This window comes from Dipodomys ordii, unplaced genomic scaffold, assembly GCF_000151885.1.
Source record: "Dipodomys ordii isolate 6190 unplaced genomic scaffold, Dord_2.0 Scaffold4, whole genome shotgun sequence".
NCBI classification, from domain to species: domain Eukaryota; kingdom Metazoa; phylum Chordata; class Mammalia; order Rodentia; family Heteromyidae; genus Dipodomys; species Dipodomys ordii.
The window spans coordinates 11,982,279-12,054,367 of record NW_012267220.1 but is presented as its reverse complement, the minus strand read 5'-3'; positions in this window follow the sequence as shown (position 1 = coordinate 12,054,367).

Genomic DNA, 72,089 nt, shown 5'->3' with positions numbered 1-72,089 from the left:
CTGACTTAAGAAACCAATCAAGCCACAGGAAAACCAAACACCACAAGCAGACCAGAGACTCCACCAAGAGACTGGTTATGGACACAAGGGAGATAGAAGATGTTCCCCCTCAGCTCCAAAATAAAAATCAAATAACTCTTTTTTCTACCTATTTTTATTATTTTAATTGTTTTCTATTATTGTTTTTTCTTTTTTTCTTTCATAATTTTTATTTTAGGAGTATATGTGTCTGTGTGTGGACATTTTTTTGAATCTCTTTTGACCTTTTAGACCTTTGTTTTCTTTTTTTCTTTTCTCTTTCTTTTTTAAGTGACTTAATTGCTATCCTGCTTATCCCTAGATATATACCCATTGTTGATTATTAGACCTTATCCCTCATTGTGTACATACTTAATCCAGAAACTTATTACACAGTTCACAACCTCTTAGGCTTAATAGTAGTATTATTTCTTTATAACTATATAACTCTCAAGTCCTCAACTTTAAAAATTTTTTATTTTTTTCATTTTTACTTTTTATCTTTCACCTCCTTTCATTCATCCTATCTTTTTCTACTCGCAATATCGTTTCTTCATACTTATATAAATTTTAAGTGTTTCATTTTTAAATTTAAATTTTTGTTTTTTAATTTTTCTTGGTTTTTTTTTTTAAATCTCTCTCCTATCATTCTGTCTTATCCATTTCCTTCTCTAAAATTAGGACTTGGTTAAATTCACTCTCCATTTACTTCTCCACATCCCTCTAATCCTATTTTTCCAAACAATTCTCCCTAAACCTAATAATTTCTGGGTTGCTGAATCCCTCTTGGATGTTCTTAGCACATTAATCCATAGTTGTTTGATGTTGACTAGATTGTATCTGTTGAACTGGACTGTATCTGCAGCCATTGGGACTGTGCAACTACAGGATTCTGGTTGATGCCTGCCTTAATATAGTGTTCTATTACAAAATTGGTGTTACTTTCATACTAACTAGGAAGAACAATCCAGATAAACAAGAATAATGGCAAGTCCAGGTATCTCAGCTCCTACTCAGGATAATCAGGTGACAGAACAGTTAATGAATAATCCAGAAGAGAGTTCCCAAAAATCTCTACAAACACTACTGGCAAACATGGTAAATGAAAAGATTGAAAACCTGCAAAGGACTCAGTGTGAGCATGATAGGGAGAGAGAGGAGGCAAAGATAAATACAAGAACTGCATGAGCATGTTGAGGCTAACCAAAAATTACTACAGGAATCTCGTGAGTGTGAGGGAGTTACTCAAAGATTAATACAGGAATTGCATGAGCAGTCTGAGAACAAAGAGAAATACAAAAATTGTGTGAGCATGAGGAAGGTTACCAAAGGGTAATAAAGGATAAGAATAGACAAAGATCAATAGATGCATTCATGAAATCCATAAACAGACAGCTGAAGGAATCCAGGGGTACCACAAAGGGAATGCTGAATGGAGTCCATCAGAAGGAAAGAGAGTCCAAGGAAACCATAACTATCAACTAGGTGATTTGAGAGTAAACACTGAACACCAAATTAAGGAAGTAAATTCATACAAGATCTAAAAAAAGCTCAAAGAATTTGAAACCATCAAAGCCAACCAATTAGAAGGAAGGGAAATAAAAACGAAGTAGAAAGTCTTGACAGTAGGTTAGATCATGCAGAAGATCAAATGTCAGGGATTGAAGACAGCCTAGATATTATAGAGAAAGAATATACAACTATCCAAGACAAATCGAAGCAATGTGATAGATCTATTCAACATTTGGAAGACACCATCAGGCCTAATCTGAGGATAATGGGTGTAGAGGAGCACCTAGAGACAGAAGTCTAGGAAATTTATTTAACAGGATCGTAGCAGAGAATGTCCCAAACATGCAAAAAGATAGGCCTATGCAGATACAAGAAACCTTTAGAATGCCAAATAGATCAGACCAGAACAAGACATCCCACTGTCACATTATAATCTGCACAGGATCAATTCATACCAAGGAAAGTATCCTTAAAGCTGTCAAGGAGAAAACATCAATCACCTATAAAGGGAAACCAATTAGAATAACCTCCGATTTCTCAGCAGAGACAAAGCAAGAAGAGCCTGGAATGATGTATGCCATATCCTAAAGACACATAACTATCAACCAAGAATACTGTACCCAGCTAAACTCTCCTTCATAACCGGTCAAATAAAATCCTTCCATAACAAAGAAAAACTGAAACAATATACCTCAACCAAACCAGCAGTACAAAAGATACTTAAAGATGTCCTACATATAGAAAACCAGCAAGACCACAATAAAGGCCAAGAAACTGCACCCTAACTAAGGATACAAGAATCATAGGAAGAACCCAGGTGTTGCAGCCCCTAAGGTGGATAATATGGCAGGAACTACCAAACACCTCTCAGTCCTAACTCTCAACATTAATGGACTAGACACTCCAATTAAGCGACATAGACTGTCTAGTTGAATTAAAAAGCAAGATCCTTCTATCTGCTGCCTTCAAGAGTCACACCTTGCCCATATAAACATAGTCATATTTTTGGTGGGGGGCGCGTCTGGTCGTGGGGCCTGAACTCTGGGCCTGGGCACTGTCCCTCAGCTTTTCAGCTCAAGGCTAGCGCTCTACCACTTGAGCCACAGTGCCACTATGAAGCAAACAACCCCCGTATACAGTCAGGAGTTGCAATCCTAATATCAGATAAAATAGACTTCAAATTAAAGTTAGTGAAAAGAGATTTTCAAAAAAGTCACCACATACTAATTAAGGGATCTCACCTTCAGGAAGATATTACAATACTAAATATCTATTCACCAAACAACGGAGCACCCAACCAAGATACAGAACATTATAAGGGAATATTCGCAAATCCTTATGCTAAGAAGTTTGAGAACCTGGAAGAAATGGACGATTTACTAGCAAATATTGACATGCCAAAACTACACCAAGATGAGTTAAACCAACTTAACAGGCCCATATCAAACATTAAAATAGAAATAGCAACAAGAGACCTCCCATTTAAGAAAAGCCCAGGACCAGATGGATTTACAGCAGAATTCTACAGCCCCTTCAAAACAGAGCTCACACCAATCCTCTTCCAACTCTTCAATGAAATTGAAAGAAAAAGTTCACTACTGAACTCATTCTATGAAGCCATCATAACCCTCATCCCAAAACCAGGCAGGGACTCAACAAAGAAAGAGACCTATAGAGACATTTCTTTGTTGAACATTGATGTAAAACTTCTCAACAAAATTTTGGCCAACCGACTTGAACAATCCATCCAAAAAAGTCATACACCACAATCAAATAGCATTCATCTCAGGGATGCAAAGATGGTTCAATATATGCAAATCAATTAATATAATTCATCACACAAAACAAGAGCAAGGATAAGAACCACATGGTTATCTCAATAGATTCAGAAAAAGCATTTGACAAGATCCAACACCCCTTTATGATTAAGGCTCTGGAAAAATTAGGAATCCATGGAACATTCCTCAATACAATAAAGCCTGTATATAACAAACCTAAAGTGAACATTATACTTAATGGTGAAAAACTAAAGCCATTTTCTCTAAACTCAGGAACGAGCCAAGGATGTCCACTCTCTCCACTTCTCTTCAATTTAGTATTAGAATGCCTCGCTATTGCAATAAGACAAGATGCAAACATAAAGGGAATCCAAATAGGGAAAGATGAAATAAAACTCTCCCTCTTTGCAGATGACCTGATCTTGTATTTAAAGAATACCATGCTCTCCACTCCCAAATTACTCAAGCTGATTCGAAACTTTGGCAAAGTAGCAGGGTATAAAATTAACCCTCAAAAATCAATGGCTTTTCTGTATGCCAATAATGAGAAGAGCACAACTGAAATCAGGAAAGCAACTCCATTCGTAACAGCCCCACAAAAAATAAAATACCTAGGAATTAACCAAAGAACTGAATGTTCTCTATGATGAAAACTTTAAAAACCCGAAAAATAAAATCAAAACAGAACTTAGTGGAAAAACCAGCCATGCTACTGGATTGGAAGGATCAAAATCATGAAAATGGCTTTACTTCTTAAGGCTATCTACAAATTCAATGTGATACCTATCAATATTCCAACCTCATTCTTCAAGGAAATAGAAGAGGCAATCCAAAAATCCATATGGAACAATAAAAGACCCCGAATAGCAAAAATGATCCTTAACAGAAAGAACAGTGCTGGAGGAATATCCATAACAAATTTCAAACTCTACTACAAAGCCATAGTAATCAAAACAGCTTGGTACTGGCACAAGAAGAGACCTGAGGACCAATGGAATATAATTGAAAACGCAGAAATGAACCCACGGACTTATAGTCACCTAATCTTCAATAAGGGAGCTAAAATAAATAGAATGGAAGAAAGACAGCCTCTTGGGTAAATGCTGGCAAAATTGGTTTATCACTTATAGAAAATTAAAGCTAGATCCTTATATATCACCCTGCACCAAAATCAAATCCAAATGGATCAAAGACCTCCTAGTCAGAGCAGACACACTGAAAACTTTACAGGACCAAATAGGAGAAACCCTGGGTTTCCTTGGCACAGGCCGAAATTTTCTTAAGTGTGACCCAGAAACACAACAAATCAAAGAAAGGTTGGACAAATGGGATTGCATGAAGGTGAGAGCTTCTGCATGGCAAAGGACATAGCAAGACAGATCAATAGAAAGCCCATGGACTGGACTCGGAGAAGATCTTCACTAGCCATACAACAGACAAGGGTCTCATATCTAAAATATACCTGGAACTCAAAAAAATTAAATCCCCCAACAACAAATCCTCAAAGAAATAACTACCAATTAATAAGTGGGCTAAAGACTGAAAGGAAAACTTCTCTGAAGAGGAAAAAAGGATGGCCAATAGACACATGAAGAAATGCTCAACCTCTCTAGCTGTAAAAGAGATGCAAATCAAAACAACATTGAGATACCACCTCATCCCAGTTAGAATGGGTATAATCAAGAACCCTCATAACAATAGATGCTGGAGAGGATGTGTACAGAAGGGAATCCTACTGCACTGTTGGTGGGAGTGTAAACTTGCTCAACCACTTTGTAAAGTAGTATGGGGGTTCTTCAAAAGACTCCACATAGAGCTTCCCTATGACCCAGCAGTCCCACTTTTGGACATTTACCCAAATGATCAAAAACCAGGCCATACTAAAGCTACCAGCAAGACTATGTTTATTGAAGCATTAATTATCATAATCAACCCAGATGCCCCTCAGTGGATGAATGGATTAAGAAAATGTAGTATATGTACACAATGGAATTCTATGCCTCCAACCAAAAGAATGACATTGCCTCATTTGTTAGGAAATGGAAAGACTTGGAAAAAATTATATCAAGTGAAGTAAGCCAGGTGCAAAGAAACATAGGCCCCATGGTTTCCATTATTTGCAGTAACTAGTGTATATCTGAGACAAGCAGAAAAGATCAGATAAGATGATGTTAAACGAAATGAACCCCAACATAAGGACACAAGTGGGTGTTTTTCTTTCTTGCTATTGTTTCTAATATATTTATAAGGTACCACGTGATTTTTTTGTTTTTTGTGTGTCCCTCCCTCATGGTATAACTACTGTTTTCACTGTATTTGATGTTGGTATAATTTGAGGAGTGGAAGGGACAAAACAAAATAAATAGGGATACAGCTTGACCCATTGTAACAATGATATGTATAAGACTCTATGTCGAAAAACGAACTTTACTATTTAGACAAGGAGGGGGGCATGTAGTTGTGGAGATGGAAGGGAAGTAATGGTAGGAGGGAAACCAAGGAGGAGTCAACAATGCTTGATAAGAAATGTACTCCTTACCTTGCTCATGTGATTGTAACCCCTCTATACGGTATTTTCACAATAAAAAAACGTATTAAAAAAAAGAATCATCTATTGGAAAACAGTAAGACCTAGGTCTTCATGCATCTATAAGGCCTACTAAAATATAGTGATTTTTTTTCTATGTAATGATAACTAAGTAAGCATTTTTAATGAAAGAATGATAAAAGTAATTAGATTTCTACCAAAGTAAGTCGACAAAGGGAATAGAACCCATTCCAGGCTGTTTCTTTAATATTTCAAAGTAATGGGTTACATGATGGGCATATGCCTAAAGTGAACTTGTAAGATGTGCTGTGGATAAGGTAATTCAGTTGATAGCTTTCTGTTCACAGTCTGTTCCATGCAAATACAGCAAACAGAAGTAAAACTTGCTCCCTATCTTTCATTTTTGACTATATACTTCATCTAGACTCAGGGATCAATTACAATGTTTTCAGAGTATTTACTCATTAACTAAGGTTATGTTTTATTGGTGCCTATGTTGAAAGGTCATATGTGCAGATAAAACTAAAGCTCAGCTCCTCATGAAAAATAACCAAACAATAAGCAAAATGGGTTTGAATATGATACAAGAGACAAAATATACAAGGCACTGAGTTCTAAGTAAAGTATTACAATCAAGTATAAATGTACCTTCAGAAAATAAAAATATTTTGAATGAAAATATATAATAATAAGTTATACATCTAAATGCTTTATTGGTTTTGAAAATATATGTGTGTATTAATATGTTTATATGCATCTATCTCCTAACATATATTCTAATTTCTACACCTTGAGCACATTACTACTAGCTCCAAGAATTCAAATTATACATTTTGTGGTAATTATAAAAGACAGTACTTCAAAACATTGTAATTCATTTTAGTTAAGATTGCATATCTATTGATTTTATAATTAATTTTATGAAATCAGACAAAGTATATTACAGACACCCTTAATGCTACTAATAAAAAATGAGTCAATTTTCATGTTTAATTATATTCTAAATTTCCTTAGGCCATAATCAAAAGCTGTCTCCTGTGTGAAATTTGTGTGTGTGTGTGTGTGTGTGTGTGTGTGTAATTCATGACAGGTAATGCTGAGAGAAGAAAAGTGGAACAAAAGTGTCTAAATGCATTAGATTAATGGAAGTCTATACTAAAGCAGAATTTAAAATGCTGTAATAGTAATATTTTGCTGCCATAATATGCATAATACTACTCAAGGATGTAATCTAGCATTCTTTTCAACAGAGAGCATGACTTTGGCATTGCTACTCATTGTCCTTAATACTTTTTAAAGGTTTATTAATGATGATATGGAATCATATATATATATATATATATGCAAAGAAAAAACTATCAGGAATTATAAGTGTCAAAACTCTAGGGTAGGCTAGAATACTATACAAAAGTGATACTTGAAGGTCTTTATCCAATTAATCTCAAAAATGATAGAAGGCATTCACATTTCTGTCTATGTCTGCTCTTCTTTCATTTATTGGTCTAATGTTTACTTTACTTAATGTCCATACATTTACTTGTGTTTCATAAATTCCAAGAGACTTGGATATATTTTGCCAATAAATACATTTAGTTCAACAAGATGAAAACAAATTGAAGAAAACTGTTAAAGAAGCAGGGAGTTGTTATTGTTGTTGTGACAGTAACAGTAAGCTCTATCGTATCGAATGATGAACAAAGTTTAAATCAAGGCCTTCTAATCAATGGAGCTTAAACTAATTAGGTAGTCTGCTCCTTAGGAACTGCAGATTATAAAAAAGTAGTAAAATACAGGTTGCAAAACTTCATTTTACTATCTGCCACTTTGTTATTACATGTTTACACAGTCTATACGTTTCCAACTTTTAATTTTTACAGGTGACATACACATTCTTCACTTCTAAAATAAATAACAAATTATTGTGAGATATCTAACCAGTTACATCTCTTTCTCAAATAATTGTTATGAAGCTACTAAATTCTCTTTCAAAACCTAATTTGCAATGTTAGCAGGAGAGAAATTCTACTTCTTTTTGTACTCCTCAACAATAAGCATATTTTCTGGTGCTTTTAAATTACTAAGGAATATCATCATGGTAGTCAAAGATATTTCTTGGTGTGATTTGGAATTGTTTTAAAAATATGAAATGTAATGCATCCTTTCCTATAATTTTCTTTTTTAATGTGCAATCAGTGATTATCACAGAGACAAAAATTGTTTATCTTATTTCATCTTCAACTCTTATTCATCCTATGTATCTTCAAAAGATTACATTATACATAGGATCTGAAGTCTATTGTCTATTAATAATAAGATTCTTTGGTGTGCTCCATCTTCAGTAATGTATAGAAATATATCTGGCACTGTTGATGATGGAAAGATTCATATGAAGAGTAAACACAACAATATAAAGTAACACAAATAAGTTCTTTAAAAGATAATATGTTACAAATGGAATGAAACAGGTGGAAAGTACTGCTGAAAGAAAGCATGAAGTTCTAGAATAAGAATAAAGAATGGTATGTCCAGACAAGGTGGGGAAAGGATGGTCTGGACAAAAACAAGAGAAAATTACACACACATACAGGCACACACACACAGGTGTGTATGTATAAGTGAGGGGTGGGTTATGCTGTATAAAAATGGTATGTATATATGTAAGAATATATTATATTTATATATAGCATATATATGTATATCTATATAAATCTATATCTATAAATATAAATATATATCACATATATATTTGGCAACCACTTGGAAAATTATCTTCAAATCTTACCGAGGGAAAAAAAGCTCGAAATGTATTAAAGCATTATGCAAAGGACAGAATATATTCCTGAAGATAGTTTGGATTTTGAAGGCAAACTAAAAATACAGAAAACATTAAGGAAAATATTTTCCCTAAGTGTTGTTTAAATGTTCTCTGCTATGAAACACGGAGAAAACATTGCTCCTCACCATAGAAAACATCAATACATTTAGTACTAGTCAAATTTTTTATAACCTTTATACAAATCTTGAAACTCCCAAGTTCGCAGAGGCTCTTCCTATGCCCTTAAACGTTCATTAGTTGTGCAGATGTGGTAACCACCATCTTATAACACAGGAAGGTGGAAAGATGTGTTAATTTATAATGAGCCACCTTTATTCTTCTGGCTCACATTTAAATACAAACTGTAAAACAAAAATAGAGCAAATTATCACTGGGCTTTTCACAAACTTGCCATTTGATTGCCAGATACATGACTATTTCCATTATGTTACTGTTATTGTATTACATCTAGCCATAATAGATGTTGGGTTAATCATATAACCTACATATCTCATTCATCTTGCTTATTATTAATACTTTTATTTAAAAAAATGAGTAAAACTAGACCTCAGGGGAATTAAGTGAATTGTCTAAAGTCGTTTAACAAAAAAGAAGGTGGATCCATGATTCAAAACAAACAATATCCACTTGTTATAGGTGAGGTGTTATTATTATTATAATCCTAGCTACTCAGGAACCTGCGATCTGAGGATCGCAGTTCAAAGTCAGCCTGGAAAGGAAAGTCCATGAGACTCTTATCGCCAATTAAGTATCAGAAAACCGGAAGTGGCGCTGTGACTCAAGTAGTAGAGTGCTCACCTTGAGCTGAAGAGCTGAGGGACTGCGCCCAAGCACAGAGTTAAGTCCCCCCCACAAAACAACAACAACAACAACAACAAATTCTTCTGTAAACACAGTACTTTAGGTATGATAAGAGTTGTTCTCTTTTAAAGAAGAGTTTAACTCTGTATTGGTTAAAAGCATCCTATTGTAAACTTTATTTTATTTGTGAATGGCAAACTAGTTCTAGGAAGTATACAACTGTCACTGGAAAATATATTACATGTAAAATATTTAAATAATATAAATAGATGTATAAAAATTTATTTAAATAATGTTTTTTTATGTTTAAACAACATTTCATGCTCAGACTGTATATGAATATTTACACACATATGTATACACACATATATACATACATATATACGTATACATATAAAAAGTACTTATGTATATCGTTGGATAAGGGTTTTATTTTAATGAATAACAGAGTGGAGACTTTCTTCATTTGGTCAGAACAAAGTTCACGGTAAAGTTCCATTGCTTTTCTATATCGAAACAAGGTACTTTTAGAGACCCAAATGTTTTGTCAGATAGATCCAAATATTTCAAATGGCAAAACTTCCTTCTGAGCTATTCCAATCATTATGTAATTAATTGGCTGTTTCTCTGCAGTCACCATATGAACATGTTTATTTACAAGCTGAGGTGTTTTCCTGTATGATTAATGCAAGTATTTTCATATGGCAATGGCTATTGCCATCAGAATGGGAAATATGATGAATTTTTCCTAAGATAGTGGAAAATAAATTATTTAGTCCCAACATTTCCTCCTTAATTGGTCTTTTTTATTTAGTACTTTGAAAAATTTACCAGAGTTTAATTTTCTTTTATATAAAAGATATGTAATTTCATAACTGAAAAATCTCTTAATATGTTCATGGTGATTTGGGATTTCTCTCTAGGAAAAATTTAAAACATCTAATATATGTATGTTTCAATAATTTTGTAGATATCATTTAAAGACATAGCAGATAAGAAATAGGAAAAAATACATAATTATTTCCTATAAATTTTATTTCAAAACTAAAGACTCAAAAACATGTTAGAAGTTTACTGCTTGACCAGTGTTTCAGAAAAAATTCACCAATAAGCTCTTTAATGCAACTAAACTTCAAGTTTGATCTTGTCAAAAGTTTTGAGCAGGGGCTGGGAAGGTGGCTCAAGTGGTAGAGCGCTAGCCTTGAGCTGAATTGCTGAGGGACAGTGCCCAGGCCCAGAGTGCAGGCCCCACAACCGACAAAAAAAAAAAAAAGTTTTGAGCAGAAAAAGTCATACCCCTGCTCAGTAAATTTCCTAGAACTGTTCATAGAGATGAAAGAAAACACAATGTAAACAGAATAGAAGGCATATTTTCCAGCATGTATAAAGTTTCAGACAAAAAAATAAAAAAAGAGCTGTTGCTAAAGTTACATTTGCCCATAGTATCTGTGTGAGGTCAGAATTACAGAGCTTCTCTTATTTATGATGATCCATCTAAGTCTCCTCCAGGCACTTCTTAATGAAACGCCTTGGCTAGAGGTAACAGATTTCAAGCTGACAGAATGTGCAATGGAAAGAGAAATAAGATATAAATTCATTTAATGCCCAGAGTAAGTAGCAGGTTATCACCAACCTGTAAATAAAGCATGCTTCTGATTTTTACCCAAAGCAAAAAGCTAAATGCTAATGAATAATTGATAGTATAATTTGTTATTCTTGCTTTAAACTGTTGAGTTTTACCATTGTTTTACACATAAAATAATGTGACCTAATAATTGCAGAATTCAGCTCATGACATTTTCTACCATATAGACCTTCCTTATTTTCCTTTTCCATGGTTCATTAGTTTTTTGGGGTGAAATTTTAAAACAAGCTTCAGAAATGTACCATCAGAACCAAGAATCATATCTGAAAATCATCCTTAGTTTACTCAGTGAGAATCATGTCAATTTCTCCTCAATAAATTTTTTGGTGAAGGTTTGTTCACTAAACTATGATTACTGAATAATGACAGCAAAAGAAGATTTTTTTTCCAAAAAAATCACGTTTTGTTAAGTAAATTTACTCTTTCTTGAGTGACTCTTCTTAAACTAAAACATGAGTGAGAAAGCTCACTCAGGAAAGAGTAAATTTAGTATGTGAAAAAATGGTGATATGTTTTAAAATGCTAAAGAGTAGAGTGATAAGATTTGAGATTAGATGTCTATGAGAGGACATTACAAATTCCACATTGTATCAAAGTGAATCTAGATGACCAGCAGTTGGACCAGGTAGATTTGTATAAACTAAAATTAGGATATAAATTACTTTGAAAAATTAGAAGACAGTCAAAAATAAATTCAACACTGATAAATATAACAAGTATTGAGAAAGGGAAAAATCACTATTCAAATGTTAAGTATAAGTATAATCACATATAGGCTATCAATTACAATGTTTGGAGTTAATTCACATTTTTATACAGGATCTCACATTGGTTCAGGTCAGTTTTATTCTTGATTCATACACATGAAGGAAAACATGGTATAAGTACCTTTAAATAATGCTTAACTTATGGTGACAAATACATTTTATCTAATATTATCCATTTGGAAATGTCTTAGGAATACACAAATATATTTTATCTAATAAAATCTGTCCAGCAATGTTTGGAATACACATGACTTTATTAAACTTATTAATAAATTTTAAGTAATACCTAGTGAAAGGAAGTATTTTTTGGGGTGAAAGGAAGTATTTTTTTTGGGGGGGTCCGGTAGTGGGGCCTGAATTCTGGGCCTGGGCGCTGTCCCTCAGCTCTTCAGCTCAAGGCTAGTGCTCTACCACTAGAGCCACAGCTCCATTTCCGGCTTTTTTTCTTTTTGCTTATGTGGTGCTGAGGAATCAAACTCAGGGCCTCATGTATACAAGGCAAGCGCTCTACCACTGAGCCACCTTCCCAGCCCGTGAAAGGAAGTATTTTACTAAGATATAATTGAAACATTTGAGAGGAGATTAATGCAATATGGTAAATTGATGTTCAGAAACAAGAAAAAATATCTCAGGGAATCAAAATGAAAGATATAACATCTACATTTAAAGCAATATGAAGACAATATGAAATGAAATGTAAAAGCAAAATCTAGAAAGCATGTCTGTACAAATCTGAGCAAAGCTAACAGTATTCCTTTAAATCTGTACTAAAATTTTGAGACAAACAGAAAGAACACAGTATGAAAATATTTCTAGTAAGGTAGGCAGAAAATTGTTGAGTAGAATCATATTATTGTAGTAAAAAAAATCCTTTTCAATTTGATGAAAGATAAAGAATGTTGAGGGACAAAGGGGAGTAAATCACAGAGTAAAGGAATTTTCTTGAGGATTACTTCATCACCAGTGTCTAGATTTGGGAATGCTGAACATCAGTGGAATATCACTCAAGATGAGCTGAGACAACTCTGAAGAACACATACAGATATATCAGTAAACCTAGGTACAGGTAACTTGGGAATTTTGATTAATGTTTATCAAAGTCTTATGAATGAAAGTTGCTACTGAGACTCAATTTGGGCTGCATTAATCTAAAGAAATTGAAGTATAGTGTTGTTTAGGGAGATTCTCAATGCCTGTGATTTTATTCCATTATTGTGCAAGGGAGGAACTTTGTTTCATTGCATTGTCTTCTATCATTAACTTAAAAAAAATCGTGCCAGTCCTGGGGCCTTAACTCAGCACCTGACACTGTCCCTGATCATGGTTTGCACAAGGCTCGTGATAATTAGTTAGAAATAAGAGTTTCATGGACTTTTCTGTCCAGTCTGGCTTCAAAGAACTGTCCTCAGATCTCAGCCTCCTAAGTAACTTGGATTATAGTCATGAGCCCCCCACACCCAGCCTGTCATTAAATTTTGATACCCATGACCATGTGAAAAACACCATTCATTGTTATAGTTTGTTGAACAGGCAAAGAAGATGGAGTATTGGTTATGTAATTACAATTGGAGTGTATTACAACATGTATATTTAACAATAACAGAGACAAAATAATGATCTTCAATTAAAGAAACAGGATCATAACAACATGGATGTGCTGAATAGATTTGATTCATTTTTTAAGGAGGTAATTCATATGTAGGGAAGGGCATAGAATTTAAGGTTTATAATTTGTGTAAATGTTTTCATGTGATTAGCTTCTCTGTCAATGTTTAAGAAATACACATGCCAAAATCAATTTGTGCAGAAGGATTTTTGTTTCATCATAAGTTAAAATAGTAAATGAAAAAATAAAACACAGTAAATGTTAATGAAGGAAGCATAAATTTCCACAGCTATTCTCTGTCTTAAGAAGTACAAAGAATTAATAGCATTGGTTTAAAAACCATTAGGCTAATTAAAGATAAGTCATAAGGTAAATATTTCTACTTTTTATCATAAACATGTTCTTAACAGAAATTAAGTCTGAATAGCAGTTTCAAAGTTAATGAGTTCTAGCCTTTCCTCAGTAAGGTCCACCTTCTCTATAGTCCTGCCACAGTGGGTGGGGCTTCTGCTGACAAGAGTTAATTAGGCCTCTCAGGCATCATAACATTGAGCTAGGAAAGGCAACAGTTTATTGAACTTTCTAATGAACACTTCACTTCATAATTTTAACACTTATGACTGTGCTGCATTTAAGTAACAAATATGATTATATTTCAGAATGGCAAGAAAACTAATTCACTTGCATGTACTTGAGTAGACTCATTTAGAGAAGTTGAAAGATAGTATTATTGAGTTTCTTGGGCACTGAATACTTCAGTACTGGGGAGAATTGTTAATTTATACAACCACCATGTTAAAACAACTTTGTGTCCTTCAGCACAAAGCAGCAGCAGCAAAGATGCTGAGCTGTTCTTCATTAAGGTGCAAAACCTGTTCCACAGTTTTTCTGGGTGCAGAATGCATGCATAAAACATGTCCTCTGACTGCAGACCATAATTAGCTTGGTACAGAGGCTGTCCGTCTTAATAAGTACATAAATAAGTAACATTTTTGTTAGAATTTTATGGCTATTGTCAGAAAGGGAACTTCTTTATATGGCTTTTTCATCTTCACTTATCTGATTAGGATTACCTAGACTCAGGATCTCTTAGTGTTTTTATGCATATAACATTTACTAATAGTCAATCGATTGGATTATATATTTTTGTATTGTTTAATATTTTCAATTGGTCTGTTACCTAGTACTTTGTATTCTAAAAAGGAATAATTCTGAAAAAAAATCCTCATTGCATTATTCAAAATTTAATGATCAGTCCTGGGAAGGTGGCTCAGTGGTAAAGTGCTTGCCTTGCATGCAAGAGACCCTGGGTTCGATTCCTCAGCACCACATAAGCAAAAAGAAAAAAGCCAGAAGTGGTGCTGTGGGTCAAGTGGTAGAGCGCTAGCCTTGAGCTGAATTGCTGAGGGACAGTGCTCAGGCCCAGAGTTCAGGCCCCACAACTGGACCCCCCCCCCAAAAAATTAATGACCAATGTGTTTATTTTCACAGTACATAACAATACGAAAAGTTGAAAACAAAATTTCAACAACAGAAAATTAAAAAAATGAAGATGGTACATTTTTAAGTCAATATTATATATCCATGGAAGTTATATAAAGATAATTTAAGCCAAAACAGTGGGGGAAAGTGGAAATATAAATAAATTTCCCAAAAACAATCATCAAGAAAAAAAAGCCTTGGGTTAATATTTAGTCTTAGAAAACAATGTAAGTGTATTCAACAAAATAGAAGTGAAGATTAGCACTAGGTGTTGATGTATCCTGTACTTTTTATTTCGATATGCATAAGTGGAATTTTCAAACTTAACAATGTATATAAAAATCACAGATGATCATGAAGATTTTCTTCTAAAACTTAATTGCTTCCAGTTCTCAGGAGAATCTGATATTATCACAGTACTTCACACAAAATTGAGACTTCTCAGATGAATGAATATTATATATTTAATCAGATAAATAAAAAAATAAAAGAAACTCTTTCTAGACTATGGCTTCAAGTAATGAAAACTGAGCTGCACTTAGCAAAACATGTCTCCTGGATGGAAAATATAAGTTGTAAATCTACAGTGAAAATAACTTCAGTGGTGTTTATAAGGACAGATAAATGCCTAAAAGAGAAAGAGTGAGAGTTGAGATCAAGAGTTCACTTCATAGCAAGACCTGTTTAACATAAAAATAGAGACAACTTTTTAGCACTCCCTCTGAAAAGGGATTTATAACAAACAGAATGAAAAGGAAAAGCAGTATGGGCTGAAATGTTTTAAGGGATAATGCATGCTGTCAGTTGCTACATTTGGCTTTTATCTGGTTATTGAAAACTCTTCATGTAGAATTTTCTAACAAAGATATGTCGAAAATATAGTGCTGAAATGTGTTGGAAATGTCTATCTTATATTTATCCTCCTATTTGGGCACTGACTATAGAACTAAATTCAAACAGGCACAGCATGGATGGTTCAGGATTTTGTCTCTTTAATGATCAATTTAGATTGTTCCATGCTCAATTTACCCATAATAAACCAATCTATCAAAACTTACCTATTCAATTCCTGTACTCAAGACAGGTGATTTAAGCCAAATCAAATTGCATCTCAGCAACCATTACTTTGCAATATTTAAATAACATTGCAGCAGGTTTAATTTCTACCCCACTCACCCACCTGGTGAAATTCTAAACACATTAGAAAATGCTTCACCCTATGAACACATATTTGTAATTTTGCCATGAGTCTCAAAGAGGTTCATTTGGACAACCAGTATTGAGTCTTAGCCCAGCCTGAAGCTCACAACTTTTTTCCCATGTTATGTTTGTGTTTAATGTATTATGACCAAACTTCCCCACTCCCTACTTTGTGTAAAATCCTGAGGAAAGCGGTAGTAATAAAACACATGATGGTAAGAGAGTTGCAGCTGTCCATGACACTGACAGATCCCTAATTAAACACAGTGTCAGGGAGACAGTTTCTGTCCAACTGTAATATGTACTCTGAGAAGAAAAGATGTAAGAGAATAAATGCTCATCAAGTAAGTTATTCAGAGAACCAAGCACAAACAATGCAACAGAAGTGCATGTAACTCAAGCACCTGTGATCCCATGGGATACGAAGGAGGAAATATTAGTATTGTGACCTTGAGCCTAGCCCTAGAGAAGGTGATGAGGAGCCCCAGGATTTGTCTATCACTTATGAGAAGATGGTGGCCAAACTCCTCAATTAGCCAGCTTCCTGGAACATGCAAAACAACCCATCAAATGTCACCCAGCCAGTATGAACCAGTCTGATAAAGAACTCTCCTCTGCTCTAACCCTCACAGAAAGGTTATCCAGCCACTCATCAGCATCCCTTTTGCCCTCGCTGCCTTCCACAACACAACTTTTCTGGCACACCTGGCTGAGCTGCTGTCTATTTTGTCGACTGGGTGTTTCTTGTTCAGGAATTACTAATAACAGCCAACAACATATATGTGTATATATAGTTTTTTTCAATCAAGTTTGTTGAAATGCTTCTGGAAGAAGGTTAAATGCTGAGAGTAGAAGACAAGCAACAACCAGATTGGAAGGACTGAGTTTATACACATCCAGGGAAGATTCCGGATCTACATGTTTCCATACCTCTATTAGCTTCCTTCCTTCTTTCTTCTCATTTCAATTTACTAAATGATTTATATACTTCACAGTGAAAATAGCTCAGAGAAACTGGCTTTAAAAATACGTAAAATTTAATATGCTAATAATATACCTTTCCAATGACAATTTTTAGGATAAAAGTATACATATATCTGTGCTTCAATGTAATAATGGCTCTAGAACTGTAATGTTGTATTCACAGAGTATATAAAAGCTCATAAGGTCACAGAGTATATAAAAGCTCATAAGGAAATGATATATAAAGTCATGACAGGTTTTAGTTATTATAGAGAGTGTATAATCAGTATATTTCTTAGAATGTTCTTCCTATAAATTTTTTTCTTTACTTTTCATATACATATACTTCAAAATAAATTGAAAAGACTATAATATACCGGGAAAGCTCAATTGTCAGATGGCCTAGCATGTATAAGAAAAACAACCAGCCAAATAAACAAATAAAAGCCCCTAAGACCTAAAATATTCAAATCTGAAATTTTAATACTACATAGTAAGTTGATAGTTGACTTTTTCTATATATAGTAAATAATCCACCATTGCATTTATCCTTTGTTTTAAATGCTATGATTTTTATTCTCTTTTAGCAAGTACAAATGAAGCAATAGAAATATACTCATGAAAAAAAGAAAGTCCAAGATCAATGGATACATAGAAGATTCAACTGCAATTTAGTTAAGCTATATATTAAGGTAATGAAAAACTAGATAGTTGAATAAATTACTAAATTTTATTTCAAATGACCATGACATTACTAATAATTCAAAATTAAATGCAAGTCTAGTATTGCCATGGAATTAAATTTGAAAAATAATTAACAACAAATGAAATTAAGGTGTATATTATAATTTGTTGAAAATTTAAAAAATGGTTTAAAGTCTAGATAATATTTTCCAGCAGAGACAGTTACATCCATGAGAAGAAACTACTTTTACCTTGTAAATTTCTGGTGATAATTCACAATATACCCTCACTCATAATCACAAAGGCCCCTATTTAGAGCATGTTAAGAATGCCTCAATTATGTTCCAAGGTCTATTACTTTATCTTCATCCTACAAATTATTCTCAAACTCTTTTTTACAGCATAGAATTACCTTATAACACTTTTGGAAGATTGAGAGCCTAGTGCCATATTGCTTTTAATAATTTTTAGTGTGATCATTGAAATACACAGAGCTTGACTTAGAAAACTCCCTTTCACAAAACACTGTGGATGGTGTTCCGACTTGAATCCAAATGCAGCCCATACTCTCCAACAAAATCTTCTTAAGGCCCTAACTTCCTTTACTCATACCTCTCATCCTGGAAAGAGATTTGTATTATATTTATTCTAAATATCTCTTTGGAAATAAAATAGTTGACATTGCTCTTAGAGCTTCACCAGCTTTTTCTTTCCAATCTTCCAACAACATCACTTCCACGTACCATGAGTCTTAGTTTGGGAAATACATTTTTACCTCAATATCAGGCTCACAGAATTCTTTATATCTCTTGAGTACTTGCACCCTTTCCTGCTTCAGATGAAGTTAATCACTCCAAATCAGAATTTTACAGTACTGTCTGCCTATATATAAGGTTTCCCTGTTTGCCCTAATTCTTTCTACCCAATAGTTAAGATCTTGATGGCATAATTACACTAGGTAGGTTAAAGTGCAAACTTAATGGCTACATTCACTTCACTGAACACCTTTTATATAAAGAGCTGTGATGTCTTATAAGTTATTTAACTTTTTTCTGTCTCCTTTTTATCCTTATAAGTATGAATAACAAAAGTGTCAATCACAAAAAGTACTATGAGAACTAGATTAAATTAAGTTTTGCATTTAAGTACAATGCTTAAAACAAAGTGATTGCTAGAGAAGAATTAGTCATTAAAGTTATGACCATGAATGAATAGAACCTCATTTTATGAATCTTTAAATAATATCCCTAAATAATGTTTTGCATTTAACATGTACTCTAATGGGTAATATATCTCTAGATATTTTCCTCACATGAAGAATTAAATAATGTCTATAACAGTGCTCTCTTACCATCCAAAGTATCATATTTCTTTCAATGGTAAAAAAAAATAGGGTGTTTTGAGATTTGGAGCCATTTTCTGAATGTGTTGTACTTTTATAAAGATACCATTATGAAATTTTAAATTTCAGTTGCATAACCCTTGCCATCTGTATTTGACATTGCCTTTAATGAATATTCAAGTAAAATGTGGACAAAAACTGAGACAATTAAAGCAAGTCTTAGGTAGGAAAAAGGACATAGGAGTTTAATGTCATTGATATTCTATTATCCTTTCATTATCTTATAAGGATGAACTTTTCTAATGTAAGCTAGCTGAACCAGGAAGTCTTCACTAAATCGATCTAGCTTGCATCCTCTGGAAGAAAAGGTTTGGATCTTCCCGAAGGAAGTTATTTTTCAGCTATCTTCACTATTTACAATTTGGCTGTGATGTTGTTATTGTGACATAGAAGATGTTTTGATATCTATGTTGCATCTGTAAGTTCTGGTATTCCATATTAACTTATATTCCATTGTAATAGTATAGAACACATGCCTTTACTAATGTATAATTAATACATAAATCATGTCATAGACAAATAAATTAACTTTTAAAACTTACAGGACATAAGTATAGGAAATGTTATAAAAATCACAAGAAATACTTTTAAAGTCTGAATAAGCTTATGTATAGGTTGAGAGAAGATACCATTTTGTAGGTTCTATTTGGACCTCCCCTGTTAGCAACATTTAAGTTTAGCCTCCCTCATATTGTTACATTTCTTCCTAGACATTTTCTTGTTGATATATTCTCAAAAATAACCATATTTGACCAATTGGAAGCTAAAAGTACCTGCTCAGGTGAACTTAGATTACACACCCAAAGCCTTCAGAGCATGGAATGAAATGAAACAAGCCACGGGAAATTCCAACAGTTCTTTCAGAAGCTCCCATAATTCTGTATCTGAAGAATGAGATAACAGCCTTAATAGTAAATGTGATAATCCATTCCATTCCATCTCTCCAAATCCATAGGTAATGGGTCTTTCCATTGTGTTTCTGAGAGAACTGGAAAATGTATGTATTTTTATTTTTATTTTTTTTTGCCAGTCATGGGGCCTGAACTCTGGGCTTAGGTGCTGTCCCTCAGCTCTTCAGCCCAAGGCTTGCACTCTACCACGTGAGCTACAGCGCCACTTCCCGCTTTGTCTGCTTATGTGGTGCTGAGTAATCAAACCCAGGGCCTCATACTTGCAAGGCAAGAACTCTACCAGTCCCGGAAATTATATATGTATTATTTGCATTGTACATATGCACAAGATACGTACAGTGTACCTTTCTTTCTTAAGGGTATACATTCCACAATCCATCAGGCCTTTTTTTCAGTTTGTATTAAAGAAAGCAGTTTTCTGACTTATTTTAAAATTTGCTATTATAAAGTCTTACATTTTGAACAATGAAATCACATGGCAAGAAACTGGCACCTAGAATTCAGCAGAACTCAAATACATGTTCAATAACTTCACATCCCCAGCTCTTTAAAGATAAAATCACTTCTATTAGTATTATAAAATGAAAAATACACATCTAAATGTACAAGATTTTTCTCTCAGCATTGTGGTAATTTTTTCATACTAAAATATGATAGTTGTATTCTAATTTAAGGAGAATGAAACAGACTGAAGGCTCGTTCCTCATTGCAAATGCGCAGTATACCCTACTGTAAGAAAGAAATATGCCTCTGCCTTGTTATTGGAACAAGTGTGCTTGGGGAAACACAGTAATTAACCTCGTGTTGCTATAGCTACATTTGCGTACCTATAAAACACTGAAAAAATGTATTCCATTATTGGAGAACAAAATGCCAGAGACATTTGACTTGACAGAAATTTTTAATGTATCTACTTACAGAATTCACATAAGTTTTAGTCATTTTTTACGTGAGTAATCTTCTATTATAGGAGGTACCATTCATTATACACACATATTTCCAAGACTACTATGATTTTCACAGTTGAAAAGAAATGTTTGCATGCTGGAACATAATGAGAATCCACCACCACGAAAAGTTTCATAGCTCATTTAAATGTTTGGAAGCTCAAATAAGTTGGAAAGATTCCCCGTCTCCTTCACAAAATACCTATGGACTATGAGCATAGCTTTTGCTGCTTGTTTTGATAAAGGAAATGTGACAGAATGAAATGATGAAAGGTATTCTTGTCTCCCTAAATGAGCAAGGATTATGAAAATTCACTACTATTTTTATGCTAGAACCAAACGATCACAGTTTAGTAGGCTGCTGGTGGGCCATGAATGTAATCCTAGTTACTTGAGAGGTCTGAGCTCAAGAAGATTAAAGTTCAAATTCAACCCAGGCAGAAAAGTTTGAGAGAGATCTCTTTTCAACCTGTAGCTGGGCACAGTGGCATATGACTATCTTCTCAAAATTACTTGGGAGGCGAAAATTGCAAGGATTGTGATTCCAAGCCCATCTGTGTAGAAATGTCCTTTGGACTTCCTCTCTACTGAAGGAAGATGGATGTGGATACCTGCAAGGATTGTAGCAGTGACTGGAATCCTAAAGCAGACAGGCTACCTAGTATAAAAATAACCAGGAAAAAATAGGGCTGTAAGTATATCTCATGTAGTACAATTCCAGCCTGTTTAGCCAAAGCCATATTTCATTCACCAGTATTTCCTTTTTCAGGATATTCTATACTTTTAATATATATAGATATTATTTTTGTACAATCATCTCATTATACAATCTGTATGAACATAATCCTTTATGTCTGAGATTTGGGCTTCAAGCCTGGTAATTTTATTCATTAGTTGTCCATTTCTGCTCAATTCTTCCATCCAATTTCATCCATAGATTAGTTATGTAGTTAAAAAAAAACAGTGAAATGCTTATTTCAGTATTCACTGCAGTAATTTCTCGGCTTGTGTTCCTTGTCTTATTGATCATTTGTGGCACAAATAAAAGTAATGATGATGATAACTTGTGGCAAACTGCATTACCAGATAAAACTAAGAATAAATAAAAATGTTCTGTCACTATGACTTGGTCTATTAATAATCCATATCCGAAATATGCACTCTTTATATTTCAAGTTTGCATGAAACAAAGATATTTAAGCATTTTAAAACAAAATATAAAAATGAATGCACATAGTATATATTATTCTCGGTCGTGGGGCCTGAACTCTGGGCCTGGGCGCTGTCCCTCAGTTCTTCAGCTCAAGGCTAGCGCTCTACCACATGAGCCACAGCACCACTTCTGGTTTCCTGGTGGTTTATTAGAGATAAGAATCTCACAGACTTTCTGCCCGTGCTAGCTTTGAACCACAATCCTCTGCCTCTTGAGTAGCTAGGATTACAGGCATGAGCCACAGGTGTCTGGCTTCTATATTATTCTTTCCTCTCATATTCACCTGCAGGGTAACATCATATCAATATATATGCATATATGCACACACTTACATATATATCCAGGAATACATCAAGTTTCTAGATACTTCTGTACAACAGTGTCAGACATGAAATGACAAATCACTAATCAACACTTGACATAAAAGTAAACCTATATAGTATTCATATCTATGTTTACAGGAAGAAGTTAGGGAAATGAACCCTAAGATATGTATTCAAATGTTTTTCTTTCATGCGATTGTTTCTAAAATATTTATAAGATTATTTTTTGTTGATTTGCATGCCCCTCCTCCATGGTATAACCCCTGCTTCCACTGTATTTGATGTTGGTATTATTTGTAAAGGGAAAAAAACTAATCATTTAAATAGAGATACAGGTGGACCCATTGCAACAATGAGATGTACAAGTTGTTATGTCGAAAAACGAACTTTACAACTTTGGTGGGGGGGGAGAGGATTAGTGGGTGAGGGGGGGAGGATGGAAAGGGGTGGGAAGGGGAAACAAAGGAGAAGGCTACAATGCTTGATAAGAAATGTACTCATTATCTTGCCCATGTAATTGTAACACCTCTGTACAGTATTTTCACAATAAAAAATGACAAATAAAAAAAGAAAGAAATACAGTACAAAAATCTGACAAGGAATCAAAATTTCCTATGTTTTGTTTCATTTGTCATTTTCAACTAAAAATTTAGACAAAGCTATTTTCTTTTTTAAAAAAATTTATTGTGAAAATACCATACAGAGGGGTTACAATTCCATGGGCAAGGTAATTAGTGAATTTCTTATCAAGCATTGTTGCCTCCTCCTTTGTTTCCCCATCCCATCCCTTCCCATCTCCTCCCCACCCCAGTTGTAAAGTTTGTTTTTCGACATAAGGACTTGTACATCTCATTGTTGCAATGGGTCCACCTGTATCCCTATTTAAACAGTTTGTTTTTGCCTTTCCCTTCCAGAAATTACACCAACATCAAATACAATGAAAGCAAAGTCCTCCCTTCATGAAACCACCTGCTCAACTATTACACATTCAAATGATTCCTGATCTTTTTTCTCAAATATAAATCTAGTTTCTATCACAGTTACCCTCTTGTCTAAGGCACTTCCAATTCCACACATCTTTAGCAGCACTGAGTTTTGAATTTAGGTCCCTACACTTTCTATAGCTTGAACTATGTTGCCAGCCTTTTTGTTTTATTTCATTTAAGTTACTTTTAGAACAAGATCTTCAACATCATTTTCCTGTGTATTCTTTACACCTAGCTGGAATTATAGGTACATATCTCCATGATAAAATGAGATATTACTAAGAAGGGATATTACTAATATTTTTGTACCCATGCTAACCTCAAGCCACGACCCTTATGTCTCTCCTTCCAGAGCTAGGTTTAAATATACACCCCACTATGGCATCCAAAATCCCCTTCTGTCTATATTATCAATTATTTCTTCTTTCATGCATTTTTATTGCTATTATAAAAGTGATGTACAAGGAGAGTAGAACTATATAAATTGGATTTGAACAATTTTACCTCATTCTGTCCCAGTTTTTCCCTCCCATCCCCACCCACAAGTTGTATATTACATTTTCAACACAGTATCTAGTGAGTATCACTGTTGAATTTGTTCACCCTTAGTCCCACCATTTCTGTACCCCTACTTACCCTCCCAAAGACAGATAAATGGACAAACAAGACAAATGGAAAAGAAACAAAAACAGCAGGAGAGGCTTCTTGTCTCCATTTCCTGGAGCTAAGTTTAATAAAAACTATTTTGTCTGATCCAGATGCACATAGGTATTGCACCTTTATGTTCTTCTCCTAAGAATATCCTCCCTTTAACCAATTATTTTAATATCTGTCCAGCACTTATTTTACACTGTGGTTAGCTTTGAATTTTGTCTCACTCCTTCATTAATTCCAACTCTTTCCCTGCTGCCAACTGCCATGGCATAAAATGAATTCTGCACATAAACAGCTTTTTTAGATATTTCTCTTTTGTTTTGCCTTTGAGATCCCAGTTGACCACCAACCTTGGAAGTTCCTAATAAATTATGTTGGTCTTGATGACAATGTTAACATCCCCCCCCATTTTCTAGACTTGTGCTTCTTAGACTCTAATATGTATACAAATAATGAGGGAATCACTAAAAAATATAGCTGAACCTTCAGTAGGTCCAGAATGACACCTGAAATCTACACTTCAAATGTTTCCAGTGACCTGGAATATGCTAGTCAGAGAACCACATTTTGAGAACTTAAAAAATTAGCATTTTCTCCAACAAGTTTTGTTTTGGTATATTTTTGTGAAAGGATCATGCTAGAAACTTACTATATGGTCATGACTAATCGATCACATGGGATCTTCCTGCCGCAGGCTGGAGGTATGACAGAAATACAAATGTGTGCCACAAGGACAGTCTTGATTCTCCTATAATTTTTTGTCATAATAACTTGCAGCCTTTAACAAAGCACAGAACATTTCTGAAATGTTTGCTTCCTTACAAACAGTTATCCCTTTGAGAAGAAGTTTTCATCAATTGAATAATTGCTTCCAGAATGTTTCAATCTGTGTAGAAGGCGTTGTTCATAGAAAAGAAAAAAAAACATATATACACATACACACACAGACACAAATACACACACAGGGTGGTAGGAATAGTACTTACTCTAATAATACCCCTCAAGATGACCTCCTAACACAATAGCAGCAGAAGTTAGTAGAATAAAATGAGAGAGAACTTTTCTTTGCCTTTTATCTATGTGAAGATGCCAGTAGATGGGGAAACAATAATTTTGTGTCTCTGAAATATTTTTATTCATTAAAATAGAAACAATACAGTAAATTTTTATGTATCTGAGATATGATTCATGACAACTCCATTATTCTTCTTAACAAAAGAAGCTGGTACAAAACTTGACTTGCATCTTAAATCTAGCTTTATGATCCAGTGCACATTCTTAGACAAATGCTAGGTCCTCAATATTCATTTGATTATTTGTTATTATTAATAATAATAGGCCTTGTATATTTAGTAATCTCTAAAATTTTGGATGTGAGAACTTGGCAAAGATGGTTTCTGATGGATTGCTTAGACCACACAAGAGCGTATATTATGGGGAGTGTTACAGAGACTTCAGCGTTTCCCCCTGCCATCTCCACACATTTCCAAGACGCTAAGATACATCAGAGAACATAAAAAAAGAAATCAGTGAAGAAGCTAGCTTCTGCTAATTTAGAGACGAAAGTCAGAATAACAGTCTTCTCATCAATACCGTGATAGAAAATCTGCTGTTGACAAATTTATAATGTGTACTCGCTAGACACTATATTGAAAAGTAAACACACAGGATGGTAAAAATACACACTGAGGCATGATAAATTATATAGATCTCTGGCCATTCACACAGAGTGAGACCAAACGAGGATATTCTCAGAAGAGGCTCACAAAGGCTCAGTAGTGATGTGCACATGATCATATAAAATGGTATTTATGAAAATGAACTCTAGGAAATGAAAGCAAGAGTTTTCTTTACCTGACTTATGTAACTGTAATTTATCTCTAATTACCTTTATAACAACAAAAAGTTGTGAGATGTTGATCTGTGCGCTACCAAAAATGCGTTCTGACCATTTCAGGTTCAACTTGCTGCATCTTGTTATTTTTTCCTTTGTTTAATTCAACAGACTTATGAAAATTATCTCAATCAATTCAAGTTTTGAAAATTATGTAAACAAACATATCACTGTTTCTACCTTTAAATAAAGTTAAGTAATACATAAATTATTCTATTAAAAGTCTGGTATAATCCATGAAATGAAATATTTGATTTAAAAACAATTTTGGTAAAATGTACAGGAATACACAGTCCAAAACACTGTATCTGTCAGTCGGTCTGTCTATTTATCCATCCATCTATCTGCAATCGCAACACAGTATTAGGAGCTGTGAATAGAAAGAATATCCATTTTTCTTACAAAAATAAAAGCCAATGGTTTCTGCTTTATTATTAGTAATAGTAGGAAATTTAATACGATTTCAGTGCCTTCATTTAAAAAATCCCATTACAACTTGTCCAGTGTCCATTTTCAAGTTAGGGTGCAGACAGTTGTCAAATTATAAGAGGTGGCATTATTGCTAGATGTAACAGTATAGACATACAGAAATATATTTTACATTAGCAAGCACTGTTTTGTGTTATTCTGTGTATTTGCTTTTTAGTTTTGTATACTGAGATTTCTTCCTGATTTGAGATTGAAAGCTTGATTCTTATTCTGGAGTATTAAAATATGCAAATGAACTATTAAATAGGCAAATGAAGTATTAAAATCTGTATTGATCATTTAATTGTCTTGAACAATGAAAGCAATAATAATGTAGAAATCTTACACTTCCTACTACTAGGAGGATGTGTAATGCAAAATTTAAATAACTTGAACCACATTGAACATGTTTGAATAAGATTTTTACTGCTTATTCTTTCTATATTTAATTATAAAGTATAAAGTGTATATTTCCTCCAGGTACTAGATACATCCAATAACAATGCTATTTTGATGGTGCACTCCAACATTATGTAGAAGATGCATTAATTGTACAAATTGAACTAAGTTACATGTCATTGTCATCCATCATACTGATTTGCACAAATTTATGCCCTGGCCACTCTGGGAAGATGGAGACATCAGTAAACATTTGATATGACAACAGAAAAAGCTAAATGAAAAACATTTGGCTCAAAACTGAAGAGAATGCATCTGATTAAATCTAAACTGTAATGGCATAACATTCTCAGCTAACATTAACATAAACTAACTGCTGCTACAATCCAAATTTACTTTACAGATATCACTAAAGTTAAGTGGTGCTACTAAAATTTGATTCTTAGGACATTTATTCAGGAGACAAGTGTGTTCAAATGTTCTGTACAATTTGCTTCAAGGTGTCTTTTTCAGTAATGATCATCTATAAGGCTTGTAATGAAACAGAGAGAAAGTCTGGTTATGAGGGTGTTAGAGGAGAAAATTTAAATTTGAGTTACACTACCTATTTCTCCAAATGGGATTTCCCTTTCTATTACCCCATCCCAACTCCAAACATCTAGTTACAGGTCTAAATTTGAAAGGACATGTTAAATTAGAGCCAACCCTTTGCTAGTATTAATGAACCTTTCTTTCTTTTTTTTTTTTAACCTGTCCTGGGGTTTGAAATCAGGGCCTAAGTGCTGTCCCTGAGCTTCTTTTGCTCAATGCTAGTGTTCTACTACTTTGAGCCTTAGCACTACTTCAGGCTTTTTCTGAGTAGGTTTTTTGGAGATGAGAGTCTCCCAGCCTTTCCTGATCAGGCTGGCTTTGAACCACAATACTTGGATCTCAGTCTCCTGAATAGGATTACAGGTATGAGCCACAGGCCTCTTCTTGAACCGTTATTTCTGGTGCTATTGATTCTACTTAACTCACTTAAATTTATTGATTTACTAGTCATTGTTGAATTTGGGGATTGAGACCTCAAAACTGGCATATTTAATACCTCTTATTCCTGTAAGATTCAGGCTTTTGGGAGAGGTATTTTGTTTTTGTTTTGTTTGTTTTTTTTTCCTCCAAGAATCAACTAAAGGAGTAGAAATCTGTCTTGGCTGAACGGATGAACAGAAGAACATTCATTAGAGTAAAGTCTGAAAGTGGAATTTCAATATATATGAGTACTGGATTTTTTTCTCTCTCTTTTTTAGAAAAATGAAAATGATAGGAAAATTTATTTAAAAAGAAATACACTTTCAATAAGCTGAATATTATTTTCATATAGACTGAAGAATGAGTCTTACATGTTCCTAATTCGTACCATAGCCTTCTCTTTGGGGTGAATCAATATTGGATTTAAAGTTCTCTCATTCTTCATTGAAATGATTTAGAATACATTATGATGGGGGTGAACAAGTTCTTGCTACATGCAAAAAGAACTTGCAGAAAACTTACAATAACTATTTTAAGTGATGAAAGTAGAACTCAAAGCAAGTACCAACTGTAACTCTCAGATGAGAATTTTCATTCATGGTTTTAGAATTCAGGGTTGAAGTGGTGAAGAGAAAGGGATGGAAAGCTCATAACCAGAGCTTTTCTGGTTTTTGTTGGAAAGTTGATTGTGAAAGTAAACTTAGTTTGCAAAAATTACTTAACTTTCACACTTAGTGTTTGTGAATGTACTGCATATTAGGAGATGTTTGCATAGAATAATTTGGGAATGCTGGAAGGACTACATGCTATTTCTATAGAATATATGGTAGTATTTATAGTATGCTCATCTTAGAAACTAAAAAGTATAGACTTGTTTATATTACTGAGATTAATTCATACAGAATTTAAAACATCAGTGAGTAGCCAGTAGTGCTTCTTTTTCTTTTTTGGCAGAACTGGAGGTTTTGAACTCATAATGCCATGCTTGATATGCTGATGGGATGGTATCCTGTAACATACTCCCAGCCCTGATCTTCACTGGTTGTTTTTATTTATGATGTGTGTGCGCACGTGTGTGTGTGTGTGTGTGTGTGTGTGTGTGTGTGTGTGTGTAGGTTGTGGGGCTTGAATTCTGGTCCTGAGATCTGTCTCTCAGCCCTCAGCTCAAGGCTAGCACTCTACCACCTGCACCACAGCGCCACTTCTATTTTTCTGGTGTTTAATTGGAGATAAGAGTCTCATGGCCTTTCCTGCCTGTCTGGCTTGAACCACAGACCTCAGATCTCAGCCCTCTTAGTAGCTAGGTTAGCAGGCCTGAGTCACCAGCATATGTTTTGATTCTTATTTTTAATGGTGTCTTGTTTTCCACCAAGGCCTATGCCTGTGCCAAAATCTGCTTCCTGTCATTGCTGTAACATTGGTAAATGCCATTGGCCCAGCTTCCCTTCTGTGCAGACAGGGTCTCCCAGACTTTTCTTCCTCAGCTGATCAGGCATGACAGTCTGGTGAACCTGATCTTCCCATATAGTTTAGAAACACAGGTCATGCTACTGAACCGATCTATAAACTGGGAAAAGATTTTGTGAACTTTTCTATCAAAGCTGGACTTGAATGTCTACAATCTCTTCTCAGACTTCCAAGAAGTTTATACTACAGACGTTAGTCATTTGTATTTCTAAAGCTTTTAGTTAGTTTTGCTAAGTTAATTTTATTATTGAATGGAAGTACTGTTCCAATGATAGCTTTCCATTTTATTTGAAATAAAAATGTGGGAAAGAAATGATGACATCCAAATTGTCTTGTAGGTAATCTGATCTGTTTCCTTATTTAAAGTACTATGGGTTTAACCTAGAAATTGTATAAATATTTACTAAGTATTATTTCATATTTTGTTAATATTCAGCACTACAATCAAGAAATTTAAAAAATAAAAAAGTATTCCTACTTGGCACCAATGGGGAAACAACTCAGAAGTCCCAAGTTTCTTCGATGTATTATCAGTATGAAGAAGAGGTTTGTCTGACATCAATACAGTGTTTCTATACCATACAACCATTCTAAATTTCAACAGCTCAACAGAATCATACACACAAAAGGTGGCTTGTTGAACATACAGAGTATTTAAATTCACTCTCAGGTCCTCTGATTTAGTAGGCTAGGGATAAGCATTTCTGACATCCTGGGGAATGCTGATACTGATGCCCATGCTGCTGGCACACCTACCTAGCCCTCTTTAGGAGCATTATGCTGCACCAAGCTATTTGTGTTCTTTCTTATTTCTTTTCCAGTATCTTCTTTAAAGACTAGAGCCTAGACACTTTCACTAGGAATTCTATCTTCAGAACCTGAAAAAGTATATGGCATATTAGGGACATGAAATTAATACAATGGGATAAATACCATTAGTAAATACAATAAATACCAGTACCACTATCAATGGCTCCACTTCTCTTTGTATCTAATTAGGCACAAACTAGTCTGATAGGAACACATAATGAAAATGAATTCTTTATCTTGCACATGATTGAACTGAGATCCAGACATTTGAGGTTAACTGTGTAAGGATCAGAAAGCCATAAGAAGAGCAGGGGTCTTCCTGTTATTTTTCTTACTTAACAGAATAAAGCATATTAAGCTCCACAGGAAAGATATGGGGAAATCAGCTAACAAACCACTTATCTGAATATCTTTTGTTTGTAACTGATTTGTGAAAGGAGCAAAGTTTGAATCTGTATGCTGACTGTCATAGATTTTTGTGTAACAATGAGGTAGGAACAGTGACTGAAAGAAATCTCTCAAACATGGTCTCTTCCATCAACATAATACTTTCTAGGTAGGGAGATATGATTCACACCGGACTGACACTCAATGATACAAGACATCATTAATTAGAAGCTGCATTGTGAATGAGAATGCTGACTAGAGATGGTAAAGTTGCTTGTAAAAGGTAGGCTTGAACAAGGCCTAAAAGCATTTGGATTGAAAGGAGCTGACGAGGTTGAAGAATGCTGTAGCTCAATTCAGGCATACATCATAATGTAAAAGAGAAGTAAAAAGTTGAGTTTTTATAATGTGTGTGTTAGAGACCATGGGTTGGCATGTGAGTTGGTGAGGAGGCTTGTGTTGACATACCTTTAGATGTCTCCAAGTATTTCAGAGTGATGATGAGCGTGTTCATAAAGTGATAACACAGAAAAGGATTTGAGATTTGCTGTAATCATACCTTGCTTGTTCCACTCTATTACTTCCTCATGCCCCTACCACCTACCCCCCAGAGTCTACAGCTACAACATTCAATCAGAAAATATCCCTCAGCCTTTCAACTTTCATAGCCTCGATCTCAACTCATCCCAGACATTGATACAGTTATAAATAGGAATGCTAATGTTGGTGTACACAATGTAAAATCTCTAAATGTATCTTTCTGCATCAGAAGAATTTGTACAATTTAGTTCATAGCTCCAGCCCATGTTCCTCCACCTTCAGGAAGTAGATATTTGGGTTCCTTCTTTTCATTGAACCTATATCATTAAACTACATTGTCAGCCTGCCTCTAGTAAAAGCTAAAAGGCTTTATCTAAAATACTTTGGTTTAGGACATGTATACAGTCTATTAATTCAAACTACCACCTTGAAATTGCCTGAACCTTGGGAGAAAAAGATTCTTTTCCTGATGATACTTCCAGGGAAATTCCCAAGACTAGCCTTTCTTCTCTTCTTTGTCCACCAACCATATTCAACTATTTGTGTTTTTGATTTCAACTAGCCCATCTGCTCCTGTTTTTAATAATATAATAGCACATTAACTAGTTCAGTAGTCTTCTCATCTGAATAAAGACTGTAATGAGTCAACTGTTTATGTCCTATTTTCTTTAATAGTAGTCTGTATTTTATTTTTGAAAATGTGCTTTTCACCCTAGAGCATCTATTCCAACTGACCCTTTGACACACAGGCCTATCATTAAGGCTCTATTTTCTCAGCTTCAGACCTAAAGCATTATTAAGATATTTTCTTTTCATAGGACAAATTCTAGATGTTACCCAGAAACTACTTCTTTATCACTATTCATTCCACAAAAAGAGTACTTTTAAACTTCGGGGTATCAAAAAGCAAGTCAGATTCAGGAATGAATCTCACAAAATGACATAAAGAGGTTTTTCTGAAACTGTTAATATATGTGTCATGATTGAATAATTCCTCCAAGAATTTGGTTTTCCAAGAATAAAGTTAGCATTTATTGCCATCATCTTTAAAAGCCTATAAATATATTCTAATTCTGTGGAAATATTATACCGTATGTGCCCCTTTTGTAGCTATGTGAAAAAATCTAAGGAGTTGAAAACTGAATATTCACAATGGAAAATATGCAACTCTGAGAGTTTCATACAGAGAAAAAAGAGATAGTAGAAAAATTACATTGCAGTTATTATAGCATATATCATAGAGAAGTATATAAAATAACTATTTATGGTGTTAATTTTAAAAAGAAGACATCAATCTTGCACTAAATGAATTCATGAAATTCTAACAAAAATATGTATAAAAATCGACGCTTGTTAAGGAATGCTTTACAGTTATTATCTGTATTGCCCAAATTTCTGAGTTCATGAAGTTTATCCACTAATACTATTCACTTCTAATTGTAGGTTGTTACAATAAAGACAAATGTATTACTATAATAAATGTCTGATGTTAGTAACCAATAATTATTCCCAAAGACTTTTTAATTAGTGAGTAGTCTTAGGAACCACAGGTAAATTAAATACACCTTTGGAAAAGAAATTAGTTTAAAAATTTCTTAAAGAGGACAAAAGATTAAAAATACCAACTCCCCCAAAAAGAAAGCTGTTTCAAACAGAGGACCAAAATTTAAAAGTATAAAGTGTATCCATTGTTTTTTAATATGTGTTCTCAGTTGTTATGTTGTTGACTTACTTCCATATTTCTGAATGTCTACTAGTAAATATCTTTGTTCTAGAAATCTGTGAGAGGTTTGTTCTCAATGTAGGGTCCAATCTATCTCTCATTTTTCCATTCTGAGAGAGCTATATACATCTCTGCATCTATACCTTCAGGGCAGTTTTATTTCAGCCAAATGAATGTTTGAAAATACTTCCTAATATAGTATAGCTTTCATTTTAGCTTTGGGCAACTATATAGGAAAGATATTTTAACTTGTTAAGAAATAAACTATTTCAGATTCTCTTTTGTCACATTCACATTAGGTGAAAAGCACGAAAAATGTCTCAACATATAATACTCACGATACACCCTGACATGATCAACTCCTCTTTCACTTTGTATTTCTGTGTGTGTGTGTGTGTGTGTGTGTGTGTGTAATACAGTGCTTGTATAAAAAGACACTATCCAAAAAGTTGAGGAGGCTCTAAATTCGTTTGCTATATGGATGTACTGATATAGTTTCCGTTTATATCTTCCCGAAGGCAATGAGCCTGTGCAGATGTTGTGGGAACCAACTTCCTACAGTGTTTGAAACATAAACCATTAACTCATTACCAGTCTACATTAAAAGTCAGAATTCAAAACAGTTCAAATGTTAACTGAGGTGTAGTCACGCTTTGTCTGTTTTGTCTGAATTCTTGGCAAATCAAAACTCCTGAAACTTCCAGGGGTTCTTAATTCTCTTAATATATCAGTGTGGACCTACAAAAAGTCTTCTAGCTGTAGTCCTAGATACTGGGAAGGCAGAGGTCTGGAGGGTCACAGTTCAAGGCCAGTCCAGACAAAAGTTTATTAGACCAATTATTGTGTGCAGTGCTATATGATTGTCATTCTAGCTACATGGACACAAACAAATAGAAGGGCTGCAGTCCAGGTCTACCTGGCATAAGGTAAGAATCTATCTCAAAAAAATAGGTAATAAAAACAAATTGTTTAAATAGGGATACAGCTGGACCCATTGTAACAATGAGATGTACAAAATGTTATGTTGAAAAACAAACTTTACAACTTTGATGCAGGGTGTGGGGTTGGGAAGGGATTGTCAGGGGAAACAAAGGAGGAGGCAACAATGCTTGATAAAAAATGTACTCATTACCTTGCCCATGTATTTGTAACCCCCCTCTATGGTATTTTCACAATTGAAAAAAAAATAGAAAAAAAATAGATAATAAAAAAAAGGGCTGAAAAAGAAGCTCAAGTATTAAGGTTCATGCCTTCCAAAGGGCAAAGTTCACACCTCAGTACTCAAGCACAAAAAAGTAAAATAAGATATCATTGTGGGTAAATATGTTATCCAGACATTTCTCTGCATTTCTTCAAACTGATAACTGCTTTACAACATGTACATATACACACAAATTTATGCAATTCAAGATATAATACCTGTAAATTTAAATATACAAAGAATAAGGAATCGATAAAACCTGGTAATGCTCAACTAATTTTTAATGTGTTCTAAAGTGTTTATGTTTCACCATAGTTTGAAATGACACAACTCAATTTAGCTATTCATGTAACTAGTTGTGTAACTATTACTTACTAATTTTCTGTTATTTTCAGGATTGTGTTCTAGAATTGTAAAAATTTTATCAATGGAAAAGTAAAAACACCAATTATGCCCTGATTTGGAATGAGAAATATTATAGAAAAATAGAATACTTAAAATAGAGGAGAAAGCCTGAAAAAGATTTCTATGAGACTGAATAAAGCATACTTACTATATAAATACTACACATCTGACTTCTCATGATTAGAATGCCATAAGACAGTTAATTAAATAAGTAAACAATGAATGTAAAGAAATTTACCTATAAACTAAAATATTAGTAATTCACTACATTTTAGTATTTGTTATACCTAGTGATGATACCTATAATTAATTATTTTACCAATCCTCCTCCAATACACTATGACTTATCAAGCAACTGAAATATGTGTTAGAGAAACTAAAGTATGAATAAAGAAACCATGTTCTTGTTATATATTACAGAATATTGATTTTGTAGATATGCTAATAGATGCGCATATAATTGAAAGATGACACAAGAGTGAGAATACGTTCTATCAACAAATAGATATTTATAGTTAGTTTTCCAATCATGCCATAGAAAAACTTAAATTGTTAGCATTTGTTATATAGCCGAATGAGGTTTATAGCTGATGACAAAATTTATTACATATTCTGGAATGTGTTGGAAAGGATCTATAGATTTTGTGTAGTCTACTATAACTATGAGTATTTGCCAGAGAATTTCTCCTGTTCAGAGAAATTTCTTGCCATATATATTCTTATAATAATCTCAAGACATTGATTCTTCATTCCTAGACTAATAACAAAGTCCATAGAAATCCATATCCATAGCATCTGTTGTAGTTTAGTGGTCAAATATGGATCTGTAGTTTTGTGAGTTCATTGCTTCATTTATTAAAATAAGTGTGCAAGTTCATAGCACAAATACCAAGTCACCTTTCAAAGATATTGACTTACTATTGATCTGGGAGGGACTTATTATTACTGAAAGAACATCAGGCAATTTCCTCTTTACTTGAAACCTGGCACCTCAAATTATATTATGCTTGAACTGAAGGCTGCTAATAATAAGCCCTTCCATTCTCCTGAAAAACAAAAGTTGTATAAGCAGTTACATGTTTTCTCAAGATAAATTAATATGAGTAAAACTGAAAAGAGTTTCAAATCCACAGAGGACATATAAATATTTTTAAGTTCTCTTAAACCCTTCCTCTAAAAATTGTAGTTGAAAAATGTACATATTTCCATGTAGACATTTATGGACACTGGAGATTTGCCATGAATATGAGTTACTGATCAATATAGGCTAAATATGAGTAACATCTTTATCAACATCCACAAAAATGCAAATATGGCCCTCTGTGAATATTGTAGTTTCACTAAGTATTGTATGGCAAAGGCCAGTGGTGTAGTTCAGTTTAATAGTGCCCAGCTATCATTTGGTAGACTTTGGGGTAAGTGCCCACAAACACAAAGAAAAGAAAAGAAGCTAGGGAAGAGAGGAAGAAAGGGAGAAAGAAGGGAGAGAGAAAGAAGGGAAGAAAGAAGGAAGGAAGGAAGGAAGAAAGGAAGGAAGGAAAGAAAGAAAAAAATAATTATGAGTAGGAAAACAAGGTTTCTTTCTTCCATACTAGACACCATGGTCAAGGTGGAACATTTCTTTCTCTTGAATATCACAACTTTTCATCTGTGACATATCGATAAACAGAAAAAGTTTGACTACTCTCTACTCAAACATGTTACCATAGATGAAAGAAAAAAAGAATTGTCAAATAAGTAGCTTACTTCAGAACAATGAACTGTTACTGCTCTCTAAGCTCTGTATATCTCCATCTTCTGAAGGAGAAATAATTCAGTGTTCCATTGTGGCTGGCTGGCTCTCTTTACCAATTAATGATGAATATATTTTAGTCTTCATTTAGCACACTTGTTTGCAAGCTCTCTGAGGAAGATGGATGCTATTTGCAAGGACTTTTCAGAGATTTCCACCATTCTGGTCTTGTATTTATGGACACACAGCTGGCCATTGACATTAACCATTGTTTCCACAGTAGCAACAGCAATCTAACGATCTAACATTACTTAAAGATCTACATTGGGGGAAAATTATTTTAAGCCCTGTATTTATAATAACCTATTTATCTCTTAAAATGAGCTTGCTACAAATGATGGAATTGAACTATGAAGAAACAGAATGACTTGTAACGGTTGAATCCAGTAAAAGCAAAAGCAACTGGAACCCTAGAATTTGTACTACCAAATCTGAAACACTGACAAGGAAAGCCATTCAAATCTGAGATCTCCAATCTTATTTACAGATCAAAGGAGAGGCACATCAAATCTCAAGGGAAATTTCCAAGTTGGCCCTTCTTGATGGAATGTCTGAATTCTCTCTAAAATAACCCATTGATTGGCATTGATATGAATTGTTTCAGTGGGAGGTTGAAAATGATGAAGAACCCCAAAAAGAGTTTAAAATCCCTTTGCACTCATGCTTGCTATCCATATTTATAAAGCACATTGTACAGGCCTAGGATGCCTAAGATGACTGATTTTGTCATAAAGAGAACTTGTCAGGCTGATTAGCTTGAAAATGCTCTCTTGACTATTCAGCTGAGGAAAAACTGAAGAATGTTTCTGAGTCCTGAAAAATGTTAAAAAGGTCTACTATAGTTTAAATTCAAAATTCAGGTGCTCCAATATGATAATATTGATAAGTGAAGGCTTTACAAAGTCATCAGGCCAAGAGGCTTTTCATGAATGGAATTAGATGCCCTCATAAAAGTGTTTTATTGAGAAATTGTCCCTTTCTCCTCTGCCTATTACCATGTGGGGATCTAACATGAGATCCCTCACTAGATAATAAGGCCTTAGATGTGGAGATCCTGTGATAAATGTCTGCTTTTTATATATATATACCTTACTGATTCAGTTGTATTTTGTTAGAGCACCACAAACTAAGGCATACATTGATATGAGGAAAGTAAGGTGTTACTATTACACATACACAAAATGTACTATTAGCTTTGTAACTGAGTCAAGAGTGAGGGTTAGAACCTCTACCATTGAAGTGAATGCTAGAAAAAGCCCATCTTATCAGAATGGATCCTTAAGGTAGTTTTATGAGGGCTAAAAAAAGAAAACAGACTGAGAAAGCTTCATCCTTATTTGACATGACGTGAGTGGTCATGGGAAAAATATTACTGGACATAGGGCATCCTGATTTAAACAGAAATAGGCAACAACATTTTGGAAACTAGAATAAAGTTCATCCATTTGGAAAAAGACTGCAAATTTGGCCTAATTGTATGCATTTCCTAGAACTTCATAGGATCAGGACTTCAGAACATTCAAATAAGGTGGTTGGTGAGAAGTTGTCCAAGCAAAGTTATTCCTAATGAGGAAGATGAATTACCAACTCACTTATTTACTGTAATGCTGTATATATTTGCTGTATTCTCTCTCTCTCTATATATATATATATGTATGTATGAGAGAAGAGAGAAACAATGATTTAAGGTGAAATTTAAAGTAATAAGGGAGCAGGATATAAAGATTCCCATCTTGGATGCTAGGGGAAAAACAAAGGAATTGGTAACAATGCTCAATAGGAAATGTACTCATTATCTTATTATGTAACTGTAACCCCTCTGTACACTATTTTTACCATAAATGAGCCAACTTTAAAAAATGAAATAAAATTATGTGTCTAGTAGAAACCACTAAGAGTGTGACCAACTATTAAATGGATATATTTGATAAATAAGGACAGAAAACAGCCACATAACTATTCATTAAAACAATGGAAGAATTATATTGAGGTATTTTAAAAGATCTTTAGGAGGCTTTTTCTCCCATCTCAGGTCCATGTTGCTAAACAACATGGCTGTTGCCTGTTGGGTATATGAGATATAATTATGTCTATGATTATAGTTCTGGTGTAATGTTCCCTGGTGCCCCCTAGCTTTGGGTTATGTGGACCCAGATCATCTGCCATTTCTCCACAGGGCACAACGGTGAATCTTGTGTTGACACCTTGTAGTATCCACAGAGCTATCACTGCAAGTGTGGGAGGGTTTGAGAGTGGAGGCATGGCTACTTCCACCAAAATGGCAATGTCACAGGCAATCCCAAGGGCTTGTTGGAAAAGCTTTCTTAGAGATTCCCCCTTATTGGGGATATTTGGAGTCATGGGACAAAACTGTATTCTCAATAATATGCTCTGGGAAAACTCCAGTTTATGAAGCTAATGTATTAAAACTGAAACATGGGCTGATCCCAGAAAAAAACTTGTGAAAATGGCTGCGTGCAACTTTGAGATACAACCTTTGCATCAATGTGTTTGGAAGGCAGGACACAAAATAAAAACTTATTACCAAGCCTTATGGTTTAATGTTCGTTTCCTGTTAGTGTTCAACTTACTATATCAATTACTTCTTGGTTCTTTCATTCTGTCCTACTTAAAAATTAAAAGATTTACACAGCGGAAAGCTACCATGTGGATAGGAAGCATTAGAACCAAAACAAGCAGGCTCAAAACTGCAAAAGGTTGCTGAGGCTGCAAGATTGAACATTACACTAAATTGAAAAAGCATATCATTTCTCTTCTCAGCACTCTCCCACTGTCACTCCCGGTTATCTATTAAATGAAATATAAAATAGAGATAATTTCTCTGATAATTTTGTAGCTTTGTCCTAGAAGAATAATGTACTCAGAACTGCAAAAGATTAAAAGAGAAAGAAATAAGTACCCTTATCATAGGACACTTTGATTATTTAGATCACCTTTTAGGATATTAGGATGGAAGGAATATATTTCTTTGACTCCATGCTTAAGATGATAAAGTCAAAACTTGGTAATGGCAAAGCAATTAAAATTTGCTAGGTACCTAAGATAAAGTGGAACACACTTTTCCTAAGATGATCTTAAGCCAAAACTCCAACTTGTAGACATTTTCCAATGCACTGTATTCATAAGCTGCTTTGTTGAATTGCAACTCCTTTGTACAACTACTGAAAGATAATAAAGAAAAAATATTCAAAGAAACAATTATAGAATAAATAAATACTCATGTGGGAGCATTTAGGAGGTCTCTTATCAAATATGCCTGTCCTCATATCTGGTTTGCACTGTGCTTTGCTTTACTAATAAACTATGTTCCTTACGTCTTTATGCCACTTGTTCAGAAATTCTTATTCTACAATTTAAGCCAAAGATCTGCCCTAAACTTACAAATAGGGCTTCTTAGGATTCTCAATAAACTCTGAAATGCTATATATATTTTACCTATGGATTTTTTTTTGGAAAATAGCTTCATTAAATTCACATAGACTCAAAACTGAGGAACAATTGGCATCAGGTTGATTCATGCCTCAAATCTCATTCATGTCTGATTTGGACAATAATTTGGACTTAGGCTTTACATTAGCTGCTGAAACAAGTTCAAAGTTTTGTAGGAAATTAAGATTCAAAGAATATACATATAATGTGTGTGTGTGTGTGTGTGTGTGTGTGTGTTTGTATGTGTGACAATCCTTCTACCCACGTCCCAGACATATGGAATAATGACTTGGTGTTGGGGATGTTAGGAAGCCAAATTTGGCCAGATATTCCTCAAAATTACATTTTGCTCTGCAATGTACATACACTTGCATGCCTCCTGTACATAGATCCAAGTGGAAAAAAAATCAAGTTTCATTCAGAATCTGTTAAAATGAATTACTTTGACTTCTGGCCCACTTTCTCCATAACTATAAAATTTCTTTGTGTTTTCAATTTTCTTCCCTCATCCCTATACCATGAAGTGGTCATGATTCTTAAGTGGTCATGAATAATCTTATGAACACGGTGATTCTTAAGGTATCAATCATTCTCTGAAGGATGGACATGGTAAGGAACTTGATATCCTATGTCTCCTGAGCCTCAGTGAAAGTCTGTTAGCATAGTCCTAGTGATCTTTCTTTCTGAAACGACCCACTGAAATTGCCTTATCTATTCGGTACTTTTCATTACATTTTTTTGGGATATTCTTTCTAGATGCAAGAATCAGGAGAGCTGTGATGACCCCTGGCAACACAATGCACACAAATTCAGTTTGATGTTTTACTCAATATTATTATTTGTAATTAATATTTGTGCATTATTTTATGCATTATGCTTATATAGCAATTATTCTTGAGTGGGAACTTGTAATGGGACAGAGAAAATATAGTCAGAATATCCACAGAATGCTTGAAGTTTCTGCATTTGTTTCCTAGATTATTGTGGCTTTAATGTTCCTCTGAAGTGTTAATGAACTAATTTTTATCAGCACAAAGGGAAAGAATCTAGGTATAACAAATGTATTTGTCTGCATGAATTTTAAATTTGAGGTCACCACCTGCAGAAACTTATTGCATTCTAAATATGCTAGAGTACATGACTATAACACATATCATTAATAACAAGGGCAGTTTGAAGTGATACAGCTCAATTTTTAAAGAAAAGCTATAAACAGAATCATGAATTTGAATTTTTCTGAATATTTTCTTCTAAGGAGAACAAAGTAGCCTAATAATTAAAAAATAGTATCAATGGGGCATCTTAGGGAAAAAGCAAAAGTGCAAGCAGACATCTTAGGTCCCCCTAAGGTTTTCCTTTATTATCCAGCTTTCTCATCTGAAATATTAATCAAAATATATTTGGAGGGTTAACTAGTTAATTCTCCACCTAAATATGTTCAGTGGATGGTGTTCTGTTTGCTAAATTTTTAGTTGCATGCAAAGATAACTTGACATGTGAGGGGAGATATGCTGAGTCTAGATTTCTTTGGTCTGTTGGTATATTTCTGTGATTAAAACCCAGGCAGATCAGTCCTCATTCCCACTGCTCAGTCAGTCATAAAAAGCAAAATGTCACACATCACTAAGTTATCTGGTACGCCCCAAAAATAATGCATCTCTATCGTAAAGATGTGTCATGAACATAAAGATATATCACAGAGAATAATGTAAGGTAAAAGAGACATTTTACATGCTTTGATATATTTTTAAAATCTGATGTATAAATCTGGTCCCTTCATTTTTATTTCATTATTTCTTTACTTTTATTCCATTATTCTTAGAAGAATAATCTAACGTAACATGCATGATTGTCTTTATTAGTATTTTTTCAATAAAGGCATTTTCCTTTTTTTTGTTCTTCTTTTTACTTCTTTTCTTTCTCCTGTCGTTATTCAGACATTTTTAACAAGACTGGTGTTTGAATTCACAGCCTCAAATTTTCATGAAAAATGCTTTAAAGTATGACTTCAGTCTGATATGTTATGTTACATTTATTCTAAGTGCCTATATTCTAGGTCATAAATTCTAATAAAAGTTCTTTTCGATGAGTAAGAATAAGTAAATTTTCTCCGTGTTTTAACTTTTTGTTGTTGTTGGTTGTGGGGCTTGGACTTGGGATTGGGCCCTATCCCTGAGGCTTTTTGTGCTCAAGAATAGTGCTCTCCAACTTGAGCAACAGGACCAGTTCTGGATTTTGAGTGGTTAATTGTAGGTAAGGGTCTCATGGGGACTTTTTGCGTGGGCTGATTTGAACTGTGATCCTCAGATCTCAGCTTCCTAAGTAGCTAGGATTACAGAGGAGAGCCACCAGTGCCCTGATTAATGTTTTTAATTGTTATTATTGAAGTGTTACACAGAGGGATTGTAGTTACATAAGTCAGGAAATGAGTATGTTTCATTTTGAACAATGTCATCTGTCCTCACTCTTTCTTAGTGTTCACTCCCATCTTCACCCATACTACATAATTAAGTTTCAACAGTGTCTAGTGAGTACTACTGCTGCATTTGTTCCCTTTTAATCCCTCCATTCCTGTGCCCAACCTTGCCCTCTCAAAGACAAAAAAGATCCAATAAGACAAAAGGAAAAAAAAAGCAAAAAACATCAACGAAGAAACTAATCTTTCTATTTCCTGGAGTTCATTTTGATAAATATACTTTTATATCATCCCTTGCACATACCCATTGTGCCTTAGTGTTTTTTTTCTTCTGAGACTATCCTCCTTTGACTTCATTGTGTGCAATGCATAGAGTCTTGTATAATTTATCTTATCTCGAAGTATTTTAGATGTAGCCTCCGCATATAAGAGAAAACATGTGCCATTTGTCTCTCTGAGCTTGGCTAAATCACTTAAAAGTATTTGTTTTACATCTATCCATTTCTGTACAAATGACATAATATTATTCTTTCTAATGGCTGTGCAAAATTCCGATGTGTATAGTTACCACATTTTTGGATTCACTCATCTACTGTACAGTTTCTGGGCTTTTCCCATTACTTAGCTATTGTAAGTAGTGCAGCAATACACATATATGTACATGTGTCTTTATGTTATTCTGGCTTGTGTTAATGTGGGTATGGAAGATCTGTGTTTCTTTTTTTGAGGAACCTCCAGACAGTTGTGCAAAGTGTTTGTACTAATTTACGTTCTCAGCAATAGTGCAATAGGTTTCCTTTTTATCCCATATCCCTGCCACATTTATTTTTGTTCCAAATCACAGTGTTGGCCCAACTAATTGGCGTCAGAGGGAATCTCAGAGTTCTTTGGATTTGCATTCCCTTTATGCAAAAGATGTTGAGCATTTCCTTATATGTTTTTTGTCATTCTTAACTCTTCTGGAAAGTCTCTCAGTTTCTTTGCCCATTTAGTGAATGGTTTATTAGCTTGGGGAGGGGTTAGTTACTTGATCTCCTGGTATATTTTGGCTATTAAAAATTTTCCTTGCTTTTAGTGTATTTTTCACTAACTTAATGGCAGCATTCATTTGATCAAAGAGGTCCATTTATTTAGAGAATTCGAAGTATAGTGAATGCTAGTCAAAACTTTAGTTTATTTCAGAACTGTTTAATACTGGTGAAATTAATAAACCTCATAATGTGTAAAGAAAGTAACCTGAAATATTAACAAGATCAGTGCAAAATACAGAATTAGCATCACATTTATGATATACTAACATTAGCAATATTTCAATCAAAAGGCTATTACTTAAAACAGTTTACTGCTCACATACCAAATCCTTATCTTTTTCTTCTGAAGGAAAAAGGAATGACCTTTTAAACCAGAGTTCTTATAATAAAATTCTGTTAACTAAGGCATTTCAACCTTATCAAAATGTATAGAATGGCTGGGTGTGGATGGCTCATGCTATAATCCTAGTTACTCAGAAGGCTGAGATCTGAGGATCATGGTTCAAAGCCAGACTGGGCAATGAAAGTCCATGAGACCTTTATCTCCAATTAACCACTAGAAAACTGGAAGTGGTGCTGTGGCACAAGTAGTAGAGTGCTAGCCTTGAGCTGAAGAGCTCAGGGACAGTGCCCAGGCTCAGACTTCAAACCCCAAAGCTGACAGGAAAAATAAATAAATAAATATAGATAGATAGATAGATATAAATGGTGAACTCTAAGTAGAGCAAAACAACTCTAATAAAATTTAATGTTATAAGTTTATGAATTACAATTTACTGTCAATAAGCCTAGTATCCATACATAGGCTATTCCTCCTCTTAAAAATTATTCTATATTGTAGACACACCTCTATAAAAGTGGTGAACACTGAAAAATTCTCCATTAAAACAAAAAGAATAAATGTTAACTGTTTTAAATGGTCATGTTCTCATAAATTAAAATTTTATATTGAATAAACTTGGGTCTGTTTTAATGTATCCAAAGATATGCCACAAATTAGAGAGAATATTAGTCCCAAAAACATTAGCATTTAAAACCATTCACTTATTAGAAAAATAATTTCATTAAAAATCTAGTTTTAATTACCATTAAATCAAAAGGCACAAATGCTACAGAAATGAAAGAGAAAAACACAAATAAAAGTCTTGATGTTAAGCATCATGGATATGATGTGAAACACACACACACACACACACACACACACACACACACAGAGAAACATGCACACAATGTACACAAGGTATTTTGGGAAAATAATTTAGGGTAACATTGAATTGAATAAAACTTTATTTTGAGGCAATCATCCACCAATATTTTCAATACTTTTATTTTTTATTTTTTTGGCAAGGGAGGAAGAGAATGGTACGTACATAGGGGTGGGTGGAAGTAGTGGTATTTTTTTTTTCTTTAGCAATTTCTTTTTTTTGTTTTTGTTTTTATTATTGTGAAAATACCATACAGAAGAGTTGCAATTACATGGGCAAGATAATGAGTACATTTCTTGTCAAGCATTGTTGCCTCCTCCTTTGTTTCCCCTTCCCATCCCTTCCCATTCCCCCCACCCCCAGCCAAAGTTGTAAAGTTTGTTTTGACATAAGAACTTGTACATCTCATTGTTGCAATGGGTCCACCTGTATCCCTATTTAAACGATTTGTTTTTTCCCTTCCCCTCCACAAATTATACCAACATCAAATACAGTGAAAGCAGGGGTTATACCGTGGGGGAGGGACTACAAAGCAACAAAGAAATGATCTTATAAATATGTTAGAAACAATTGCATGGAAGCAAAAACAGTTGAATACTTATCTTGGGGTTCATTTCACCTAACATTAACTTATCTGACCTTTTCTGCTTGTCTCAGACATATACTAGTTATTGCAAATAAGGGAAACCATGGGACCTATGTTTCTTTGGGCCTTGGCTTACTTCACTTAATATAATTTTATCCAAGTCTTTCCATTTCCTAACAAATGGGGCAATGCCATTCTTTCTGATGGAGGCATAAAATTCCATTGTGTATATATACCACATTTTCTTGATCCATTCATCTACTGAGGGGCATCTGGGTTGGTTCCTTATCTTAGCTATGGTAAATAATGCTTCAATAAACATAGTTGTGCTGATAGCTTTAGTATGGTCTTGTTTGAGACACAGGATCTCTCAGTCTTGCCTCTAACTATGAATCATTTTGCTTCAGATTTTCTAGTGCTGGAACATGAGTATAGAAATCCAAAGCTGACAGCAATAGAGATTTGAATCTTGGGCCTGTAGAAAACATGCCTGTTTAGAATGGTGTGGCAAATTTCATTTCCACGACATAAAATTCCATGATTTCCCTGTTGGCTATGACTACAGCCAAGGATTTAGCAGTATATTTCCTCTTTGATAAGAAAAGTAAATAAATAAAATTAGCCTTACAAACATTTATTTTATGAATGCATTTCTTTGATCAAAATCATTTAATTATACTCCCTTACCAGTGATATTTAATGCTTCTGGATTGCTTTCTCTGTGATAGGCTCTAATGCGAAAACTGGCATCTACTAATTCATCTGCACAAGAATTTTATGAAGGAGATTTTTGTAAACAAATATCCAACCAGATACTAAGACAGATTAGATAAGCAACATTCTTGGTATCAGTTGTCTGACAGTTGATCAGCTTTTTGGGCTCTTGGCTTGTTGATTTGGGCCCATGTTCTCAAATCCCATGATATCTAGTCTTCACAGATTTATGTACAAGTTCAGCTCAACAAGTATATTTTTGAATATTCTTTCAACATATATGTGTAAAGTTTTTGTGTGTATACACACAACTTTTTTCTTATTTTCATAGTACACGTCAAGTAAATAGAGATATTTATTCAACAAGTCTTGGAAAAGGATGTTGAGTAACAAAACTAAGCTCTAAACTGAAATGTTAACACTTCCTGAAAGTTATCTTGGGACAGTGTAACTTCTGTATCTTTATTCCTATCATTCTCATAATTGAATCACTTCCTCTTCCTTTCCTTCCTCCTCCTCCTTCTCCTCTTTCTCCTCTCCTTTTTCCTTCTCTATCTTCATCTTGTTTTTCTTGCCAGTATTAGAGCTTAAGCTCAGGCCTTCACATTCTTGCTCAGGTTTCCTGCTCAAACCTAGTACTCTACCATCTGAATTACCATGCCCCAAACCTGACTTTAGTTGGTAAACTAAGAAACAGACTCTCAATGACTTTTCTGCCTGAGCTGATGAAGTTTCCATCTTCTGGGCCTCAGCTTTCTGAGTAGCCAGGATGACAAGCATGAGCCACTGGCACATTGCTATTTTTTTCCTTCTTAATTCAAATATAATATACCTACAAAATAGCTTAAATATCACATTATCACCAATAACTTCTCTGATAAATTATTTTCAGAAAATGTTTAACAGTGCTTCCTTGACACATTCATTTAGTATATAATAATGTCATTGCTTAGACTACTAGTAAGAACTTGAATTGTTTGCTTTCTAAATTGAACATTTTTATCATAATTGAAGAATAAACTCTTTAAAATTGAAAAAAATTCAATCATGGTAAAAATAATACAATACAATGCTTGAAATGATGCTTTAATTATAGTCAGGAAATTTAACCTGTAACATACCAGAGTTCATATTCATCACTGTATTTATGAAATTAAATCTTAAGTAGTCATTTGTATTTATCCTTACATTTAAAATTTGTAGTATTTAGAATGAGAAATAAAACAGTAAGACAATATTGGAATAAGCAAATAGCAAAAAAAATGGAATGTGGTGGGTTGGTTTATGGAGTCATTAATGGTACTCCATAAAAATAAGAAACATGAAGGCAAATTGTATGTCCTGTCCACAAGTTGAAAATAAAATGTGATGGTTACAGATTTTTCATCATTTTATAAATGAAGCATTACATTCTGAGAGTAGAGGATAAATAAAATTTATACAATGAACCAAATGTCTCTTATGGCTGGTCAGTACAAGATCACTTCAGTGTTATTATTTCAGTTCTACAAGATAGGCTATGAAGTAAAAGTTATTGTTTTTATTTTTCATTAAGGAAATTAGTGTCAGTTTTAAAAAGTATTTTTCATTAATAAAGCAAAGTCAGCTCTTGAAACCAAGTCCTATTAATCTCCAAACCACTTCACATTTTAATAAAGCAAAAAATTTAATAGAAGGAAATACAAGGGGTTGAAAGTGTGGTTCAGTTTTTAGAGCTCTAGCCAATGATCACAGTACTGAGATTGAGTCCTGCTATCCCCCCCTCACCAATAACAAGAGAAAGAAAAAGAAAAAAAAAAGGAATAGAAGATGGCCCACAGGCAGCAATAAGCTTGTATTTATCAACATGAACGTGGGCTTAGTGCTTCAATTTTGAATCTGGCTTTGGAGAAATGAAGGAAGGAAGAATGGGAGGGAAGGAGGGCAGCAGGATAGACAAATGGTGGAATGAAAATGAAAAGGACCTAAGGAAAGGGAAGGGAATGAAAGGGAGGATAAAATGTGGCATTCCCTAGAAAAGTCTAAGGTTTAATTGTCAGTCATCTGTTCCTAGCATTAAAGAACTTTAATATATCTTTTGTGGAAAATAAAATCATGAGCAGACTGCATCCCAGTAGGCTTGCCAGGATAAATCATCTGCAAAACATACTCCTAGACAAATAAATTAGTTAACCTGTTGAATCAAGTTGCTTACTGTTACCCATCTGGATGATAAATAATGCCAAAAATATAATTTCAGTCTGGGCATAATTTATATTTAGTCTTTCTTTTTCTGGGATAAACAAGTCATGAATTCAAGTTGAATCTTAAAGTCAGCATTAAAATATATTAAAGGCAATTATTACCCGTTAAGAATGTTTTCAATTTATTGTGCTTGAGAGGTAACAATTCAAGAAAAATAAAAAAAACTCATAAATTACTGCTGCTTAACTTAGAGTATCACTTCCATTGAAACAGATTCTACACAAAACACCATTCTGAAATTCTCTGGTTCTCAAATATGGACTCTTGGCCAACGTTAGCTCTATGGTTGTTATCAGATTGGAAACTTGCAAGATCAAATATACATATGAGAGAATATGAACTTCTATGGATTTTTCTCAATCCATAGAGAAGATGCTTATATAACTTTAATATAATAAAAATATACCTTTATTTTCTCAAGGACACACACACACTACACTCTTCTTGCCTGTTCAAGACTCCTCTAGGTCCAGCAGAGTAGAAAACCCATTTTATTTCTCTTTGTTTCTCCCATATGTAGTTCAATGAAAGTGTGAATATCTCAAATGCATGTACACACACATTTTAGAATAACTATACAAGTAAAAACAAAATAATATCCAAGTTATTTTTAATAACATTCCCATAAAGGCAATACCTAAGTTTTCCATATGATTCCTAGGAAATAGAGTAAATTAAAAAACAACAACAACAAATTCTAGGTCTATAGACATATTCCAAAGGTTTTGTAAAAGTCTTCAGCCAACCCCTAGAGACATAGATGAAATGATCACAGGATTACCTGGTATCTGTGCTGAGAGCACAGAAATGGGAGTGGAGTGAGAAGAGTTAATATACATCACTACGTTTAGGATGTTTCATTCATTCTATATTATCTTTGTTTCTCGATTGTTATTCCCCAAATAAGAACAAAATAGACCAGGAGTAGTTTAACATTCTTCACTAGAATGTATTAGAATAGCTGAAAGAAACTGAAATATTTAGTTCAACATAACTGAAGTGATGAACACAAATATCATGTACACAGGAGAAAAAAAATCCTGCCACAGGAAAATCACTTTGTACAACCACCTCCCCAACTGCTCTCTCTCCCTCCCTCGAACTCCTGATTTCAACAGCCACTCATGGCAGTTGAAATTAGCAAGCACTAAGTGTGAAACCAGAGGGAAAACATCAGTACTCTAATGCCTCCTACTTACTATATATTCTGCTGTCATTGTCAATAGAGTCAAGTGGTTGACTAGCAGTGAGTGATGAACCCAGGATCAATATAATACCATATACTTCAGGGAGAGGTTGCAATTACTGACTTGGAAAGCACTCTAGCAAGATTTCAATATTAAGTCAATGTTCTAAATGCCTCTATTTTGATCCATGTTATACTAGTGAAAATGAGGAATGATACTTAAAGCTGATTCCTAGGACAGGTTAATGTGTATCTATGGGGTTTGGCTACTCTAAGGGATGTTAAAACTGAGGAAGTAAAGCAGCCAGCTCTAAAACCACTTCTCAGGAAACAATATTTATAGCATGCAAATGAAGCACTATAAAGCATCTCATATTATCACAGTGTTATTTTGTATTCTTTATTTCCATCTATCTCATGATGTGTAAAGGCACCATAATTACACCCCTTTAAATCCTACTTAGGGGATAATCCATGAGAAATCATATGCTATAATTCTGGTTGTGGAAATCAGACTATCTCCTTAAGTACTGTTGAGAGCAATTGTGCCAATGATGGAGGATTCTTCTCTTAAGTGCACCCTTTCCCCACCCCCACCCACATGAGGACCAGTTAATCCTTTTAAATGAGGTTCTGATGTGGCTGTCTAGATCAGGACTAGCCCACAGCCACAAAGAGCATACTTCTCCTCATTTGAAACTAACAATAAAAAGGCTTCAAGCCTTTATATGTAACTCTTATCAGAAAATTGCTGAGATACATTTCAGAAAGTTTTATTTTCGGCAAACATGTCCCCTGCATTCCAATGAATATCATACTAAACCCTATTCCTTTGCCAGATAGATGACTTTTTGTAATATTTTAGGTTAAAAAAAAACACATTGACTCAATGTTAATGCTGTGACTGATAAAGGGCAGAAGCTTCATTTTTCTAAGATAGAAATTAGAACTGACAATTCAGTTAAAAGAAAACATGATGATTATATAGTGTAAGTTTCAAGAACCAAAATATTTTTACCTACCTATTATTATGACGTGATGAGGTATGGAGAAATAAAGAAAGATTCCAAAGTGGGTAGTTCACAGGCATAAATAGAAAACAGCCTTGAGACTTTCTAAAACTCAGGAAATTATAAATTTGTAAATATTGGAATACAATAAATGAATTATATTTAATTTATTCAGGGCACATGTATAGAAAAAACACTTTATGTTAGACAAGATATACTTAGAAAAGGTTAGACAATGCACTTCTAAAATAAAAATACCATTTCTTATTTATAGAGATAGTGACTTTCTACAGCCCAAAAGCTCCTAATAAATGTTATTCATAGTACTAATTCTTCAGAGAGAAATAGAATCCAATAAAAGGATACAGTTTCCTTTTAGAGAGCATTTTTTCTAGTTTATTTCATTATGCAAAGGGAAACTACAAATTATTTGAAACAACTATTGATGAAGAACAGTATGTGTCAGAAATTCAGAAATTCTACTTCATATGATAAACTGTGCAATGCTCTATACTAAAAATTAAAATACATTTACAGTACCATCTATTTTGTAAGTCTTATTTCTGCCCAGAAAGTTCAAGCCAGAAAATGTGGAGATTTTATTTTTGTCAAGCTGGTGAGCTGAAACACATAGGAAGCAGAAATATGAATAAACTTGGTGTGGTCAATTTGATATGTATAACTATATCTTGGGGCAAGAAATGCTTTTAGGGGATGCTTTTAGGGGAAAAAAAGCATTAGGTGATAGATTTGTGACTCCTTATTGATAAGGTGTTGGTGGTAGAAACAATTTGGAATGAATCCCAGAGAACTGCAATGTAATTCATACGCCTGCTAGGAGAACTTTCTCTACTTGAATGTGTTTGATATTGATGGACAGGGAAACGAGGAGGAAAAATTCAATAATGAGAATAAAATATTATTATTCAAAATTGTCTTCTCAGAAAATACTGGCTAAGAGATAGTCTACTGAGTAGAAGGTGTTGTGTTAACAATTTAACACAAGAAGCTGATCTTCCTCACTTTTCTCATGATGACCTCATATTGCTGATCAGGAGGTTAAAAAAATCATTGTCTCACACATAACAGGAAATAGTTCATGTTCAGTCAAGCATAAGGATTATTCTTCTGTCAAAATAAAAAAAATCTTATTTATTTGAAGGGAGTAATTGAAGAGTAAATTACAAAAGAAATATATTTAATCATTTGGGATAAAATGCTAGGATTATAAAACATAAGAGTGCAAAAATAGCACTACAATATTTCTAACATCAATCAAAAAGCTATATTGATTTAAGAGGTGCTAAATAAAAGTTACTTTTGTTCCAAACATATTTTTACCATTCTTATCCTGTGGTAATAATCCTAAATGTTTCAAATAATATTTTTTGGATTAGTCAAATTATCTCCTTCTTACAACCCTCCCTCCCCCGTGTCCCTAATCTAATTTATTAGTTTCCTTAAGTGAATATATAGTTCAAGCAGATGAGGGAATTAAAAAAAATTGTATAGGACAAAAATAAACAGAAGAATGAGTACTGTGTGTACCTTAGAGCTGATCCATTTTCATAGTGTTTGAAACCTGAAATGTCAATTTTCGCTGTTGTTAAATATTTACCATGTAAGTGGAAATGCAATTACTGAGTAGAAAATAATTAGATGAGTAAAGCAAACCAACGATGTACAGAGCATATCATTATTCATTTGGAATACATTTTAATATAGCTCTATATCATAAAATCCTTTCAACAGTAGTTGAATATATCCCCCCACCCCATTTAGACCTGCCACCAAAGTGTACAAAAGATGTTCATACATTATCTCTTGTAGCTGTAAGCCTTCACATTAGGGTAACATGAGTAATTACTCTGAGTTTTCATAATGTGTTTTTCTTTAGAGTGATAGGACGTCATACAAGTATTTAAAAACATTCAAGGAAGCTTTGTAGAAAAATAACCAACATAATATTAACCAATAGATAATAAAATCTGACCTTTTTTATTACTGATGTGTATTTGGATCAAAATTAAGGGTGATGGGTAAAAATAGATTACCTATTTAATATTCAGAGTATATCATTACTATGAACATCATTATGTTGTATCATTGTGTTATTTAAATTTCCTTACTTAAAGGATTATATGTGATGAAACTAAGATGTGTTACTTTTTATCATCAAAATAGTACAGTAACTTTAAAATTATCAATGTTTATTGTATTAAGGCTATTATTTTAATTATTAACCATTCAATTTATATGAATTGGTTTGTGCTATGCTTTACTGACAAAATGAAGCATCTTCTCTCCTAATGAAGCACAACAGAAACATTATTACAAAGTCAGGGAATGTTTCTACAGTTACTTAACTCCTCCTTTGTTTATACAAATGAGTCATTATTTTTCTTTGAAAATCTCTAAAAAGAACTCAGATATGAAAATGCAATGCAGTGATATTACTCAAATACATGTGCTCTTGGATCAATATTTCTCCCACATTCAAAAAATTAAGCTTAGAAATGATGAGCAGATTTCACAACACAGAGTTTCTATCAAACAATATTCCATTACTTGAAATTTAACCTGTGAATGATTATATTCCCTGAATTGTCCCTTAACTCTGATACTTTGTGAAGTGTAACATTAATGACATTCAGGAATGGGTTTCTTTTACAACAACTATAAATACACAAGCAAAACTTCTCACATTAGTATTGAAAACAGAAGAATATGTTATTTTAAAATCAGAAATGAACAACCTAATGTTATACTCTCTCCAAACCATCATGGCTTTTAAGTATTGAAATAACAGATTTTTTTTGGAAAGATGTAATGATGAGGAGCTAGAATGCAAATGCATGAAATTGGACTGATATCTAATTAGACAGAAAACCAAAGCCTGTTGTGAATACTCTCCCATGCTGCTTTCACTGTTTTCTGGGATGAAATCACTAGCTTATAGAGCATTGTAAGCAGAAAAAATGAGTGAATAAATACTATTAATCAGCAAACAAATCATCCTGTCTTTATTTTTCTGAACATTCCATGGAAAACTCTTGCGCAATATTAAAATAGCAAATAAACTAGGTAATTTCCACATTACATTGTATCATTATAAAGTTATAATAATCAAGCATGGAATTCTTGGTTTCCTCCTTTGAATTTCAACACAACATTTATCATGTAATATAATAGCAAGTGTAATATTTTAGTTAAGGACTTAAGGAATCACAGACACTCCCCCCACCCCAAAAGATCTGTATTTTAGTCCCTGCACATCATTAATAACTATGAAACTAACCTTTAGAGCAAGTGAGCATATAAAATAACAGGAGTTGAGAAAGAAAGTGATGGATTTTTTTAAAGCAATATTCTTTGTCTGAAAATCCTCTAGTTAATTGTGTGTGTGTGTGTGTGTGTGTGTTTAATACAAATATTACATAGTCCTTAATAGTCTTAAGAAGCAGATGGTGAAGGCTGACATTTGAACTCTCATGAGAAGAATGTTGAAATCTTGTGAAGTTCCAAGGAAAGCAAGGGGTCTGAGTAGGAATTAGCTTTCAATCTGACATATACTGACCAATAATAAAACACCTGAAGAATTATAGTGTAAAACCTGACACTAAATTACCTTCTTCCAAGATAAAGCTCAGCATCTATTAATTATATTTTCCCCTTTCACTCTTCACAGCTTTTTCTCTGAGAACAATCATTGTGGCATGAAGTGTGAACTTTTTAAAAATTTCTACCACCTTGTAGAATCATCTGATGTTATAACAGAGATAACATCTATTTTTGCTTCAGCCAACCCTTTGCTTTTGTTGAAGGTTGCTCATCTTCTGACCCTTCATAATTCTCTATCTTCACTTCCTGCCAATCTTCCTTCACTAATTAAGCACAGCTAGACATGACAGTTTCTTACAGTTATGCCATCTTTTCTCCTCCTGAAGGCCTTTGCCCTTTCTCTACTCTGCCAGGGAAACTCTTCCTCCTCTCAGATCTCTATTTCTTCAGTTTTAGTTTTGACCTTACATGTCTACTCCTTGGAAAGTGCTCTTTGGCCACATGTCTAAACAGCATTTTACTCTACCATTTCAAGGTCCTCAGTTAGTCCTTTTCAATAAAGTAAATTACATTTTGTTTATTCTCAATTTCCCTAACTAAACCTAGGTTCTGTGGGCAGGAAACACACTTGTCTCATTAACTTTTATAATGTACAATAACTTGATCACTATTTATTATTGCTATTTGTTTATGTATCCCAGACTGATCTCAGACATGTCATATTCTTACCAGAACCTCCCAAGTTGCTAGGACTTCAGGTTCATGACACTAAAAGTTGGATAGTTGTTTGCTTACTTTTAGTTTATGTGATTGTGAGGGATGAACCCAGGGCCTTGAATGTAGTAGACAAGAGCTCTACCACTAAGTTATATCCCCAGATATTCATGGTCTCACATCCTTATGTTCCAAAAATATCTAGTACATCCATCCTAAATATCCCATGTGATTGTGAGGCCAGATTTAATCCTCAACCTTCCTATCAGCTAATGAGCCTGGGGTATAAGAAGGGCATGCCAATTAAAGACCATGTCAGAGGGAAGTGCTCAATAAATACATCTTAATTAGTGGTAGGATACATTATAAATTTAACTGGCATCATTAAATTCAGCAGCTACCAAGACATTACTTTTGAGCAAATTTAAACTATAAGTTCATTTTAACATAAAAATCTCCTGACTGTAAACTATGTTTTATATTTTGAAATGAATTTATGAACATGCACAAAGAGTAGTAGTTTAAGTCAGTAGTTTCAAGACATTAACATACATCAGAATTATCTGGATGGTGTGATAACTAACATAGGGACCATTTCACTGCCTTTCACCTTTTTTAATACAGATTATGAGGTTCTTTCTTGCTGTCATACCTGCTGTTCCTAATGATACTGCAACTCTAAACTTCACTTTAAACCCAGGGATATGAAGAGGAATTGACATATTTGGAAACAAACTTTATTTCTTAAGATATAATATTCTGTTAATGTCTTTAATTTAGTTCTGACTACCTATCTGTCCCTGATCTTTTGTATCATTATATTAATTTGTGTGTTTGAGTGTTTAATTAGATTAAAATACAGTAATACTTTCTTTCTTTGGGAATTTCTAAACCTTCATAGCCAGCTAAATAAAAAGAATTTGGAAAGAACTCTTGACAAATGGAGAGATAAACTTGTAATGATTTCTAACTTTCTTGCTCAGAATATTGTACCTGTTGGCATTTTTTATGATTTAAGCTAATCTTGCTGTTGTCATTTTAATTTTATTTTATTATCTTTAAATAGTTGTACAGAAGAGTTGCCATTTAATGAACGAGTTTCTGAATATAATATATCTTGATCAATGTCACCCCTCTACAACAATCTCACACATCCTTCCTCGCACCCTTTTATCATTGTTCTTAAATTTAATGAGTTTAGAAATTCTCCAATAGTAATCAAATTTATCTTTAGTTTTTAGGTGTGGGTAACTTAAGGTAATTTTTAAGTAACAATTTCAAATATCAATTTTTCTACAATATTTCCTGACAGAGACTACAAGTAACTACGAAGACATGCATAATGGCTTCCATATCTTTAGCTGATTTAAAACATACTGTACTTATGTACATATGAAGAACATTTCAATAATTTTTGAGCAAATAAATACCTTGTAAGGGCATAGGAATGGCATAGATTATCATAAAGAGAAAAAAAAGCAGAGCATCAGGATAAAAAGAACATAAGGAGATCACATCTGTTCTACACTGTAAATAAAAAAAAATAGTGGATACTGAAACTTTTTCCATAAAAGGAAAGAAGAAAGGAAAATAGGATACAAGCAGAAAGTGGAGTCTATATAGGAGTGAGAATAATTAGGAAAATGATATAGGTGTACACTCATACACCCTTAAATGCCACCATGATTAGGTAAAGACGAATATAGTAGGAAAGAGGAAGGATTTGAAGCTGCTGAAAATATATCCCAATCAAAATTTTAAAGAAGAAATGAAAACTAGAGTGGGACTAGAATTAAAAATGTTGGTGTCATAAAGATTTGATAAGTATTCCCTTATAATGTTCTGAGTCTTGGTTGTTTCTGTGGTGATATTTCAATTCTTTTCTCTGAGTTTGTTTACTTGGGTGTATTTTTTTTTTGTAAGATTGCTAAGAGGCTGTCAATTTTGTGAATTTTTTCTAAGAACCAACTCTTTGTTTTTTTTATTCTTTTTTATGCTAATTAATTTAATTCTGATTTAATTTTAATTAGGTGTTTCCATCTACTGGATTGGGGTTTAGCTTGTTGCTCTTTTTCAAGGACCTTCAGGTGTTTCATTAAATTGCTGGCAGATAAAAATCCCAAGAAAAAGCCAGGAGACGGTAGCTCATGCCTGTAATTCTAGCAACTCAGGAGGCTGAGATCTGAGGATCGTGGTTCAAAGCCAGCCCAAACAGGAAATTCCACGAGACTCTTTTTTTTAATTTTAATTTTTATTTTTATTTTTTGTGAACATACTGTACAGAGAGTTCTACAACAAACCACTCAGAAAACTGGAAGTGTCACAGTGGCTCAAGCTGTAGAGCACAAGCATTGAGCTGAAGAGCTGAGGAACAACGTTCAGGCCCAGAGTTCAAGCCCCATGAACCACCAGAAAAAAAAGAAAATCCTAGAAAATAAATATTGGAATAGCCTAGATTAGAAGAATCAGAAAGTATTGAAAGGAAGAAGATGAAGATATTATTTCTCATGATGAACTATAAAGGTACCTTGAAAATCACCACATGATCTTGAAGAAAGATAATATGTAGGACCAGGTAATATAGATAGCTGTGTTGAAGGCCCACATGTGTCTAAGTTCTCACAAAAAATGTCCAGTAGGCAAAGATGTTAAAATGTTTCTGAAGGAAACATTTCAACATTTCTGAAGGAAACATCTTCAACTCTGCATGTCAGTTGAAATGATTCATGAGGAGAAAAAGAATGATCATGTTCAGGAAGGTGGGACAAGAGAGGGCTTAGGAAAGAGGGTTTTACAGGGGTCTTAATTTTAAGGTCTCAAAGGTGAAAGAGTGAATCTTAAGGGGAATAAGTAGGAGCTAACCAGTTTTTACCAGAGAGTTGTAGAGAGAGCAGGAAAGTCTGAAAAAAAGACAGAGGAGGCTTTTGATCAGTGCTAGGTCAGTCTTTCCCATGGATTTTAAAAGTGTCACATTGTAAGAATAAATTCAAATCCTACTCAGAGGTCCTTCAAAGAAAAGGGGAATATTTTGAAATTCAGCAAACTATAAAGTTGTATATGAAAAAGATTTTATGGAAAATTGGGCTTTCATGTTGGAAAAGGTTAAGCAATGTGAACCCTGCGTTCAGAGTCACATCTACTTTGAGGAACTCCTGCCTATCAATAAAATTTCTAGTACTTACTGGAATAACTTACAGGTAAACCATGCTTAATCAGGCTTTTGTTCCTTTCACTATTGAAATATTGTATAAGTATATTATGCAATTACAGATGGTCCCTGGATTATAGTAGATAGAGTTAATGATGATGGGGGTATAAAATCATGCAAATGCAATATATATTCAGTACAAACCAGACTTCAGCATTTCAGTTTTGAGTTTTTCTGGATTAGTAATGTATAGTATGATTCTCTGATTCTACAAATGGCAGCAAGCATCAGATACAAGCCAGCCACCTAATTTGGTGGATAAACAAAGCCAGTACTCTAGAATGTACTGAGTTACTAAGCTATGGTATTTCTTAGGTCCATAATTTAAAGGCATTCTCAATTTACAGAGGATTTGTCTGGACATAGACCAATGATAAGCTAAGGAAAAGCTATATTCTTCAAAAACAAATGACCAGTGGAAACAATAAAAAGTGAGAAAAGGGTGCAATAAACAAGGGTAGATACTTGAGTTAGTAAATTCTTAAAATAACTCTATCTGTACAGTTGTTTGAATTCCTCTCTGTGTAGTGAAACTTCATACTGAGTTTCCCCAGTGAACAAGTTTCCTCCAAGTTCTGAGACGTCAGAAGTATGATGACACATTTCTAGATTATTTTCCTTTAACCTTCCATTGGTATCTGACTCTTCCTCCTAATATGTATTTCTGCTTATAAATATGATAATAATATGTGGAGATGCTCTCATCTCATTGTGAGCATAAGTCAATAATCATGAAATGTAGAGTTAGAAACTAATGATGATGTACAGAAAAAGCCTTGATGAGTACATGAGTCTATCAAGCTGCAACAAAGCTAACTTCACCCCTGACAAATTCTGTGTGGAGAAACTAAAAGGCACCTAATAAAGATATATTCTTTTCTGTTACTTGAAACTAAAGACAATCATAACTGGCATTTTCAACCTGGAATAACAGCTATACACAATATGTCTGAGGAAGCTGAGAAGTCAGTGAAAGGTTTAAATACCATGTCTTTCACAAAAGAATCCTAAACATTCCACCACAGTGTCCATCAGAGAAAGTCTTTTTTAATGAATGAAATCCTGGCATAATAACATATTTCCCCTTTCTGCTTGTGTGAAGTAAATTTCAACTTTATGTTTCCAAGGAGACTAGTCAGTTCTGTAATTATGTGAATAAATTTATCTCTTTTCTGTTTTAGGGCTTTAATTCAGTATGTTTTACTTTCAAAACATTCTGCAATCACAAGTGGCTTCAAGAAAGACTGAAATTATTCCTAATGTATGCAACTGAATCACAAAAGGACAAATAACCATGTTGTAGGTTATGTTCCCAGCTCTACAATAAAATATCATAAAGAAATTAAAATATTTTCTTATATGCTTTTACCTCTTAACGGGCTATGTTTCTTGCCTCTTCATAATGACTAAATTTACAGACAATTTTTTAAAAGAGAACACATTATTATTCTGTTAATGATTACAACATCCTATTTTCCCCATCCCATTAAGTTGTACAGCAGGAAAGTGAGGATTATATACCATTTCTAGTAACAAAATTCATTGAAAAACCAACTGTTCACTCTGTGCAAGAATGCAATGCTAGCCTATATATTCATGTTGTCTGTTAAGTGCAATTTCCTATATGAATATGCTGAACTAAACCTGATGGGAAAATGCCAGCTACTATAATTTGACTTTGAAGTTGAGAAAACATAAAATCTCCAACAAAGAAAGAGACTTGAGTCATACAATTACAGATGGAAGTGTTCATTTTTTCCAGAAACATTTTCTCAAGTTACACTGTGTAGTTACTTTTCTATAAGGAGAGATGTGAGCTGTTTAGGTGTAAAGCAATAAGGTGACACTGGTGATTGTCATGATGACGGTTTGGCAGCTCTGCTGTTATCCAGCTAATATCCTGGAGGGGATAGGAAGATAAACACAATGCTTCTTTCAAATAAGGTTGAACATTTTAAATTATTCTGAAATTGCTAAGGGCAAATTTCAACACCACATCTTAGAGTTCAAAGTGAATTATAATCAAGTTATAAACACGATCTGCCCATAATTCAACCATGTGGCACCTTCCTAGAGAACAAATGGCAGAAATGATGAGCAACTGAGGACAGAGTGACTTGAGGGGAAAGATAATGTGTCATGAGTTTATACTTTGCACAAGTCAGAGAAACACAACATTGGATGAAGCTGCAGTATTTCACCTAGAGAAAGTCATTTTAGTTTTGAAATATCCTTCCTTTAATGGGTTTAAGATGCCTTAATGTTAGTATTTACTTAAATGCTTGTCTGTGTCTTTTTCTACAAAGTGATGTAAGTGGAAGGAGAGAATCCTCACGGTGCGGACCCCCCACTCCAGCACCTCATTTCTCACAAGGGTTATTTGGGTAGATTTAGAAACTGAGGGTATTTCCATAAAAGTAGCATGTTTTGTTCATTTCTTTGGATAGATTTTATTCATTATACGTTGACATGAGGATCATCACAACAGATTAAACTTCTATAAAATGACCAAAACATGATGCTTTCATGCATTTTATACAAAAGAAAAAACTTGTGAGAGATGGGTTGATATCTGTACCAGGGTAGATGTTACTTAGACCCCGATCCAGGAAGGGTAGTGTACCGGGTGATGGGGCTTGGGGTTACTTCAGCTATTTATTTACTCATGTCCATTGTATCCTCAATTACCTGACACTAATGATCAAGGCTATGTTTATATATATTTGGTCTTGGAGCTTGAGCTCTTGGCCTGGGTGCTGTCCCTGATCTCTTCAGTTCAAGATGAGCAATCTATTTCTTGAGCCATAGTGCCACTTCCTGTTTTCTGGTGGTTAATTGGAGATAAGAGTCTTATGGTCTCTCCTACTCAGGCTGGCTTTGAAATGCGATGAACATCTCAGCCTCCTGCATAGCTCAGATTACAGGAGTGAGCCATTGACACCTGGCTTCAAAAAATATATAGATATGTATATATAATTTTATATCTATCAAATAATTCCTTTCTTTTAGTATTAATTATCTTTATTTTTTCCATAAATGCATGCCGTACTGAATAAGACATATTACAGAGTTTATACCTCAACTTCATATTTGTAGAAGCATCCACAAAACCACTGTGCAGAAGAAAAATAGCAACACAAGACCCTTTTTATTTTTATTTACTTATTTCTTACATTCATGAACAGGATATGGTATTTTGATTGGGGGTGTCAGTTAAAATGCATTAGCTCTGCGTTTAATAGTGATTTGGGGAAGAAGTATACATTTTTCAGAATAAGAGTTAAGATTGACAGTTGGGAGGTTTACTTTCCAATATAAATGAATATGGCCTTCTCTCTCTTTCAGTCATCTCTTTCACACAGTGTTGCTGAAGCATGGATTGTAAATGTAAGAGCACCTGCTGGTCTGGGATCTCAGTTGCACCAAGTTGCAATGATTTTTTTTTAAAGAAATGACAGCACTGGTTTTACAGGCAAATTCCCAAAGATTTATTTTTTTAACTGATTGACTTCCTCAAATGTAAGTATATGTTATTATAGAAAATGAATATATTTGACCTTCTGTGTGATTTCTATTCACTTTCATGGGAAGTTTCACCAGGACCATTTATTCATAGACTTAATAGAAAGGACTAAGAGAAGACTTACAAAATTGGGGATGTGGAGAAAAATTGCTTAGGTATTTAGACACATGCTAGTAGAAGAATATGTCTCTACTTAACAAATAAGAAAGTTACATACCATAATATACATTAAAAAACTTTATAGTAAACAGAAAGACATTCAAATTCAGTTTTCATTGCAAAGTTAAAATCATACATTTATTGTTTTTAAATACTGTTCATTTGGACTTACCTTGAGGTCATCAAAGAGTTCTAACTTTCACTTAAACATTTTTAAAACACGTTAGAGTCATACATAAAAGTGAAACTAATTCAACCTGATTCAATCAGTTTCTTTAATTTTAATATGAGAATGATATTTGCCTAATATTTTTGGAGGTCAATTTTTGAGAGAGGTGTGTATGTGTATGCGTGTGTGTGTGTGTGTGTGAGTGTGTGTGTGTGTGTGTGTGTGTGTGTGATTCTAAGTATTCATTCTCTTTAACTATTTTAAAACAGTGGGGAAAGAGGAGAAAAGTGCCTCAGGTGAAGTTTAGGAATAAAGAATGTAGGAAGCACCAAACAGTATTAGCAGCACTGAGGGAGATGATAGGTCCATTGAGGTCAAAGGAATGAAACCTACACCAAAGAATCAATTCTAGATTTACTATTATTAAGGCTGGATGCTGAATCTTTAATTAAAGTCATAATTTTCCAAGTATAAAATGATGACTGAACAGACTGTGCCAAATTTTGGTTTGCATTATGGCTCCAAGTCAAAATTCAGCCTGTATTCTCAGTAATAAATATCATGCAATAACTTAGTAGGAACAGATCATAGGAGAGGCACAAATTTTGCCTAAAGGGACTGGGAAGAGAGCCTACCTGAAACACATCTCCTCAGTCTTCTCATCAGTGCACTCTACTTTTTGATACTTCCATTATTTCTACAATGCCCTTTATTTTCTTTACATGTAGTTCTCTCTTACATTTAACTCAAACCTCTTCATATGAGACTTTTATACTGATTTCTTCATGGTTACCCATGGTTTCAAAAACGTATTCTAGTCAGGATCTTTCATCCTTACCCAGAGAAAGAGCAAAAAGTCAAAATAAAACATGAAATAAGCTTACCAAATAATACATTAAATTTGAAGTATACATTAAAATATTTAAATTTTTCTAAAAAGTATTTCTGAACATATCTGTTTAATATTTAATTTCTTTAGAAAACTCAAAGACTATTTCAACCAGTCGTGGCAATATACTGGCTCATTGTAACATCTAGAATGAGGCTTGCATATTTCATGATTTGGGACAAAGCAATTGTTTTATCCAAAATAGGGTAAATTAAGTTTATGGGCTTTACAAAAGTAAAAATGTTTTTTATAAATAATTTAGCATCACATAGCATATAATGAGTTAACTTATGAAATATTTCTCATTAAAAGAAAATAAAAATTTATTATTGGTTCTCACCTTAAAATGAAACATTTAATATTCTGAATCATGTATTTACAATTAATGACATCTAATCAATACTTCATTGTTGAATTATGATAGCTAAGAATTAAGGTTCTTTTTATTAAAAGGTGCCACAGGGAAATGTTTAAAGTAAAATACGATCTGGTTTTAACTTAAATGTTGTTATTTTAGAGCACCTGTGAGTTTTTAAGGGCATGTCTCTAAAGAGGAAGTGATGCCTTAGGTTAAAGTTTGAACTAAAAATTTATTGTTATGCCTTTTTAACACTTTCTTCTTTTTCAAATTCTAACCTACTCAGGTAACTGTAACCCCTCTGTCCAATAGCTTTACAATAAAATACAATTTAAAAAACATAGTCAAACTTAATATTTTAGGAGAACTTCAAGCATTTTTGAAATTTCCCTTTGACTATGAAATAGTCTATTTGACTATGAAATAGAGAGGGCTATAGATACTCAATTCAATTTTCACATAGACGTTTAAAAAGACTTCACACGTTTCTTGCCAATTGTATTAAAACTAGTCCAATCTAAAGATTCAACCTCAAGATGAAAGTATTTTCTGTCCCCTCATTTGTGGCTAATCTTTTGTCTTGTAATTCTTAAACTCAAACAGGGGAGGAACACTGGGGTATCCTTGAACTCCTCTTTCTATCTGTGTGCTTAAAGTAATGGAAGAAGACATTTGGTCTAGTATTTTGATAGCTCTCTCCCTATTTCCCCTCCAAGTCTACATCATATAATATCAGGACAGGGTGGATAAATGTGTGGAAAACTTCCAGCATTTATGGGTATCACTCACTGCTGAGGACAAAGATCTTAATTTGCCCCTCTCTGCTACCTACTTGACATAAGTATTGTTATATTATTAGAAAAAAAGCTAGGTCTCCTTACAACAACTGAATTATTTGCAATAAAACAAAATGCTTAAATAAGGATACATGTTGGCTCATTGTAACAATGAGATGTACAAAACACTATGTAAAAAACAAACTTTACAACTTCAGAAAGGGGGGGTAGTTGTGGAGGTGGGAGGGAAGGGATGGTAGGGGGAAAATAAAGGCGGAGGCAACAATACTTAATAAGAAAAATACTCATTATCTTGCTCATGTAATTGTAACCCCTCTGCACAACATTTTTACAATAAAAAAGGTACAAAAAATAGTAATAAGAAAAACATTAAGACATTAATTTATATGATTAAGAAAAACTGTAATATTTTCCTCTTTAAGAATGAAGGAAATCTGTAGCATTTTTTTGCTTTCTTCAGTTTATTTTTTTTTAAATAACAAGTCTAAAATGTCTGGGCCACCGTGAGCAAAAAGGAAGCTGTAGCTGGGTAACAATAGACCATGTCTGTAATCCTAGCCAGTCAGGAGACTGAGATCTGATTATCTTAGTTTGAAACCAGTCCAAACACAAAAGTTCATGAGAGTCTTCTTGCCAATTAAAAAACCAAGAATCCAAAAGTGGGTCTGTGGTTCAAGTAGTAGAGTCCTAGCATTATGATTAGGGGCAATGCTCAGGCACTGAATTCAAGGTCCAAACAGGAAAGATAGATAGATAGATAGATAGATAGATAGATAGATAGATAGATAGATAGATAGATAGATAGATAGATAGATAGATAGATAGATAGATAGATAGATAATGTGTATTTTCTGATCAAGTACTTTCACTACTCTCAGCACATAAAGATTTTTTTTTCAGGTAAGGGGTAAGTTTATTCAGTAGACCTGCTGGGACCAGGCAAGGTTGGCACTCCATGTGGCTGGGAAAGGCCTGGGAGTGAGAGAGAGCTGGGAAAGAGAGGAAAGATCTAGAAAAGACCAGAGAGAGCAGAGAGAGAGCAGAGAGCTAGAAAAGAGCAGAGAGAGAGCAAAGCAGAACAGAGAGAGCTAGAAAAAGAATAGCAAGAGAGAGAGAGAGAGAGAGAGAGAGAGAGAGACATAAAGATTTTTTAAGGTAAGTTTCCTTTACCTCCTTTCTTGGGAGGATCATAACCAGTTTTCATAATTAAACAGTATTTAGCTGATTAACAAGATCAAATGAGATGACATGGTGATTTCCATACTAAATTTAAATTATTCTTAAGAGAAAATATCAAATTAGTCTTAAAGCATTAAAATAATACAGTATATGTATATGTCAATTTCTGTTTTCTAAAACATCCCTGTTATCTCTATGAGACAAACTATCATGAATACTGTTTTTGAATTTTCCTTTGTAAAAACATTTTGCTGCTATTTCGAAATGCACCAGAACAGCAAGGTTTCCAGAGTTAATGTGGGTATTTTAGAACTCACAACATGACAAATGACAGTATTGTTCCTGAACAGTTCTACTACATCTTAATTACTTTCTCTTTGTCATAATAAATAAAATACAGGTCCTGAGCCTTTGATTGTAGAAATGAATCATAGTTAACATTTTATGTGCTTGAGTCTAAGCCTTACTTAAAGACAATTAAGAAGTGTCACTTATGGTTATTGTTAGTCATTGATTCTGTTCAGCTCTGCGAATCCATAGCCTTAAGGGCTCTGAAATATGAATAACTTATTTGGTGGTTTCTGTGGCCAAGGCCATGAGTACCCAATCATCCATGAAGTGTTAAGGACAAAGGAAAGGCACCATAAGGCTGACACAGACATTGTATGATACTGGCTATGTTTCCATTTCATTATTAACCAACTTCCCATAGGCACTTGCTTTCTCCACCTCAATATTGTCACTCTTCACAATATGTAACAAAACACCATAAGGTGAGTAGCTTATAAAGAACTGGAAGTATTGCTCACTGTGTAGTGGCTACAACAAGCAAGGATAATTCACCACCTGGCAATGAGTTGGCACTGTGTTCTCTCATAATAGAAGAGGCAAGCATGCGCTCTGGAGTCTATTTCATTACATGTGCTATCACCCCATCATGATGGCACTACCTTTAGGATTTAATCGCCTACTGGGACCTCATCTCTTCACCCTAACCTCTGGTGGATTAGGGTTTCGATATAGAAATTTGAAGGTTCACAAACACCTCAGACCATACAAATTTTATCAGCATTCTATATCTCCTTGTTTAAGTTCTATATGTAGAAAAATTATAAGAGTTATGGTATTCAATTTTCCACTTTCTCTTCCTCTCAGAAATAAACAACAAAACATTCTTTATTCCCAAAAAGTTCACTAATTTTCAGAGCATGATAGACAGAGTGAACTGACTGGGAAGGGAAGATTTCTGATTGTTTTACTACCCATTATCCAGTATTCAGTTTTAATAAAAATGGAAGAAAAAACAATGAAATATAATAACCTAACAAGATATTATAATCACTTTAATATTTACTATACAATAAAAATATGAATAGAGAAAGAAAACTTGCCTAAGTTCAGAGTCATAAAGTCAGTTTCTGAGATTTTTCTAAGATTGCCCTCTATTTACAGCTGAGTTGACAATCTTGTCTCATACAGACATTTAGTGGGCAAACCATCCTGCACCTTAACAAGTCCCTAATGCAAACATAAAGAAGACTGATGCTTCAGCAGCAACAATAGCATACCATTATACTTCTTTTTTAACGTGTTTACTGTGTATGATATTGACAGATAAGAGCTTTATGGCTTAGAGCATGCTTCTTGGGGTTCATATTCTTCAAACTACATGTCCCCTGAGATTTTTACCGCTTCTAAAAGGAGATATTAGGCATTGTGGTAATAAGGACAGACATTTTGTTTACCAGCTTAGTATCACAAACCTTCCACAAACAGTATGTAATTTGCTTCTCAGCATTATGTCAATCTACATTGTATAGTCAGTGTCTCAAGATGAGTAGGAGAAGTCTGTCAACATTGTAACCCAAGCTTTGCAAGTTGTTTCCTGTAATACCTCATATGCATATAAGCTATATCAGCTCACCTGCATACAGTCAAGATCTGTCACTCATTTTCTTCTCCATCATCTTATCTGAATGATTTGGAAGGAAAGTTTGCATGGAAAAGTGCTATTGCCTTTCACATCTGTCAACAAGAATATTTCTTGTAATGAATCACAGCAGACATGAGAATGAGTAAGATGTAATCCTCATTCATGCATACAAAATCACTGACAATCCAGAAAAATTGACATTTTTTTCATGAATAAATAAATAAATAATAAAAGAGTTGAGGCAACATAAAGATTATTTTAGTATGTTATATAAAATGCATACCTAAATCTGTCTCCCTGTAATACAGAGAAGTTAACAATTTTTATTGGGTAATAATATCCTTATGATGCAAAGCTCAGTAATCAAGTATTTTCAATAATGAGACATACATGCAATCACTGATCAAACAAGGGAAATTGGCAATCTCTAAACCATAATTATTAAATTAAGTAAAATAATGTGTTTGGGTTGACTTTTCCTATGGATTTAGAAACAAATGGCATGTATCAACACCTAAGAAATAATATGAGAAAATTCCCAAATCTTTCTATTGCTATTTTATTTATTGAGCACACACATATATGTGTATGACTTGTCAAAAAATCGAACAAGTGATTTTGAAAATGTTTGCTGTTAGATTCTTAGTACCCAACACTTCAAAATATTTGATAGATGATGCATTTGGGCTTTTAGAAACCATAGGTCTTATGTAGATACAAAAGAAGGTCAAGGAACACGGTAATATATTAGTACCTTACTACCAGGGTATGATAGGTCACTAGCTGAGAAAGTATAGGAAAGAGATAAGGGTTGACTTCAGCTACCTTATGGGGTTGTGAGATGTTCTTCTCACAAATATTTTCTTTTCTATGCCTAGAACATTGGTGCTTGTAAGTAAGTATTAGCATATGAAAACAGAAACCTCAAATTTATTGTTCCCTAAACATGTAATAAAGAATACAATTCCATCTTGAATGTAGTTGGGAACCATTTTCAAGATCTTATTCCATGTCGTGACACAAATTATTTTGTTGTGGAATATTCTATTTATCTGTACTCTAATGGGGTACAGATGATCATGAGTGAAGACCATGAGACTTGTTAGATGTTGAGTATTTGTACCTGCTGAAATATATCAATAGACTTACTTAGACTGTAGAATCAATTATCAGGATGTAGTGATTAGCATTTTGTTTTCATTTGTTTTATTTTTGGTAGGAAAGCTCAGAACATAATCAAGTTTCATTCTAAACTTAATATGCTTGCACTGTAAAATAATTCAAGCATTTTATGAGTTATAGGAAATAAATTTAAATTGACCACTAACTTATCTTTCAGTATTATCCCCTTTATATGATCTTTCACATTACATTTATACAAAATGCTGAAATATTGGTGGATATATATCTCTACTACCTATATTTAAAAGGCAACTAAAATAATTTTACATATAGCTCTATTATCAAATTTCAATTTTCAAACCTAGTTTTGTCTAAACTTTTTCTTAAATTATCAACTTGCTTTAACTTAAAATGCTATCAATCAGTATGAACTATCTTGTAAATTATTTGCACCCCAGACCAAATAAACTTTACCTCTAGTAGTAACTCAATTACTTAAGGCATTGACTTGTTTATATTATTGCCAGATAAAAATGTTAAGCCAATTGAAATTTTGATTATTTAAATTTATTCCAGTATTTCAAACCTAATTTATAGCTATAAAAGTTTCCTAATAACCTACTTATTAATGTTAATGAAATATGGGATTAAGACATATATTGAGGAAGAATATACTTTTAATAATAATAAATATTAATAGATTTATGGCAACTGATTGGGTCATAAAGAGCTCATCATAATTGGATTTAAATTGAACAAAATTGGACAATATGTCATGAATGTAAAATCAATTTTAAGGTAGAAGGCAAAAGCAGTAAAATGCTTTAGAGAGAAATATGAATTAACTTTTCAAGTTAACTTGTAGCCAGGAATGATAATGAAACAGGAAAATCACAAATACAATTTCCTGATTGTATCAAAGATAAAATGTCTTCTAGAACATAAGATGATCATGAAAATAGATAGTCTTTAATAGTCTGATAAAAAGTATGGCTTTGAATCCATGAGTTGGGAAATGAAATAGGTTTCATCTAAGTTTGAAATTAGGCCTTTATCTTTCTTTCTGTCTCTTGCTGTAATTCCACATGTCTGAAATAACCTTTCTGAATTAGAATTGATTTTACTAACTAGTATAAGAATATGTAAAATGAGTTTAGTCAATCAATTAATCAGCTAATATAATGGGAACCAGAATTATTTGACAAATCTTAGAACAAAAACAAGAGAGGTAACACATGAGATCCTCTTTTTTTAATGTAAAATAAAAGAAGATGTGCAAATTGGCATGCAAGTATAGTGCTCTAAATGCAGTTATAACATGAAAAACAATACCAGGAAAATATATATTATGTATTGTATGTGTTTGTATGTATGTGTATGTAAAGACATAGTAGAAAACAAGGATTTATTGCAATTAATTATATTGCTTCTCTACAAGAATACAGATTTAAATTTGTGTTAAGCTGCTTACTTTTGATGAACTGATCAATGCAAACTAGACAACCCCAGTTCCACTAATTCCACAATATTCCTTGAATTCCTCCTTGGAGTTTATTCTAGGCTTGTAACTCAGTAAAGAGCAAAACAGCCAAAATCTCTGGATTTAACTAGGCAGCCCAGGCTATCAGAAACAAGTCAATTAAAATAAATCAGATGCTAAGAAATGCTATGAGAAATATAAGGAAGAATAAAAGAGAAAGGCTTTATCAAGAATGAAGACAGGATGCTTTATTAAAGGAAGGTGGCCTCAGGTTGCTTACCCCAGGCTGTCCTTACACTGACTGTATAGAAAGAGGAAGCAGAGTAAACCTACCCCATGTACACCTCAGCCCAGGCCTGTGCCTAGTCTGTATTGTGAACGGGGAGACAAGGGGAGAAAATAAATAAAGAAATAAATAAAGGAAGGTATATATACTGGACAGCATCTATTGTAGGATGATATTGTAACAAAAACAAAGCAAACTGGGGAGTGAGCTCTGCAGAGAGTGAATGAAGAGTATTAGCAGCATGTTGCAAGAGCAATTAACCCTGTTGTATGATATTGGCAGTTTCTATGAAGTGCCAGAAATGCAGTCTGTAAGTCAGAGATATATGCAAAAGAATGTGGGAGAGAAAGTCGTGTACATAGCAGAGGTCTGGAGTAGAGCATGTTGGACCATGGAAGAATGCTTTCAGTTTCTCTGGAAGCTTGAGTGTTGACACATGTTTGGGAGTGATGGTTAATAGTTCTTCCTTTCACTATGAAGTATGTCATAATTTTGATGGCAACCAAGGTTGCCTGTGGAAACGAGACACTGTGAAGAAGCAGGAGTGCGTACACTAACAGAGCAGCATTTGTCACTGTTGCTCTCCACTTAATAGGGGAGGCAGGAGGCAGAGGGGTACTGCAATGATGGACCCCATCTGGTACACTCATGAAGGAGCTAGAACATAGTATGATTCTGCTGCACACTACTCTCAGTGAGATTCTCTGCTCCAAATACTTTCAAAGTGTATTCCATGAAAGCTTACAGAATTTTACAATTTCCCAGAGCTACCCTGTAGAAGTTGTATACAAAATATTCACAAAAAAAGCCTTAAAAATTCACAGTTCTCTACCCCTTATTTTTACTTCAACAAGAGTTTTCCTCCCATTATCTTTGTAAAATAAATTAAATGAGGTATACAGGATTTTTAAGAGAAATTTGGTATTAAAAGCAAACAAACAGACCAAAGGGGGGGAGGAAAAGTATTTGGAGAAAACATTGATTTCTTTCACACCAGAGTTAATTAATATAATCTTGCTAAAAATGTTAGATTGCTAGGCAATATGATATATATATATATATATATATATATTAGATTGCTAGGCAAAAATGTCAGCTCCCAAAGCTTGTATCATTTCTATTATATGTAAATTCTGTGCAGCCTGGCCTCCCTTATTCTATTTTGCATTGATTATATTCCTTATACATGAAATAGATGAATACTTCTTGTAAAAATTGTCTGTGGTGAAAACATTTGCACTTTCTGAGTTTAAAGTGGGCCAATTTATTTTCTTAATAGACTAGCATGATGTTTACTTTTCCTTAGAAATGTTTTTCATCTTTGAAAAGTTTTGATTAGTACCAAGAACCCAACACCATGTGTTGATTAGAAATTTAATATTGTCTCTACAATGACTTTGATCCTAGAAAGAACTTAATTCTTGTGAGGCGCTGACTATAAATATCAAAACATCACAGTTAGAACATGTACCTCAGATCTAGAATGAGAACACTACTCTTGAGAACAGGTCTATCTACTTACGAAAATATAAGAAGCTGTGAGAGCAGACGGAGAAACATCAGTATCCTTTTACTTAAAACAAATGTAAATAGCAAAACCATTTTTCTTTAAGGTAATCTTTGTCAGGTATCAAATGAAGTTTGTGAAAGGCAATTGCTGTTAAAAGAAGATCACTGTGGGAATATTCTAGAACTGAAGCATTAACTTCACAACAACCAGACAATTTATTTGTATAAAATCACCTTGTCAGATAGATGCAGGTATAGTTTTTCCTGTTAGATATATTGGGAAATATGATTCACCCTCAGTCAATTCTAATAGATACAGTAACTGAATATCTTCTAGATTAAGTGTTTTTTTGGGAGAAAATAAAACAGTTTTCTTTTAAGTCTTTTCTATTGAGTTTCACAAAATAATGCCAGCATCCTGAAGACAAAATTGGGTAGAAAATGAAATAAAAGTGTAACAAAAGATCAGTGGGGAATTAGTGATAAAAATCAGCAGGAAATCCATTGTACCCCAAATAATAGTTCAACCAGCTGACTAGGACAAGCAGGCAGAGAAAAACCAAGCAAAGTGATAAACAGCAGCAGGAAAATGGGAAGTACCAGCAGGAAAGCAAGGACTTTGCTAGGAGGGGCCCATGGAAAAGTTAATTGAAGTAACAAGCAGAGAGGCCCATAAGTCAGAGAGCAGAATGCAGAAGGAAGATGGAGAAGAACAGCAAGAAGGAACAGGTGTATTCAGACCATAGAATGAATAAAGAAATATCAATCTTTGCCAAGTCCCAAATAACCCTCCCTTATCCAGGCAGATTATAAATGGTAGTGTAACAGCTAGTGAAGATTGGAGAAGACAGGCAGCCATATGCAAGATGTAGTGAAAAATGTACATTGGAATTACATGGAAAGTCTGAGCATGCATTTCATGGCATTTAAAGTTCTATTTAAATCAAATCCCATGTTGGAAACAAATAACAGCCTGAAACTCCAACA